Genomic DNA, 72089 nt, shown 5'->3' on the forward strand with positions numbered 1-72089 from the left:
AAATAAATCTAATCCCAATGCATTTTAAAACAAAAATCATAACCAGTAAAGGCTAAGCATTTAAATATTGAAATTTCATGTTGTCTTTATCGTAAGACTTCAATAGAAAACAATTAAACTGAAGATCATGTGAATGAAAAAAAAACAAACTCTAAACTTTCGACAAAACTTAGAATACTTTGCATGCAATTAGTGTGATAAATACTATGTATAGAATCTAGGGCATATGATGTGATATTAGCGAAGAGAAACCTTGCTAGTATGAAAAATGGATCAGCATTGTAACATGTCTCAAAATGCAATTTACATATGCATTATTTGTTGTTTAAGAACAAGTAAGAACAGGCATTACTTTTATGAATGACTCTCCTCCGTCGGATTGTTTTAAGGACATGAAGCTTGACTTGGGCGGTTTGAAGTGGTAGCTGCAGAAAAATGACAACATTTAATAAACATGTTAATGTTTCTGTTTGACTTTTGATTGCTATCTTTTTGTTGGAATATTTTGAGATGATTTGGTTAATAAGGGATTGCCCTAAAATTCAGAAACGTTTATGTTGAAGGATACTCTTAACTCCGCCATATGAATAAAAGAAAGTTTAGGAAAGATAAAACCACGAGATATTACAACGTGTTTACAAAATTTTATCTCAAATTCGATAAAATAAAGGCAAAACATAAACAAGAAAAAACAAATCGGGACCATTGAAAATGCTGAAGAAAGAATAAGTGTAAGCTTCATTGACGACGCATGCTAGGGAAAGTGAGGTCAGTTCAAGTAATGTCACGTTGTCTAACTGAGAACCGGGTCATAAAGAACCATTAAGGTAAATGCGAAGCATCAAATGTCACAAGATATTTAAATATTTCATAAACAGATCGTAATGAGGACTCTAAACTTTAACATGTGTGTCGAAGAAAAAAACTTAGGGAATGATAATATCAAGCTTCAATTATTATTCGTAAACTGTCCATGTTGTCACGTTTGGAGATCGGAGAAATCTCTGCGTTGGTTTTCCGTTCAGAAGGTGCATTGTGTTTTTTTTTTTTTTTAAGAAAACGGCCATAATCAATGCATCAGAAGATGAAATTTAAGGACGGGACTTTTGTTAAGATAACTGATGAACTTCATGATGGATGTGACGATAAATGTTTTAACCATCACATCTATAATATTGGCAGCTATGACTAAACCAATTACACTAAATTTAACCATTTTATGATTCGCCGTTATTATTTTTGCCCCATTTGCCTAACGCCGTGAGTTTTACAATTGATAAATGTGATCGAACAAGTGCCGATAACTTAATAAGAAAGATCCTATCTGTGTCAATCAAATGATTGGGATTTTTAAAATTGGGTTTTAGAAGAAATATCCAACTGCGCATTCTTTTTGATAATTCAAGGTTTGAAATTCAATGTGCTGTAGAAAATAAGCCATGATTTCGTTTGGCGCTGAGAAGTCTACTCCTCACAAGCCTGTTTTTAATATTAGCGTTAATTAGTGATGTAAATGAAAAACCAAGACATAACTATGTTAAAGGTAAGGTGATTATCAGCAATAATGCTGCGGTTTAGGGGTGAGTGATAAAAGCGCTGTGTCTTAATTGGTTTGGTTTGCAAAGGTTGTGAAATGCAGACAGATTCTTTAAACGCCCTGTCTGTACACAAATAAATTTTTATTTTGGTGTGAAACAACACATATAGATACATATGGCTATAGAATATTTAGAGTGAAACAAGTACTTAATATTGATACTGGATATTACAACACAGATACAAGTCCTTATCCCATCGGACAGAAATGTCTACACTTTCAGTCAGGGTAAGATATCTCTAACATATATTGTCTGGATATCGTGGCAATCATCCGGACGTCACAAAATATAGTTTATTTTTTCCCCGATTCCAATATCATTCTTTAACCACAAGTACTCCAAACAATAACAACTTACTTATATGGACAGTTTACTCAAATTCAATGTTGACAATTTATAGACAGGAAAATCTCGATTACACAGAATGTACATCTTGAACAAAAAACGTTTTCCGTCAAGGTTCTCCCATCCAGCAAAATGCTCCATAAATAATTGTGCAAACTGTTTAGGCCAAGTTTAAACGGGCTGACAGCTATTGGCAGTACAATCACCTTTCTGGTTGAATGACAGATTCATGTGAGATATAGACGAATTAGTGTATGTTGGTTGAATAAAAAAGGTTTTAATCCACATAAGCACATTATAGTGACTAGTTTAAGTAAGGAATTCAGAGATTGTAGGTCCTGAAGATACGTCGTGGGCAAGTTTATCTACTGTCTCAGGCAGAAAGCCTGTAGTGTACCCATGTTCCTCCTGAGTAAGTACTGTTTTCATGGCGGAAATAAAAATTATGTACGGGTTTACTCAAAGCAGTTTAGCGTGGGATAAGCCACTTTTGGTAGAGTAAGTCATTTCAGGAAACATTTGCTGAAAAGAGAATATTTGGAAATATTTCGTCAGAAGCTTTATTCGTTGCCATCACGTCAAGCTATTTTAACTTTCATGTGACATACATACATTAATATACACATGTACTCATTTTAAATAGGGTCCATTTTTTCATCAACTGTGAAAAAACCCCAAAAACTGCTAAAATACAAAACCTTAAATTTACATGAACTTACCTTTACATGTGATACGTTATATGAAATAATATTATCTATGGTATATTTTTGAAGCTATTTACAGTAAATATCAACATTTTAGTGAAAGATCGGCCACACAAATTTTAATGCAATTAGCACTACCGGCAGGTGTTGTACTGCAAGAGGAAGCATGAAACGTATTTTCTCGTGATCGATCAGGATATCATTACGTTTTTTTTTTATTTAAAAAGTATATTGTTTGATGGAAGGTGAAGTAGGAAATGAAGATAGGTTAATTTGTAGTAATTTGATTGTTGACTTTGATGTCAGCCATGCTATCAGTTCCATTAACCGGCGATGTTCAAGGTCCTGTCATCGCCGTATCAGTTGACACCCTGCACAAGATTTATATCCAAACTGTGTCGACTCTTGTCACTTTTATTTCGCTTCCTATTTTATTTCTAATCAATAGTAAATAAAAAATGTGCGTGGTCGTCTACATCACGACAAACGTTGTAGCGCGTGTCATCACTATCCGACCAGTTCTTAACTCGGTCGTGTTTTTACATCGTTGTAATCTTGATCTTTCAGATGCTTTACGATTCTATTTACACGACCTCTACCGGCAGAATGACAAACTAAACCCGTTGATTTCCAGATTGACGTGTGATTTTATGCTGTTGTGTCCAGTTCAGTCAATCATCGTCTAATTGCTAATTTATGTCTGGTTAGATTGCACGGAGAAGTGTGTGGGCATATAGCGAGATACAATAAAACAGCATTAACAAGTATTAACAGGAGAGTAAATAACAGGCATCGAAAGTCAGTACATTCACCGGACAGCTCTCGTATCAAGTATTTAATGTACATAACAAAATATCATAGTACAGTAGATCTAAAATGATAGAAATATATATCTTTTTATTTATTTGTATGTTATTACTTAAGTACACTAAGAAATATTTTTTTCGAACTACCAGTTCACGTCTCCGTTTAAATAATATGAATATTTTTTCCGACAATTTTTGATTGTCTCATTCGTCTCTAAGAGCGAAACCTGAGTGAAAATAGAAATGAATATAGTTTATGATCCAGAATAAAAATGGTTGAAAACCGCATAAAATTCGGTGGGACCAATACCGAAATATTGACGTGTAAAATATCAGATGTCACCTGTGGCCTTCTGATTTAACGTCTATTATACGGCTTTTCGACCTTTCAGCGGACGGCAAACCTGTTCAACTTCTTATCAGCCTAAGGATGAGTCGCACTGAATTTGGACACTATCGGCTGTGACGTCACAAGTTCAACAACTCGAAGCTGCCTCAAAGGAAGGTTAGGCGAGATCAAGAACGGCTATGTTATGCAACGTCAGATTACAAATGAATTATTCATAGTTTTGAAGAATTAGATAATTCTGACGATAACGTTATGTAGATGGTATCTAAGCAAAGAATTTTTTCTTGAATTTAAGACAGTGATCGATTTAAACAGGTTTATTGTCAACCTTAGAACAAGGGATGAGGCACAAGTTCTTACAACCTTACGCCTTCTCCCAATATAATTTACATATGGAAAACAATTACTGCCATAGAAACATGCATATATCTACAATAATTATGACTATTAAAATGAAAATCTGTTGTTATTCTTGATAAAGGACTGCACCTGTCTGAAGATATGTGAATTAACTGTGGTTAGATGAGGAGTTCGGAGCAAAATTGTATTCGAATCTGATCTAATATTCAAAATAGTGAAAGTTATGATTTAGCATTTTGGTTCATTAATTAAAGGGATATTCCACTTAAGTTGCAAACATTTTTTGTTGCTCCATTCGTTTTTAATGTATCTCTTATGACTATTCCTATTTGGAACATATTGACACTGTTTGCTGTCTTATACAAATGTAGATTAAAATATACAAGTGGTATTTGCTCCAATAGTATATCTCAATTTGTCAACAGGAAGGGGTGGCGGATGTACTTCAATTCATTTGGCTGAATTTTTAATCGGGTGACAGTGTGTTGTGTTACCTCGCTTGTGCCTTCAGATTCGCCATGACATGTTCCAGGGGTGCAGAGAGTGATCGTAACTCCCAGAGTATCGAGGATGTCAACAGTTAACATCACGAACGGGTCTTTTATTCGCACTGTACTATTGTTGGTCTTTTGTATCGTGTTTAGAACACACCACAAGTAACCAGAATAACAAGACCCTTTTCTTTAAGCTATTTATCTAATTATCAGGGACTTAAACCACCATCATGTTTTACCTACAATGTTTGATCAGATAAATGGGCATTAGAACTCTGAAACTGTCTTTCAGGGAATCACAATGATCGACTGTTACCACTCTAATACACCATTACACTTTAAAAAACGTGCTAGGAAACCAAATACTGCGTGTTTCTCCGTCAACAGTCTTATGCATGACTTCGACAATTTTAACTTTCTAAGGAAAAATCATTAAGTAACCGTACGGCGAGACGGGCCTGGCCTTGACAAGGTAAATAAAATAGCAGATTAGAAAATTCATCAGTAACGACGATGCTCTGTAGGTCTCACCGTGTCTGATACGGTGTGAGATCAATCTATAAGACCGTACAACTGAGACACAATTGTCTGTTAGCTCAGGTTATCGTCCCACAGACAAATATTACGAGGCTTGGTCACCTTGCAGTAGCTGGTGGTTACCTTACTGAACAACATACGGGAGGCCATTCAAAGCATTCGGAGTGAAGTATATTGCCCAAGAGTACAACCACTGGTTGGTCCGTTTCTCAGTTTCCTGAGCTCGGATCTTCACCTGAGGTAACGTTGCTACCGCTCAACAGCCGAGCAATTGCGGCACCACACACTAGTAAGGGCCAAAAAGAAAATTTAAGAATCAATATGGAAGGAAGTGAGCAAATGAAAAAAATATCATTTAAATATGATTAAAAGAAAGATTTACACAGAGACTTATGAAAAAGACAAGAAGAATACGACCAATCGTTTCAGAAGAGAAAATAAGACTAAGTGTTCTGGAAAAGTAAGCGTCTTCTGCTCATTGGTCAATACAATATAGTAAAGCCACGTTTTAAAATAAGAACAATTTATAAAAGAATGGAACCCATAAGGATACGATAGCAAATGTTCCCAAATGCGTAATAATAGTAAGACTGCGTCATTTCATCATGCCATCGAGAACACAGTGTTTAGTTGGACGCACTGTAGTTGAATTTTTTTATCAATATTAACAGGAGGTAGACAAGCTAATTATTTGGTTATTGAAAATTAAAGAATGCTTTGAAAAGTAAACGCAGTTCGCTCATACACTGCTTACGAGTAAAAGTATACATATAAGAAATTACATTGGGATCCACGAGTACCGCACACATCAAACTTCACATCGCACGAGGAAATTAATTTCGCGTTTGATTTATTTTCGCGTCAATGAGCGAGAAGAGAAAATCGCGAATTCCTCGTAATTATTTGTAAGAAAATAGCTCTGGATGGCATCAATTTTGAATCGGTTATCGGAGTCTCGCAGAATTCATGTCTCTAACAGCTCATCATTCGCGGATTTAAAGTCATATCTAGATCAACGTTCGCGAAATCATGTCTTCGCGAATATGTCTGACGAGGTAAGCCCGCGAAATAAAGTATTCGCAAAATTTAAGTAATTTAAAGTCTCTTCTATCAAAGGTTCTTTGATGGAGGTATCATTTACAGGTCTATGAGTGTCTGCGATCTTCTCTATTAACAATGCACAAAAGATGCAAGTGAATAGAATATTTTAATACAAATTTAGAAATACAAAAATGTAGATACAAAAGAACCAATCAATGAATTATACTGCATCATACAGCTTTTTCGACCTTCTAGGACTAGTCAGTGGTGGTGCATCATACAACTTTTTCGACCTTCTAGGACCAGTCAGTGATGCTGCATCATACGGCTTTTTCGACCTTCTAGGACTAGTCAGTGGTGGTGCATCATACAACTTTTTCGACCTTCTAGGACTAGTCAGTGGTGGTGCATCATACAACTTTTTCGACCTTCTAGGACTAGTCAGTGGTGGTGCATCATACAACTGTTTCGTCTTTCGAGGATTTTTCAATGATGCTTTGGACTTAACCTGTGAAAACCTCGATGGAGACAAAGAAAAACTAAATTTGTAGGAATATATATAAAAATCTTGAAGAACCATTTCGAAAGAACGTCAACGCATGATTACAGCTTGAACCATGCCACTATTAGAATGAATAAAAACTTAGCATGCAGGTTACGGTTAACGTTTTGAACTAAATTCCGCCAATCATGTCTCTACAACGCTTTGACATCACAATCTCATGCCTCTTCCATACTAAGAATCTAGTTAATAAAACTAATATCTTTGCTGATAGTTAATGTGCTTTTGTGGCTATTGTCAGTGCACCGAATTGACCTCTTTATACCGTAAATCCCACAGAGGAAAATGACAGTGGCTATTTTCTGTAATGTCAGCTGTTGAACGTTCCATAGAATTTCCAGAATGGGCTGACGTTTTCTCGTCCCTTCACGTATTAAGCTTCATGAGAGATGGTTTCAGCGCATTAGAAATACAGCTTCTTTGGAATATCCCTTTTAGTAACTGTCAACGACGTATCATTGATGACCTGTTGGTACAGCTAATGGAGAATGCCATTTCTATCACGTTAATGATGAATCACAGACCTACGTAGCAACGGTTGTAATATCGAGTATAATTAAAACAAACCAGCCACATAATACCCTAGTTGATACAGATTACAGTAGACATCTTGTATAAAACATCAGAAACATGACCAATTCCATCATACTTTCTTAACGATGACATAAAATGTTCATAAAACTCGGCATATCAAGTAAATGAATCAGATTTGCTTAATGTTCCCGAGGCAGATATTTTCATTGATTCATGTACATGTGCCTGGTGATTTTACAAACAAAACAGTGCTTCGAAGGCCGCTTTGGGTACCACTAATGTTAATATTTGTAAGAGACAAAGTGAACACGGGCATCAACGTGTCACGTGCGATAACGTGTTTGTATTTGTAAGAGATATAGTGAACACGCGCATTCACGTGTTTGTGTTTGTGAGAGATATAGTGAACACGCGCATTCACGTGTTTGTATTGGTAAGAGATATGATGAACACGGACAATAACGTCTCAAGGGCGATAACGTGTCACAAACGATAATGTGTTTGTATTTGAAAGAGATCTACATGTAGTGAACACGGGCATCAACGTGTCACGGACGATAACGTGTTTGTATTGGTAAGATATATGGTGGACACGGGCGATAACGTGTTTGTAATAAAAACGCAGAACACCATCGATAAGTTAATTTTGAGAGATATGTTTATGATTAGCTTGGCAAATGTAATACGATACTGGTAAAATAACCAATAATATTAGAATTTCGTGAAAAACCATAGATTCGTGAGCATATGATACCTTAATGCATTTTCAAGTGATCGTTTTTTCAACTACAAAGTACACTAACTAAATATTTAGTTATTTTTATTTCGTGTTTGTTTGCTGAATATCGCAGAGCTATCAATTATTACTGCAGATTCAAACATCGGTCATTCATGTCTTCCAGTCAGTCAATATATAACTCAGTATAATTGTGTCATTGACATATCTTTTATGTTTATTCGACCTTTAGCCGAGTTGGACAGAAGAAATAACCGGAAGTGAAGGCTTAGAAACACCGCTAATGAATTCCACAAAGAGCAGAAATCTTGGTTTATCAAGGATTTATGCTATATAAAAGCTGTTTGAAGAAATAAAACCAGCCAGCAATCGATACCAGATTGACAATGTAATTAACATTGGTGAACCGCTGTGAAGACATAGTCAGCTTTACAAAACTTTTTTCGAATCTTTTCCACAGTCTATTTACTCAGTGAAAATAGAGCAATGTTATTGTTTTGAATTGTTTTATCGAGATAAATGACGTAGAAGAAAAGGACAATTTGTTTTCTGGTAATTCCAACACCATTGATTGGATAAAGGGTATTTTTGCGGACAGCCTGTGAACACTTTTTGTGTTACACGGCAATAGGATTTACTGTCAGTGTTAGGAGATACAAATGCTGTGTGTCATTCGAATTAACGGAGAAACAGATATACTTTGTACGCTTAAGAGAAGGAACAAACATGAGAAATGTTGCTATGCATTCCCTGAGCGTCACATTGTCATGGAAATGGGTTGGCCGAAATGCTGATTTCATTATGACGGCGATTTCTCGTAGATCATGTAATTAATTGAAGTCAGAAGAGCAAAGACCTGTACTTCATCGGTCTTTGTATGGGATACAAATATCAGCTCACTGAACGGTGCGGAGATAGCACCCTTTACTCAAGTTTATAATGAAATACATGAAATTATAGCGATGCGTTATGACCGAATTAATTTTTGTAACGGAACGAATGATTGGGTAATGTGATGTATTATTGCGCGACTATGTAACCGACCACGAAAGATTGGTTAGTGAGAGGGATAAATAACAAAGTTCAGAAAGATACAGGCACTTAAAGGTCAATTAGAGGACGACCATGGAGGACACAGGGACAAATGCAAGGGGCACAGAGGACGGATAGAGGACGGACACTGTTGAAGTAGAGACGGATAGAGGACGGACAGTGAGGAAGTAGAGACAGATAAAGGACAGACACTGAGGAAGTAGAGACGGATAGAGGACGGACACTGTGGAAGTAGAGACGGATAGAGGACGGACAGTGAGGAAGTAGAGACAGATAAAGGACAGGCACTGAGGAAGTAAAGACCAATAGAGGACGGACAATAAGGAAGTACAGACAGCGGACACTGAGGAAGTAGAGACCAATAGAGGACGGGCAATGAGGAAGTACAGACAGCGGACACTGAGGAAGTAGAGACAGATAGAGGACGGACAGTGAGGAAGTAGGGACAGATGGAAGAAGGACACTGATGACTTAAGGACAGACGAACAGTGCGGAAGCAGACATATATGACAGTGTGTAGAGTTTGATAAAAGACAGACATGGTGGACGTATCGTTAGAAGAAGAGAACTTCCTCCTTTTAACTCAGATTTAAGTCGTTCCCATTTTTTTTAAAGTTGCACGTTGAAGCTATCTAAGATCAGACTAAACTTGTAAATCAGAGAATAAATTGAATGTATCTTGTACGTGTCATAAACCGGATAAGATGATAACAAATTCATAAATCTGAGACAAAATCCATCCAAAAATTTTAAGAAAAAAAAATACACACACACACCATCACACACCAAACACACCATCACACACCACACCCACCACCACACAACACACCACCGCACACACCTACACACACCTACACACACACACCAAAACACACATACGCAGATTTAGACGAAAACTCGCGAAGAGAATATATAGGACGGTAATGAAAAGGTGTTCTAGAAGGATAACCGTTTTCTGCTTCATGCTGAGTGCAAATAATTTTACATTCTTATTGAACCAGGGTAATCACTATATACTAACAAGTAATAGACATGTCCCAATATACAAATATATATAGAGTTAGAAAATCAAACATTTTCCCAGCAAAACCATGAAATTCCAATAGTGTACTCGTTCAAAATTACGTCGCAATGCGTATCATAGACTTTTAATACCAACCTGACTAGTTACTAACACTGCAGTGAAGACGAATGCCGTAAAGGCTGTTGAATCAATCCGTATAAGGCTTTATATAAATTACTAACAATACTACCGATGTAGCTAAAACAGAAATCAAATACCTCACGGTAAAAACATTAATTTTGATTGTACGTGTTTTTATATATTTTCAGACATGTTTGTATACTACCCTGATATTCACAGTCGATTTCCAATGTCCAGTTTGACCACTCCTTCGGTTAGGTAAACCCCTCTAAAATTTAGCGCTGATAACGTCACGTGATAAATTAAAAAACGGCGCAGTTCATTTTGAAAACACGAAATGGCATCCAGAAGTGACAGCGACATACTGACACGGTAAGTAAAATCCCGATCTCAGCATCGGGCTTTTGTTACATCGTCGAGTACTATTAAACCAGGGATGGGATCGAAAGTTTTAAAAGAAAGGAAGTATGGAATAAAAATGTTGTATATTTCCCTTATCATATCAAAATGTACTTGATTCTGAAAAGTACTGCAAAAATGCAGTGTTACAGTCAGCCTCTAGAACTAAATTCAATCGTCATAGCTGACAAACTATTTCAGGTTCAAAGACAATAGATAAAAAATACGCACCGGTGTGAGGTATCTAAATAAGGAATTTGGAATGACTTTATCACATAATGTGATTATCAAAAAATAGAAATGTATTAACTAAACTCGAATTTTCGCACACGACAATGGTCTAAGGTACGGACATCACTCATAAAGGATGGAACTCATACAGATAGGTACAAGGAACAGACATCTCTCATACATATAGGTTCACGGAACAGACATCACTCATACAGATAGGTCCAAGGTACGGACATCTCTCATACAGATAGGTCCTAGGTACGGACATTTCTCATACAGATAGGTTCAAGGTACGGACATTTCTCATACTGATAGGTCCAAGGTACGGACATTTCTCATACAGATAGGTCCAAGGTACGGACATCACTCATACAGATAGGTCCAAGGAACAGACATCTCTCATACAGATAGATCCAAGGTACGGACATCTCTCATACAGATAGGTCCTAGGTACGGACATATCTCATACAGATAGGTCCAAGGAACAGACATCTCTCATACAGATAGGTCCTAGGTACGGACATCTCTCATACAGATAGGTCCTAGGTACGGACATCTCTCATACAGATAGGTCCAAGGAACAGACATCTCTCATACAGATAGGTCCAAGGTACGGACATCTCTCATACAGATAGGTCCAAGGTACGGACATCTCTCATACAGATAGGTCCAAGGTACGGACATTTCTCATACAGATAGGTCCAAAGAACGAACATCTCTCATACAGATAGGTCCAAGGTACGGACATCTCTCATACAGATAGGTCCTAGGTACGGACATCTCTCATACAGATAGGTCCTAGGTACGGACATCTCTCATACAGATAGGTCCTAGGTACGGACATCTCTCATACAGATAGGTCCTAGGTACGGACATCACTCATACAGATAGGTCCTAGGTACGGACATCTCTCATACAGATAGGTCCTAGGTGCGAACATCTCTCATAAAAATAGGTCCTAGGTGCGAACATCTCTCATAAAAATAGGTCCAAGGTACAGACATTTCTCATACAGATAGGTCCAAGGAACAGACATCTCTCATACAGATAGGTCCTAGGTACGGACATCACTCATACAGATAGGTCCAAGGTACGGACATCTCTCATACAGATAGGTCCTAGGTACGGACATCTCTCATACAGATAGGTCCTAGGTACGGACATCTCTCATACAGATAGGTCCTAGGTACGGACATCTCTCATACAGATAGGTCCTAGGTACGGACATCTCTCATACAGATAGGTCCAAGGCACGGACATCTCTCATACAGATAGGTCCTAGGTACGGACATCTCTCATACAGATAGGTCCTAGGTACGGACATCTCTCATACAGATAGGTCCTAGGTACGGACATCTCTCATACAGATAGGTCCAAGGTACGGACATTTCTCATACAGATAGGTGAAAGGAACAGACATCACTCATACAGATAGGTGAAAGGAACAGACATCACTCATACAGATAGGTCCAAGGTACGGACATCTCTCATACAGATAGGTCCAAGGTACGGACATCTCTCATACAGATAGGTCCAAGGAACAGACATCTCTCATACAGATAGGTCCTAGGTACGGACATTTCTCATACAGATAGGTCCAAGGAACAGACATCTCTCATACAGATAGGTCCAAGTAACAGACATCTCTCATACAGATAGGTCCAAGGTACGGACATCTCTCATACAGATAGGTCCAAGGTACGGACATTTCTCATACAGATAGGTGCAAGGTACGGACATCTCTCTTACAGATAGGTCCAAGGAACAGACATCTCTCATACAGATAGGTCCAAGGTACGGACATCCCTCATAAAAAGTGGGAATCATTTGCCTTCGGATAAACTCCCACACCCAGGGCGTTGAATAGATCAGTTCAACACTCCACGTCATTGCGTGCCTCGTGATCGAGTCGAGAAACTTGCGTCGAAAACCAACTTGATAGCACAGTAAACAAAGGAAAACAATGAAATTGTTTAGAAAATATTGAATGTCTCATGCAATATGTTATTTGTTACGAAACAGACTCCCTATGGTTTTATTCGTTTAGTTTCAGTTTTTATGTCCCAATGAAATGATGCAGTACTGACGTGTCATGGACAGGAGTAATTCATCATGGCGATGTTAATGGGTTGTTGTCAATTTAAGATAAAATTATCTCGAAAGGTTGCGCTGTTTTCATAGGTGTGGTAATCATAAAGACCGTCTATGAACGTTATAACCTCGACGATGAGACATGAAAACATATTTTATAAGTACTTTCCCATCATTTTCGCTCTCTGCGTCATTGGCAAAATTGAAGGCACAAGCGAAGTAATTTGATTGGTTACAGGAGAAGAAACTGACCAATCACAAGCTGATACGCTCCTTTTGAAGATTACGAAGGAGCGACACCCAATTTCAAAGCCGTTACAATATACTGTTATGTGACCTCCATATTCGTATGATGTACATCAAAGGATCAAACTAGTCCAAAAGGTGTCGCACATGGTACCTTCAAGTTTGCTGTGGAATGGTCCAGGTATGCAGAAAGCAAAAGCGATCGTAACCCCTGGAGTATCGAGGATGTTATTCTCTGGAATCAAATCGAGTTTTCACTATCGCAACATGCGCCATCTGTTGTAAGGAAAGTGAAAAAGTGACTTTAGTCATAATCGAAACTAAAATTAAAAACGATATAATGAAAGTTTCCATCTGCGTCCAATGCATATCATTGTCCGCATATTTAAAGACTCGAGTGGTGTTGTACGTAATGCCAAACTCTCCCATGAATGGACGAATGATCTTGTATATAATATCAATATCTCCCATGAATGGATGAGTAATCTTGTATGAAATGTCAAACTCTCCCATGAATGAATGAGTAATCTTGTATGAAATGTCAAACTCTCCCATGAATGGATGAGTAATCTTGTATGAAATGTCAAACTCTCCCATAGATGGATGAGTGATGTTGACTGTATTTCGCAATATTGCCAGCACTGTGTTTGTAATTAATACATGTCATTATATGCCTTGACGTTACATGAGTTTTAGTTTCCTTTGATTGCTGCTTGAAAATAGAAAAAGCTTTACTTAAGTTACCCTGCATTGTTGCAGGTAAATATGAGGTACTTTGCTCATTTGATTTCGAAAAAAAAAAAAACTTAAGTGTTGTATCATGTGAGAAAAGTTTTGGTTAACCTCTCAAATTGTCACGTTTTGATTATAGATTAGATTATAAACATTTACCTGAATTTATTTTAAAATCATTCAATTTGTAAAATTCTGAAATTTATTGAATTTTTGTAATAGTACAACTCCTTTTGGGGGCTTGAGAATTTGTTCGACCTGGTTCGGTTTTCCTCAGGCGCCTCCTAGATTTCAACACTTCAGGTTCATGGCGTCTCTGACGAGACCTAGAAGGTCGAAACAGCAGTATGATTCATTTGTTTCCTTACTTGGCTATTCTTTGTCCTATTTAAAATTTGCATTGAAAGATTCAACTGATTTGCGTGTCCTTTGCACAGTCTTTGAATATGTTCCTTGTTATCCGAGAGAAATAAATTTTAAAAAATACAATACTATAGGATACAAAAAAAAAGAGGACCCGGTGAATGATAGAACATGGACGCTAATCAAAATGACTAGAAATGGGCCTCAATGGCAGGAATATTGTCCGAAATTCATGTCGTAAATATGAATGTTGAAAAATCGATGTGAGCAGGCGACACATGCTGGTTACCATTTTCCTGTTCCCTAAACATTGATGCCAAGTCGTTTTCTTGTCCATACTCATAACAGTAATTTAATAGCCGCTACTCGGTAACGGCAATTCAATGTGCTTTTAAGGGAAATGTGCATGCAGACAGATCATAAATGCTTTACTGTTTAACCAAATTACACATGCATTACGCAAACAACGATTGCGTCTTGTCATCTGCTTATGGAGGAAAGCCGTCTGATTGAAGAAATAGATCTAGGTTTATGTATATAACCTCCGCGCATGAGTATGACAAAGGCCTGATAACGAGCGATACCATCACGTGCGAGGGCATTATTGACGGTATATATCGTGACAATTATGTGGGAAATCTTCGTAGATTTACAAATATATTTTTGAATGGTTTTCCTCAAATGGGACGCGGATGGTGAAACACGAAAGCGCTCTTACTTATTCAACGCTTCAGTTATAAATATTTATCACGTGACTGGTTATCTGAAGCGCGTGCTGCTGAGAGCAGTCCCATTGCTTATTGTTGTAAGGCTCTAACTTGATATAATTTTCGTAATTTTATTGGCAGAGTTTTCCGTTGATACTTTGGAAAAGAATTTAACCACGCCTCGAGGTATCAAGTGCGCTGTAACAAAATTATGTGCAAGATATTTAGTGTGGATAGATAAAGCCAAGTCTAGACACTAAGCAGAGCTAGTAAATTATTTCCATGTTCATTTCAATGTCCATTTCATGACCCGTTGTTAGTTTTCTCTTGCTTTCTTTCTTTAGCGTTGGAAAAGGAGGACTGGTTAAGCTCCGAAACTCATGCCGCTCTTCTAACAATATATTGTTGACATATCTTATTTATGTCATTTTGTAAGTGATACAGCTGTGCTATTTTGGACCGTCGCAACAGAACATCTTTATCCTGAAATAGCTAAACATGAACAACGTTTACATATAAATGTCAACGTTTATTTAAAGTAGCAAGTCTCAGCTGACTTGATTAAAAATAAGGGTGCAATTTTGTTAGGTTTACAGCATTAAGAGTACATAAGGACAACTTATATTTAGAACTGTCGTAGTTTGCTAGAGAGAAAAACACCAATTCCGTTGCTGAAGTAGAAGATGTGATGTAGAACATATGGGTTTACAGTTTATAATTACTGTAGTGGATATTTGATAGGAATATTTGTTGATTTTGATCTTCACTGCTAGTTTGTATTGTATGGGATTATCTTCTCCACGTTTAATTTCTGTGTAATGCTGTCATTTTGTACGTCCGTAAAACGATAAAATCACAAATTTCAGTAGTTTTTTTAACTACACTATATATAGAACAAACATTTGTACTATGATAGTGATTGGTCATCGATGATGGTAAAATGTCCAAATTAAACAGTAAAGAGGTGTGAGATCTGAGTATTCTGCAGTCATACATTTCGGAGATGTATTCGTCATCGAGAAATGCATTTAATTTCATTCCGCTTCAAGAAATACCTTGTACCACGTTAAAGAAATACATTGTTTCAGCTGGAGAAAATACCTTGTACCAGCTTACAGAAATACATTGTTTCAGCTGCCGAAAATACCTTGTACCACCTTACAGAAATACATTGTTTCAGCTGGAGAAAATACCTTTCAGCTGCCGAAAATACCTTGTACCAGCTTACAGAAATACATTGTTTCAGCTGGAGAAAATACCTTGTACCAGCTTACAGAAATACATTGTTTCAGCTGCCGAAAATACCTTGTACCAGCTTACAGAAATACATTGTTTCAGCTGGAGAAAATACCTTTTACCAGCTTACAGAAATACATTGTTTCAGCTGGAGAAAATACCTTGTACCAGCTTACAGAAATACATTATTTCAGCTGCCGAAAATACATTGTACCACCTTACAACCTTGCTGATTGTCCTTGCAAAGTCAATATTTAAGATTGTCTTTTATAACCCTGATACCTCACCTTAGAATCTCTGATATATATCTTATTCTCTTTAAAGAGATTACAGTCTTGCATCAACAAAGCAGACACGTGTTGACGCGGATTTGACTGTCACTGTCTGGACACTAAAACAGACTGACACATCGACGATGCAAAGATCACCTTGGTGTCCATTCTCTAATACCCTCTGAGATGCACGCGACAGCCCGCTCGAGAGTAACGTTAATGAGCTATCCATCTTACTTAAACATCAATTTCTTTAACAAGCATGCCTCGTTTTCGTGGATTTTGATGTCATTTAGTTATTAAGAAAATTAGGTCATAGATGCAAATTAGGTCACAGAGATGAAAATAAGGTCATAGAGATGAAAATTAGGCAATAGATTTGTTGAAATATGAAGTATTGAACAAATCGGCAGTCCTACAACCAAATCTATCAAACGATGGCAAACTACAAATCGATGTTTTATGTGAAGATCATTTAAAACAGTAAGTGTGGTTGAAAGTGTAAAAGGTGCTGAGGAAGTCTTCTGTTTCATTATCGGAATTCACCATGTCTTTATATGTTGCATTGAGTTACAGAAGCCTCGTGAAAAAACATCAAAAACATTGATCTTCATATTGCAAAGTTCGCGGCAACTTAATCTCCGTCATCCATCTTGTGTGGTGTTATTTTTTGCAAATAGGCAGTCGACACCTAGGGAGCAAACCTTTAGATTGTGAAAGTAAAATCGTTTTTATTCACAATTTCATGTAGGCCCATATATGCAATAAAAGTATAATATGATGACGTGAACAAATTGAAAACATTGCGTTTCGCAAAATATAGGAAATGACTGTTGTACTTTTGTACATTAAGCAACGTCGTAAATGCTGAAAGCCAATTATCACGTATTGTTACAATTTTCCTCATCTTTAATGCGCCGTCCATAAGTATAGAACACAACAATCAAAAATGGCGGATTTTAAATGGATATCGTATAAATGTAGAACTGCTCAGTTTTATAATGAGACCAGACTTAAATGATTCATGTTATAGTAGATGTTAATTCTTATCTGATGTAATTTATAATACAAATAAAGATTTCTGATGTCGTTCGATCAATACGGGGCATTTTAGCGTCGTCCCACAGAACTGCTTATGTGAGAGATGATCAGTCCAAATCAACAATATTTGGCGCAAAGCCGAGTGACAACGGATTCCAAGTAGAATGTCAATATGTATTTTGTCATTCTGATATCGATGTACTTTTGCAGACGAGATAACCCGAGTTTTATCGGATTTTTATATCTTTGACTGAATACCTTTTTTTTCTGGATTTTTTTTTTACATTTTCATTTTTGCCTTACTTGAAAAAACAGCTGATCATGAATGAAAAAATATAATGAAACGTTATTATGTAAACATCTATATGCGCGTGTAGGTCAAGGTCAAGACATTCCACCCTCAACAGACCTCGCGCTGACACTTGAGAAGTGCTTTTAAGAATTAAGCGGCCGTTTGCGAAAATAAGCATCGTCATCCAGCACTATATTCTCTTATTTCAGGGACACCACATCCAAAAGATGGGAGATTAGTATATTATAAACATAATGATAAGTCTAGATATCAGTTATGTGTATGATTGAAAATTATTGTGAGCTTCTAACAATAACGAAGTGGGGAGTTTGCATTCTCGATACTACAGAGGTTTCGCTCACTATAGCTCTCTGTACTCCTGGAACACGTCATGGTAAAATTGAGGACAAAAGCGAAGTAATTTGATTGGCCTTGAGCGGGTTCCGGGAACAAAAAAAGGGACCAATTACAGGCCGATACGCCCCTTTGACGATTAAAGAGGCGCAACACCCAACTTCAAAGCCATACCGTTATGAGACCTCGAGATTCGTTTGATGTACATCAAAGAATCAAACTAGTCATTTCGTCTTGTCCACAATGTGACGCACTCGGAACCTTCAATTTTGCCATGAAATGTTCCGGGGTGGAGAGAGCGAAAATGATCTTACCTCATGGAGAATAGGGGATGGGGCATTTGGTACGCGTGATATACCGTCTATAGATCCATGTACGCTTGTAGGCAATGCCTTGCTGGAAAAACTTGGTAAATACATAAAACGTTATTTTTTGCATTTATCATTGTTGTAACGCCACCGTATGATGATGAATTGAAATCCAAATTAATAAATATCCGTGATAATTAACGATGAAACGAGATATTATGTTTTATCGAGAAGAATTAACGTTTGACATTTCTCCTCACACGTTGATTGGAACCATTTATTTGTGTTGAAAGCATTACACCAGACGCTATAATACTCTCACCTAATTCTACAGAAAGTCAACAATCATCGTAAACTCTCGGGTCTGTACATATTTGACGAACATCGAATTCTGAGGAATCAATTAATTATTTCAATAACATTTCTATTTCTAGTTTATTTTCTGGATTGATTTAATGTATAAATTACCACTCCTAGCAAACCAAGTTAGAGAAATGGCTGTTTTCTGCTCATCTTTTGAGTCCTTTTGTTGACGTTTGTTTTAGACATGTACAGCTTGCTGCTCTTTACATCGACTCAGGTTTTTTCTGATGCAGTCTTATATATCACCGTTTGATATGAAATGGAAACTCATGCAAAATCCTACATTCCATATGCAGTCTAACTGATGATACCCCACATATCTACAAGATGAATTAGACATTTCATGAATTCATGTTAGGTTTGCTCATTGATTTTTCTTGTTCTCGAGATGATGCCAATTTTCGATAATTTTGAGTGATTTTCTCTATGCTCGTGAGATGACGTCAGTTGTCGATAATTTTGATTGGTCGATATTTTGAGTGATTTTCTCTATGCTCGTGAGATGACGTCAGTTGTCGATAATTTTGATTGGTCGATATTTTGAGTGATTTTCTCTATGCTCGTGAGATGACGTCAGTTGTCGATAATTTTGATTGGTCGATATTTTGAGTGATTTTCTCTATGCTCGTGAGATGACGTCAGTTGTCGATAATTTTGATTGGTCGATATTTTGAGTGATTTTCTCTATGCTCGTGAGATGACGTCAGTTGTAGATAATTTTGATTGGTCGATATTTTGAGTGATTTTCTCTTTGTTCGTGAGATGACGTCAGTTGTCGGTCATTTTGATGCTTATGATGTCAATGTTTTGTTTTCCTCTTTAACATTATCACGTTGTGACTTCACAACAGACAAGGTGATTGAATACTCCAGTGCTAAATCAATATAATTTGTCAACACTGCGTGATGTAGACAAACGTTGTTTGTTTTTCTAGTCGTGAAAGTCCGCCATGATCTGTGTGTGTTTATAGTGTAATCTTGAAATTGTAAGTGGTAGACACTGCGGGTATATTTCTAGTCGCCTTAAACTGCAGATCACGTTGGAATTCATCCAAATAGCGACACAGTTAAGAATATGCGCTCGTAATTGACGCATTTCTGATGTCAACAGATTTATATATACAATATGAATTTTATTGAATAATGGGGCTAGTGAACCGTCCAATCTAGATTTAACATTTCTTTCAATCAATTTTCATTTTCCTCAGTCCCCTACTAAGTTTTATTTTTTAGGCACTGACAAATCTTAGAAGGACGAAATAATTGTGTCGTGAAATTTTATTCATTTTTGGACTTTACTGTATCAAATCTTAAATTTGAATTGAAAACTCGTCCGTCGCAGCTACCTGCTATTCTGTGATGGAAACTCTTAACTACTTTTGATGTCAAAGATACTTTTAAAAGGAGTCGGGGAAAACTGCTACCATAAAAGCATCTCATAAATAGTTGTTAGTTCACTTCTTTGTATTTTTTCGCCGTGAAATGTCAAATAAAGAATGCCAATGAAAATTACCATTGTGTTAACGGACATTGTTTGCTTATTAAGCTCTATTGCGGATCCGTGTTCGCTGAATTTGAGACTTGAGCGAGAGGTCGTTATGAAATATGGCGCCGTCCAGTATTCCGCTTCTGAAAAAAACGGAGGAAAATATCAATGCTATTTGACTTGCCATGAAAGTGAGAAGAACACTATTTTCTAGTGTTGTACCATTTCTGCCCGGCGACTTAAATATCTTTATTTCAAATTATACTGAAACGACCGTTCCGGGAATCGCGATGACTCACAGGTGAAAGGTATTGAGTGACTTGAAGCTGACATTTAGATTCTATTTAAAACATGATACAGTGAGAACATTCGACTGTATAAGTGGCCTTACGATGTTAAATTCTCGTGTACAAAAATTGGAACGCCCACAAGATTTGGTTACATCTTCATACTCAATACAGCTCTTAGTCCAATAACTCGAAACTAAATCTATTTCGTTTATGGGATGAATCTTGTTTTATCGACAGTGAAAGGCCAGGGTAAGTTTTAGACCAGGTGGTTATCTCACTGAACACCATGCGGGAGTCCGGCATCATGGAATTCATAGGGACAATTGTCATTGAATAAGACTCAATAATGACAGCAAAGTATGGTCAATGGTTAAATTTCCCGAAAAGCACCGATCACCCGTTTTGTTATTGAACCACATGGCGAAGCTACAGCGCTGATTTACTTTTAAAGTAGTGGTTCGACAAAATGGTGAGTAGGTTAATTCTCTCAATCTGGGAAGGATGCTTTAGAGATAGGTCAGTTTCCTCACGAAGTAATGCAAATGTGAAGACAACAGTATTCTCTAACACCTTCGCACACACCGGATCTGTTATGATAGCAAATTTCATTGAGTGATTCGAATGTAACGACATAACTATAGATATACTTGTATAATTGACGAAAAGAAACAGACGGAAGAAACAAGAGAAAGAAGACAGAGGAAGAGAGAAAAACAACGAGCAGAAATCCCGATGATACAGATCGTACATTGGTTTAAACTTTTTGTTTCTGTTTATTAAAAACCAAGTATAATGTTGCCATATGTTTGTAAGATCAGGATTACCTTAAAAATGTGTTGTTATCCAATGTATCTATCGCTGTAGAGTGCAATTTTGAGCGAAGTACACCATTCTGTCTTGTATTGTTTTAAAACTGACATTTTCTGCCTCTCTACTGGCAAATTTGACACAACAAAGATAAACTATACCAAACGATGTGAAAGTGCTCTGTTTCATCTTTTATATAATAACAAAAGAACATGTGTTTGAGAACGGGGTATTATTTTACTTTTTATCAGTATAGATCAAACGATATTCAAACTGAAAGGATGAAAGACTAGTTTGACCAACTGTTGTGCATCAACAAAGTGTAAGCTATGAGGCAGAGCCATCGCCACTTCCACAGCACAGCTTGAAGCATGTCTTCAATACACGGCCTATTGATTAGGACGGAATCTGACCAGGACCTTTCTATAAGATATGTATATAGTTAATCGGTTGTTCGAAGAGACGCTGGACATTAGACAGATGAAAGGTGTTTCCTCTCCAGAACGACATTAAGTAGAGTAATCCGCCTCACTACTCTGCTTCTACCTGTATACTGACAGATCTCGACTTCTCATATAGACTGCTGCAGTGACTCCCAGCAAGGAGAGCGCGCGCCTCTCGCGTGCCAACACAGACACGTGCTTTTATGTTAGGGTTCATATATATGTCGTCGGCTTCACACTCGAGACAAAATCTGATTTTATTATCATTTTTTAAATGTTCAGATTTCATATGCGTTTGAGAGTAAAAACTGTATGTAAATAATAGCTACTTTCGAGCAATATCGTACCAGCTTGTACCGATGACGATCAACTCAACATATCCCAACATGGCAAACATGACGGAAACATATTTTTATGAGGATTTCTTTGATAAAATCGGAAATATGTCTTATTATGATCTGTATTCTGTGAAACATATTCCATTATGGGAGATTATTGTGAAAAGCATTTTTGTTTTGTGTATAATTGTGATTTCGTTAATTGGAAACATATTAATTATTGTGATCGTATTTAGAAACAGACAAATGCATACGGCAACCAACTACTATATCGTAAATCTAGCTGTAGCGGACCTAATGGTGACTGTTTCCTGCACGTGGGTGGCTTTAGTAGAGGATCTCACTACAGACTGGGTACTAGGTGCTTTCTTCTGCAAGTTTAATACTTTCATGCAAGGTAAGTGCTCCATTTTAAACAAATTTCGCTTTGTTTTTGACGTTTAAAAGTCATTTGTAATATCTCAAAAGTCAGGATGGTCGGATGGCGCAGTCGAAACACATTTGTGTTTCACAAAGGTGTCTGGGGTTCGATTCCCGGAACACACGTGAAAAGGTATGAGGGTACATGCCCGACCACGTGGGTTTTCCTCGAGTACTCAGATTTCCTCCAACAGTATAAACCCTCGAGCGCTTCCATCCGGGCCAACAAGAGTAATATAAGTTGGACAAATTTATTTTTAGATAAATAAACTTTCAGGTTTCATGTTATCAAAGATCATTTGATGCATCTGCTTAATATACTAAATATTTGCCGATGCATATTGTTTGATGGCGCAGTGGTAAAATAATCGTTTTCACCTAGGCAATTCAGGATTGAATTCCTGATCGGACCTGGAAAGGTTTATATTTATATGAATAGGTTTCCCTCGGGTACTCCCGTTTCAGTCCTGGCTGATAAAAAAGTTGACAATTTGTTCCGTAATTGGGGAAAAATAACCAAAGATTAAACTAAATTATTTCAGATAGAAATCGACCAGTTGTTAACGGGTTGTAATTCAAAGCCAAGACGTCCGTTCCACCGTCCGGGCATTAACCTTTTGATGTGGATTATCAGGTGACGAGCTTTCATCATTAATTGCTGGTATTTTAAAAGGAAGGTGTCTGTGCGTGTATTTGTAGAGTTACATACTTCTGTAGTGATGCGTTTTTATTTAAGGGAAGCGTTCCTCCGTTCTGATTTTTAGAAAAAAACTTTTTTTTTGCAGTAAACTGTACTTAATATAAAAGACCTAAGATGTGAAAAGACTCTTGGTAAAAATTGGCGAGTTCTGTACATCATAATTACGTGACTTATTCTCTAACTTCAAGTACTCGTCGGATGTTGTTCTCGTTACCTCTCATATCAACATATCAAATGATTGTGTGTAGCTTAGCTTCTTTTGTTCTCAAGTGTGTTTCCACATTACCCTACAGTGGTTTACTTACCTATACATAAATATGTGTATTTGTCGACATTTAAACTGACATTGCGGAATTCCCCCCTATAATTGAGACCCGAGACGCTGTCGTCGACCAGCCTGCCAGATACCTGCTGCGTCCCGACTCTGTAGAATATATAGAACGTCACTTAAGCATTCAACGGAATCTGACATAAGTATATGAGCATTTTAACCTTATATAATCAGTACAAACACGTGCTCTCACTTTTCTAATTAGATTTGCGTACTGTGAGTTAGGAACTTACCTGACCCAGCTGTGTGGCAGATAATTAGGAATATATTCGTTTTCAGATTATGTAAAAGGCTGACGTTATAAGTACAGTTTGATGTTTTTTCCTGTTGCTATCGTACTCGTATCCCTGTGAAGATATAACCCCCCCACCCACACACACATGCTACAAACATACAAATTTGTGTTGTAAACATGCGGATGTATTACTGTAGACCTACTGACCCTATGAGTTCCACAACAGCACCAGTTAATAATAGCTTCACAGCGAGTTAGTGGTTGGAAGGCGAATCTTAGTAGTTTTTGTTCTGTTCAAGATGGCATTTCGTTTGACCAGTTTTCATATTCATTCAACCGAAACATATCGATAAGATATATTTTACTCGTAAAAACTCCATAGCGTTTACATTCTCACAGCATATTATATTTATTTACTGTGAAAGCTGTTCGTTTTAGATAATTTCTGATGCCACAGTCGTCCTCAAATACTATGCCCTATCTATGTTCCCAAGGGGTGATATGAGTGATAGAATGTTCCAGAGTGGTGAATGTTCTTCTCCCCGTTGTGACATGGGTGATAGAATGTTCCAGAGTGGTGAATGTCCGTAACCCCATTGTGACATGGGTGATAGAATGTTCCAGAGTGGTGGTGATTGTAGAGAATGTTCCAGAGTGGTGAATGTCCGTCACTCCATTGTGACATGGGTGATAGAATGTTCCAGAGTGGTGAATGTCCATCACTCCATTGTGACATGGGTGATAGAATGTTCCAGAGTGGTGAATGTTCTTCTCCCCATTGTGACATGGGTGATAGAATGTTCCAGAGTGGTGAATGTTCTTCTCCCCACTGTGACATGGGTGATAGAATGTTCCAGAGGAGTGAATGTTCGCCCCCTCATAGTGCTACGGGTGATAGAATATTTCAGGAGTGAATGCTTGTCTTCTCCATATGATAAGGGAACATATAACTTTCACATGAAATATCCCCTAGGGGTGAATGTTCGCCCGCTCATCCCAACACGGGAATATGAATTCTTCTTGTAGAATGTTCCCTTGGGGTGAATATTGGCCATGAATTATCTTGCAATCTATACGGAGCGCTGTGAGGAGAGACTATTGATATCACATTACAAAATTAGGTGTGAAAAAGACGAGGCAAAACAAAAACAAAGTAGGATAATTTGATTCTAAGTGCAATCTAGATCATTTCGATGTACAGATCAATAATCCATATCGGGTTAAGATCTCAATGTTCAGCTTTTTTTAGGTGAAATCTTTAACATACATGTTTTAGAAGGTTATTGACGCTGAGAAATGGCGTAAAACGCTTCCAAGATTTTGGTAGAAGATTTGATAATTGTAGTAGATTGATGGCGGTATACAATGTCTAGTTAACCCATTACCACACGGATAATGACAGCCTGTAGCAAAAATGGCTATATACTAGTCAGTCTAGGGTAAACTCAGTGTTCAGCAGTCGTGTAACGTGCTGGCGATCATTTTATCTTCCAAATTACACAACATGTATATGTCATTCTTGCATAACGACTGAAATCGACTGGTTTGATAAACCCTCACTGTAGTCATTTAGAAAGTATGTGTCACATGGGTATTATTAGTAACAAGGATTGAAAACAATAGAATGGAGAGTATTCAATGAATACGAGAATCATAGCAGTTAATATTTAGAGTATTAAATGAAATATCGTCCGTTATCGTTATAAACTCAAACACAATGTTTCTGATAAATGTTTCATGTCTTCTTGCTACTTATAGATCAGTAAATGGTAATGTGCCTCTTCGAAGCCGTGTCGCTTGTTTTTTTTTTGTGATAGATGTTATTAAGAAATTTAAGACATTTTATGTATATGTACTTCCTATGTGTGGATGTGATTTACGTGGGAGGATAGTGTATGCGAAAATGTGCAAAAGACAAGTAAACAGCACCGTGCAATACAATTTTATCAGTACATTGTACAGGACATTCATCTACAGAATTTAAATGCGTCATACGCCTGATTCGTCCGTCCTCTCCGGAGTTGTGAGTTTACCGTTTATGTGTGGGCTGCATTTTGGTAAGAATACATGAAACGTGTGAAAACAATTTTTGTTAGAATACATTTTATGTGTGAGTTACATTTCGGTGAGAAAACATTTTTATCTGTGGGTATCAATTTGGTGAGAACATCTTTTATCTGTGGGTATCAATTTGGTGAGAATATCTTTTATCTGTATCAATTTGGTGAGAACAACTTTTATCTTTGAGTATCAATTTGGTGAGAACATCTTTTATCTGTGAGTATCAATTTGGTGAGAACATCCTTTATCTGTGAGTATCAATTTGATGGGAACATCCTTTATCTGTGGGTATCAATTTGGTGAGAACATCCTTTATCTGTATCAATTTGGTGAGAACATCCTTTATCTGTGGGTATCAATTTGGTGAGAACATCTTTTATCTGTGGGTATCAATTTGGTGAGAACATCCTTTATCTGTGAGTATCAATTTGGTGAGAACATCCTTTATCTGTGGGTATCAATTTTGTGAGATTATCTTTTATCTGTGAGTATCAATTTGGTGAGAACATTCTTTATGTGTGAGTATCAATTTGGTGAGAACATCTTTTATCTGTAGCTATCAATTTGGTGAGAACATCTTTTATCTGTGGGTATCAATTTTGTGAGATTATCTTTTATCTGTGAGTATCAACTTGGTGAGAACATTCTTTATGTGTGAGTATCAATTTGGTGAGAACATCTTTTATCTGTAGCTATCAATTTGGTGAGAACATTTTTTATCTGTGGGTATCAATTTGGTGAGAACATTCTTTATGTGTGAGTATCAATTTGGTGAGAATATCTTTTATCTGTAGCTATCAATTTGGTGAGAACATTTCTTATCTGTGGGTATCAATTTGGTGAGAACATTTTTTATCTGTGGGTATCAATTTGGTGAGAACATCCTTTATCTGTGAGTATCAATTTGGTGAGAACATTCTTTATGTGTGAGTATCAATTTGGTAAGAACATCTTTTATCTGTAGCTATCAATTTGGTGAGAACATTTTTTATCTGTGGGTATCAATTTGGTGAGAACATCCTTTATCTGTGAGTATCAATTTGGTGAGAACATTCTTTATGTGTGAGTATCAATTTGGTAAGATTATCTTTTATCTGTGGGTATCAATTTGGTGAGAACATTCTTTATCTGTGAGTATCAATTTGGTGAGAACATCGTTTATCTGTATCAATTTGGTGAGAACATCCTTTATCTGTGAGTATCAATTTGGTGAGAACATCCTTTATCTGTTGGTATCAATTTGGTGAGAACATCCTTTATCTGTGAGTATCAATTTGGTTAGAACAACTTTTATCTGTTGGTATCAATTTGGTGAGAATATCTTTTATCTGTGAGTATCAATTTGGTAAGAACAACTTTATCTGTTGGTATCATTTTGGTGAGAACATCGTTTATCTGTGAGTATCAATTTGGTGAGAACATCCTTTATGTGTGAGTATCAATTTGGTGAGAACATCTTTTATCTGTGAGTATCAATTGGGTGAGAATATCTTTTATCTGTGAGTATCAATTTGGTGAGAACATCCTTTATGTGTGAGTATCAATTTGGTGAGAATATCTTTTATCTGTGAGTATCAATTTGGTAAGAACAACTTTATCTGTGGGTATCAATTTGGTGAGAACATCGTTTATCTGTGAGTATCAATTTGGTGAGAACATCCTTTATGTGTGAGTATCAATTTGGTGAGAACATCTTTTATCTGTGAGTATCAATTTGGTGAGAATATCTTTTATCTGTGAGTACCAATTTGGTAAGAACAACTTTATCTGTTGGTATCATTTTGGTGAGAACATCTTTTATCTGTGAGTATCAATTTGGTGAGAACATCTTTTATCTGTGAGTATCAATTTGGTGAGAACATCTTTTATCTGTGAGTATCAATTTGGTGAGAACATCCTTTATCTGTGGGTATCAATTTGGTGAGAACATCGTTTATCTGTGAGTATCAATTTGGTGAGAACATCTTTTATCTGTGAGTATCAATTTGGTGAGAACATCCTTTATCTGTGGGTATCAATTTGGTGAGAACATCTTTTATCTGTGAGTATCAATTTGGTGAGAACATCTTTTATCTGTGAGTATCAATTTGGTGAGAACATCTTTTATCTGTGAGTATCAATTTGGTAAGATTATCTTTTATCTGTGAGTATCAATTTGGTGAGAACATCTTTTATCTGTGAGTATCAATTTGGTGAGAACATCTTTTATCTGTGAGTATCAATTTGGTGAGAACATCCTTTAGTATCAATTTGGTGAGAACATCGTTTATCTGTGAGTATCAATTTGGTGAGAACATCTTTTATCTGTGAGTATCAATTTGGTGAGAACATCCTTTATCTGTGAGTATCAATTTGGTGAGAACATCTTTTATCTATATCAATTTGGTGAGAACATTCTTTATGTGTGAGTATCAATTTGGTGAGAACATCTTTTATCTGTAGCTATCAATTTGGTGAGAACATTTTTATCTGTGGGTATCAATTTGGTGAGAACATCCTTTATCTGTGAGTATCAATTTGGTGAGAACATTCTTTATGTGTGAGTATCAATTTGGTAAGATTATCTTTTATCTGTGAGTATCAATTTGGTGAGAACATTCTTTATCTGTGAGTATCAATTTGGTGAGAACATCCTTTATCTGTGGGTATCAATTTGGTGAGAACATCCTTTATCTGTATCAATTTGGTGAGAACATCCTTTATCTGTGAGTATCAATTTGGTGAGAACATCCTTTATCTGTGAGTATCAATTTGGTGAGAACATCTTTTATCTGTGAGTATCAATTTGGTGAGAACATCTTTTGTCTGTGAGTATCAATTTGGTGAGAATATCTTTTATCTGTATCAATTTGGTGAGAACATCTTTTATCTGTGGGTATCAATTTGGTGAGAACATCCTTTATCTGTGAGTATCAATTTGGTGAGAACATCCTTTATCTGTGAGTATCAATTTGGTGAGAACATCTTTTATCTGTAGCTATCAATTTGGTGAGAACATTTTTTATCTGTGGGTATCAATTTGGTGAGAACATTCTTTATGTGTGAGTATCAATTTGGTGAGAACATCTTTTATCTGTAGCTATCAATTTGGTGAGAACATTTTTATCTGTGGGTATCAATTTGGTGAGAACATCCTTTATCTGTGAGTATCAATTTGGTGAGAACATTCTTTATGTGTGAGTATCAATTTGGTAAGATTATCTTTTATCTGTGGTATCAATTTGGTGAGAACATTCTTTATCTGTGAGTATCAATTTGGTAAGAACAACTTTTATCTGTTGGTATCATTTTGGTGAGAACATCTTTTATCTGTAGCTATCAATTTGGTGAGAACATTTTTTATCTGTGAGTATCAATTTGGTGAGAACATTCTTTATGTGTGAGTATCAATTTGGTGAGAACATCTTTTATCTGTGAGTATCAATTTGGTGAGAACATCTTTTATCTGTGAGTATCAATTTGGTGAGAACATCTTTTATCTGTGAGTATCAATTTGGTGAGAACATCCTTTATCTGTGAGTATCAATTTGGTGAGAACATCTTTTATCTGTGAGTATCAATTTGGTGAGAACATCCTTTATCTGTGAGTATCAATTTGGTGAGAACATCTTTTATCTGTGAGTATCAATTTGGTGAGAACATCCTTTATCTGTGAGTATCAATTTGGTGAGAACATCGTTTATCTGTGAGTATCAATTTGGTGAGAACATCGTTTATCTGTATCAATTAGGTGAGAACATCTTTTATCTGTGAGTATCAATTTGGTGAGAACATCTTTTATCTGTGAGTATCAATTTGGTGAGAACATCTTTTATCTGTGAGTATCAATTTGGTGAGAACATCTTTTATCTGTGAGTATCAATTTGGTGAGAACATCTTTTATCTGTGAGTATCAATTTGGTGAGAACATCCTTTATCTGTGAGTATCAATTTGGTGAGAACATCTTTTATCTGTGAGTATCAATTTGGTGAGAACATCCTTTATCTGTGAGTATCAATTTGGTGAGAACATCTTTTATCTGTGAGTATCAATTTGGTGAGAACATCCTTTATCTGTGAGTATCAATTTGGTGAGAACATCTTTTATCTGTGAGTATCAATTTGGTGAGAACATCTTTTATCTGTGAGTATCAATTTGGTGAGAACATCTTTTATCTGTGAGTATCAATTTGATGAGAATACCTTTTACGTGAGTGCCGTTTTTGTGTAATTATTTTTATGTGCTAATTTGATGAGGATTCTTCAGATCTGAGAGCACACTTTAGGTGAGAAAACATTTCATGTATTATGACTATTTTTCATTAAGAATTGTGATTGTGTGGGAGAACATTTTTTGTCTGAGAACTGACTTTGCTAGTATCGGCTACATCACTGTCACGGAATAGAGAGGTAGTCAATATTTCTTTCTTTTGACACATAACAGAACATAAAATTTTCCGTAGACCATTTTTATGACCATAGTCCATACCGATTGTCAGAAGTACATTATTATTCCTATTACTTGCTTGTCACTGTTCGTAAGTTGTCACCATTTCTATTGTGCTGACGGGATAGCAATGAATGCTAACAAACAATAACTGGTCATCTTCAGCTTACGTCGTTTCCGTCGGAAATGTCGCCATTGTCCCGACGGGGCTCACCATGACAGCGCTCTCTAGAGCTGTTTGTGGTTTTCGGTCTCAGAAGAGCTGCTGTGCGATAAGACCCGGAGGTAAAACTGTCTTGGACAGATGTTCTTGGTGACAACCCGTCTATTTTAGTACAGACAAAGAGTTAATAATTAACATAAAGTAAAACTTTGTATAACAGAATTGTTGCAATCATATCATAGATAAGACATTATCATGTGATTTACAACACGAATAAATCCACTGATGCCCATAGCGGTCCTGATGGATACTAAATACCCCTTGTGATACCCTGTCTAGATAAATACCAGTAATATCGTGTGATACTACACAGATATCCTGTCTAGATAGATACCAGTAATATCGTGTGATAATACAGAGATATCCTGTCTAGATAGATACCAGTAATATCGTGTGATACCACACAGATATCCTGTCTAGATAGATACCAGTAATATCGTGTGATACTACAGAGATATCCTGTCTAGATAGATACCAGTAATATCGTGTGATACTACAGAGATATCCTGTCTAGATAGATACCAGTAATATCGTGTGATACTACACAGATATCCTGTCTAGATAGATACCAGTAATATCGTGTGATACTACAGAGATATCCTGTCTAGATAGATACCAGTAACATCGTGTGATACTACAGATATCCTGTCTAGATAGATACCAGTAATATCGTGTGATACTATAGAGATATCCCGTTTCTACTTGATAGACCTGTCCCGATGGAAGAGAGGTCAGATGCTAAGTCTTCAATTGCATCGATTATAGTCACCACGTTAATGTAGGTCACATCGCAATAATTCCACGTTGTCGAAGTGAGAGCAAAGAAACCAAACAACACAGCGTATACCGAACACATCCAACAATGGACAACCAAATAACACAACACAACGAATAACGACCCCATCCGTCACTATACAACTAGCCAACATTACAGAATTAGCACCTATCTATGAAGTAGTTGACACAAACATATAACTCTTTAGACATACTGATGTGAGCTATTCCTTAAACGATGGATAATTATCACGGAATTCGTGATATTGTAGACAACTTGTTGAATATGGAATAAAAAAAAATCAAACGTGTTATCGGGAAATTTCAAGTACTCGTTAAAAATGAAAATATATTACCTGTCATACTGTTGTTCAGCTCGACTGAATGAAGTCAAGATGAAGGATTTGACGATGGGTCCGTGACCGATTCAGTCATTTTCTCGATGAACTCTGATTAAAAAACAATATAAAAAAACAGTATTTTTACGAGTTTGATTTAATTACCAAATACAAGTAACGGGAAAACTTTGCTGATATCTCATTTTCTGAAAAAAAAAAGTTTTCATTAGTTACGTAAATATGTCCATGAAAATATATCAGCAACAATTCATTTTGCTGTCGCTAATTAACTGCCTCTGAATACACAATGGACGGCTTTGTAATAGTGACATGCTATTTCTCCTTATGAAGGGGAAGTTTATATAATTCATGGAGGATTACGAGATCGATATGGGTTCTATACCTATATATTTCTATTCTAAAACGAAAATTAAACGTTTCTGACATTGTGTTTTCTCTTGTGTTTGTCTAGGTTATAACAAAATTGAAAAAAAAACATTTCTGCTCTGGCAAACGAGTAACAGAGTGATATATTGAAATAAAACAAGAGCTACTTGTTGTATTTGTATCAGTAACGCTATTTCGCCTCCCATGTTTCCCCCTGTAATGTGTCTGGTCACACCTTTGATCCTTACCAGGCTGAAAAATTAACTTAATGTTTATATATAACTATCATTTGTGTTCATATTACTCGGAGTTAAAAAACAGCAGGTCGAGGTCAGATTTTTCTTTAGTGGTGTTAGACACCAAAATAGTAAAAATCCATATATCGACTGAAAAACGAAATTTAAACTGAGACTGAAAAAATAACTGAATATATGTATATGAGAAGAGGTGGGAGGGGTGGGAGGGCTGGGGGAGGGAGGGGGATAATTACTCCATGTTTAATCATTTAGGTTAAGGATGTGTGGTATATTTATCTTAAATAAATGGTATTTTGATTAAAATGGACAGACAGAACAAATAGATTTTGTGGAATTGTGACTTTCTGAAGGGGGAGGCTAATTGAAGCTTATTTTGAGGGACATCGCGCTGCAATCCCATATGATATCATATATCTAGACTATGCGATTGGGAAATTCCATACTTTGCATGTTTCCCTTTCGTGTTCATTGTAACGAAGTCTGTCTCTTACAACTGCCCTTTGATTGTGCGTAATCAAAATATACAAAATACTTACGCATTGAGGACTTATTTTTGTCTTCACATCAAGCACCAAGTTTTACTATTAAATTATCATACGACGGTTTCAAAGGTATGGTAATTGGGAATGTTTAAAAGCACAAATCGCTGTAAAAAAGTTTATCCTGGAATGTAAATTGACGTCTGTAATTAAAATAATTGCTCATCTCTATTTTATTTAGGAAATCGATTCTCAAGGAATCTCTTGGTGACTATTAAAGTTACATTGAATCGTAAAACTCCTTATCGCCATCTTTGTGGGCGCAAAAGAAATGAAAACTGTTGTTCGTTTTACCTAAATAATGAAATTGAAAAGTGATGACGTCATATATTTTTGAAAAACAACAATTACCACGACAAAGATAGTACAAAAGACATGCAAGTGTAAAACCCTTTTTAATACGAATATAGAAATAGATAGAGTTGAGCCTAACAATGAATTTAACTACATCATACAGCTTTTTCGCGCTTCAAGGACTCGTCAGTGATGCTGTTTGGTTAAAGTTACACATAGCACGTTATTTACCAACATAATTGGTTAAGACATCTAATGGTTAATTAAACATTTGTCACAGTTAAACATTTATCACATTTAGTTAAACATTTGTCACAGTTAAACATTTATCGCATTTAGTTAAACATTTGTCACAGTTAAACATTTATCACATTTAGTTAAACATTTGTCACAGTTAAACATTTATCACATTTAGTTAAAGATCATCCCAGTTTCACAGGTGGTAGACACATTTATCGCATTTAGTTAAACATTTATCACAGTTAAACATTTATCGCATTTAGTTAAACTGGTGGACTTTCTAAGTTCCCGATGTTTGCCGTAACCTGCATGCCACGTTCTAATTCATTCGAATAGGGAAACAGTTTAGAATATAAACATGTACGTGATGCCCTTTTGGAATAATACGATATATTACAACATTAGAAATTGCCTCATCTAGATTTTGGAAATTTCTTATGATCAATTTTTATTTCTCTAAATCGCCTCCTAAGTCTAAAAAAATCAGCACTTAGTATCAATGACGAGTCCTAGCAGGACGAAACAGTTGTATGATGTAGCATCACTGACGAGTCCTAGAAGGACGAAACAGTCGTATGATGTAGCATCACTGACGAGTCCAAGCAGGACGACACAGTTGTATGATGTAGCATCACTGACGAGTCCTAGAAGGACGAAACAGTCGTATGATGTAGCATCACTGACGAGTCCAAGCAGGACGACACCGTTGTATGATGTAGCATCACTGACGATTCCTAGAAGGACGAAACAGTCATATGATGTAGCATCACTGACGAGTCCAAGCAGAACGACACCGTTGTATGATGTAGCATCACTGACGAGTCCTAGAAGGACGAAACAATCCTGTGATGTAGCATCACTGACGAGTCCAAGCAGGACGACACAGTTGTATGATGTAGCATCACTGACGAGTCCAAGCAGGACGACACATTTGTATGATGTAGCATCACTGACGAGTCCTAGACTTTATTGTAAACACCTGAAGGTTTATCACAGTTTATTAGAAACACCTGAAGGTTTATCACAGTTTATTGTAAACACCTGAAGGTTTATCACAGTTTATTGTAAACACCTGAAGGTTTATCACAGTTTATTGTAAACACCTGAAGGTTTATCACAGTTTATTAGAAACACCTGAAGGTTTATCACAGTTTATTAGAAACACCTGAAGGTTTATCAGTTTATTGTAAACACCTGAAGGTTTATCACAGTTTATTATAAACACCTGAAGGTTTATCACAGTTTATTGTAAACACCTGAAGGTTTATCAGTTTATTGTAAACACCTGAAGGTTTATCACAGTTTATTATAAACACCTGAAGGTTTATCACAGTTTATTGTAAACACCTGAAGGTTTATCACAGTTTATTGTAAACACCTGAAGGTTTATCACAGTTTATTAGAAACACCTGAAGGTTTATCTCAGTTTATTATAAACACCTGAAGGTTTATCTCAGTTTATTATAAACACCTGAAGGTTTATCAGTTTATTGTAAACACCTGAAGGTTTATCACAGTTTATTATAAACACCTGAAGGTTTATCAGTTTATTGTAAACACCTGAAGGTTTATCACAGTTTATTGGAAACACCTGAAGGTTTATCACAGTTTATTGTAAACACCTGAAGGTTTATCTCAGTTTATTATAAACACCTGAAGGTTTATCACAGTTTATTGTAAACACCTGAAGGTTTATCACAGTTTATTGTAAACACCTGAAGGTTTATCACAGTTTATTGTAAACACCTGAAGGTTTATCAGTTTATTGTAAACACCTGAAGGTTTGTCACAGTTTATTATAAACACCTGAAGGTTTCTCATAGATTATTGTAAACACCTGAAGGTTTATCACAGTTTATTGTAAACACCTGAAGGTTTATCACAGTTTATTGTAAACACCTGAAGGTTTGTCACAGTTTATTATAAACACCTGAAGGTTTATCAGTTTATTGTAAACACCTGAAGGTTTATCAGTTTATTGTAAACACTTGAAGGTTTGTCACAGTTTATTGTAAACACCTGAAGGTTTATCACAGTTTATTGTAAACACCTGAAGGTTTATCACAGTTTATTGTAAACACCTGAAGGTTTGTCACAGTTTATTATAAACACCTGAAGGTTTATCAGTTTATTGTAAACACCTGAAGGTTTGTCACAGTTTATTATAAACACCTGAAGGTTTATCAGTTTATTGTAAACACCTGAAGGTTTGTCACAGTTTATTATAAACACCTGAAGGTTTATCAGTTTATTGTAAACACCTGAAGGTTTGTCACAGTTTATTAGAAACACCTGAAGGTTTATCTCAGGTTATTATAAACACCTGAAGGTTTATCTCAGTTTATTATAAACACCTGAGGGTTTATTAAGCTTTATCATAAACAAATGAAGGTTTATTATTGTCATCAGTTAAAACATCCAAATAGTTATTGATCGACATGATAGCACCATTTAGACTTTCCAACATTATCATAATTTGTTGTCGTCATGGTAAAACTATTAAATCTGAAGACTATCTGCATGTTTAAGATCGAGTTCCTTTTCCTATTAAAGCTGTCTTGCTTGTAATGAAAGATGTTATGAAAACGAGGATACATGATATGTTAGTTGGTACATTAATACATTAGTAGTTTAGATAACAAGCAGATGTCATATGAATCTTGTGGATCTTGTCTATATCTGTTTCTCTGACGTGTTAAAGTCGTTTACGTATCTTGGCAAGCACGATCTCGGGGTAAAAAAATTACCGAGAATGACTAACTTACGTTGGGTGCTGGAGTACATTAACAAAACGTACTGCTAATGATGACTACCAGCATAAACTGTTCACAGTTTGTGCCGGGATCTTAAGATAATTAAGTCAGATTAAATTAGCTAGTTAGAACAATCACACAGCAGCATAAGTAGTATAGAGTCGAATCACACAGTAGTATGTTACTGTGGTATTATGGAGTCGGTATTATGGAGTCGAATCACACAGTAGTATGTTACTGTGGTATTATGGAGTCGGTATTATGGAGTCGAATCACACAGTAGTACGTTACTGTGGTATTATGGAGTCGGTATTATGGAGTCGAATCACACAGTAGTATGTTACTGTGGTATTATGGAGTCGAATCACACAGTAGTATGTTACTGTGGTATTATGGAGTCGAATCACACAGTAGTATGTTACTGTGGTATTATGGAGTACGTTACTGTGGTATTATGGAGTCGAATCACACAGTAGTATGTTACTGTGGTATTATGGAGTCGAATCACATAGTAGTATGTTACTGCGGTATTATGGAGTCGAATCACACAGTAGTACGTTACTGTGGTATTATGGAGTCGAATCACACAGTAGTATGTTACTGTGGTATTATGGAGTCGGTATTATGGAGTCGAATCACACAGTAGTATGTTACTGTGGTATTATGGAGTCGGTATTATGGAGTCGAATCACACAGTAGTATGTTACTGTGGTATTATGGAGTCGAATCACACAGTAGTACGTTACTGTGGTAGTATGGAGTCGGTATTATGGAGTCGAATCACACAGTAGTACGTTACTGTGGTATTATGGAGTCGAATCACACAGTAGTACGTTACTGTGGTATTATGGAGTCGAATCACACAGTAGTATGTTACTGTTGTAGTATGGAGTCGGGACAAACGCGCAGTAACACTGCATAGTTGATTCTAATTATGACAAACATTAACAATAACAATGCTAGATTGATGAAGAAAACAAATTGGCACAGTATCTCATTGTAATATTTACGAACCAAAGTCCTGAAACACTGTGGAAAATATACAGGGATTCGATCTATATTTAATGTGTGCTGTTCTATATCTTCCTCGCGAAATTTTAAGATAGGATACATCTTTCCACATGTTTCTTTTTTTTTAATTTTCGTTCAAAAATTTCGCGATTGAAAGAAACGCGCGAAAGTCATTATCGCGAATTTATCAGGAACGATTTGTTAGCATGTCAGAAAACAGTCTTTTATCAAGGAACATGTTTTCATCGTGACCACGTGTTCCTTACTATCGTTCAATTTCTGACAAAAGGCTATTTTGCAAAACGGCCCCTGCATCCAACATAAAGTTTAAAAAACGAATTGTCCAATGTACATGTACGCCAAATCTTCCCAATGATAATGACGATTGCATTGTCACCGTTAGAAGAACGACACTAGATAATAACTGGCATGCGTTCCGGACGAAATGAATTTTTTTCCGGAATACTCCACCATTGTTGAATATCATGGAGCTGCCAACCCATTCATAGCGTGAAGCTGATGATCGGAACATTTCAACAAACTTAGTTCATTCTGATGCAGTAATGCTCTCGACAAGAAACAACAAGATAGTATTTAGTTCGATACCACCACCGAAAACGAGGCCGTGCCCCGAATCGCTTTGGAGATCGGTCTTTTTCATTAAAGATAACAACACCTGTTATAACCAGATGTTTGCCAATCAATCAATCAATCAATCAATCAATCAATCAATCAATCAATCAATCAATCAATCAATCAATCAATCAAATTGTGTGAATTTGAAAACATACTGAGCTTAAAGTTTAGAACGTTAGGTACTAAATACGTCGATGCTGTAAAATTGTAAACATCAGTGTAATACACACGGAGATACAAACCTTGTAACTATTCCATGTCTAAAGATTTTCTTCGTCACTAATAGTATGAATCTATTTCCTCCAAAATTAGTTTAAGCTAATATTTCATTTTGTAGAGATACGAAGACAGTATAAGTATGAAATGAAATCATTTGATATGGAAACGTACTTTAATGAGTTGGCTGTGTATGGGAACTCCACTTATCTTCACAAAGCTACAATCCAATGATGATGTTACTTTATCGTTTTATCAACAAAGGTCGCAAAGTTTACATTCTGACAATATTCCTTCGGGCGTTCCCTGTTTTTTGTAATTTTATTATAAGTTTGAAGATGAAACGATATATGCTTCACGGAAATTAACAAATGATGAAGCGCTTCTGTACTTATTATATTTTTGAGATTTTTTTTTCGCGAGTAAATCTGAAATGTATTTATATACGCGTGCAGTAAATTTAGAATACATGGTCAGTGTCTTAAAATAAAAGCTGTCTTTTGTCTTCCTGTCCCGAGCTATTTATCCTGCAACACTGATTGAAAATCGGACCATCAAAATACTTCAACGGTTTTGCTGTTCAGTCTGTGTTTACCTGACGTCAGCGTTAAGATAGATTTTGCCAGATAATTGTCTCGCGCAGAAATATATTTACAAACTTCAACGAATGTGACAGCGGTTTTATTAATTTTCGTAAATAACCTTGTTCATTACAACATATTAAATCTATTATTTCTACAGATGTTTATAGTGTTAAACGAAATTTCAAAGTAAATTCAGAGAGTAAATCTGACGAATTGAAAGTAAATCTAAAATTTAAGCAATCAATTAGCTTTAGTTGGCATTCATGGACATATGAATGCCAACAGGATAATGACAAATTTAATAAATTGCGGTAGAGCTTAATGTTGAATTTATCCTGATGACATTCATATGCCCATGAATGCCAAACGAAAGCAATACAATGCCTGTATTTTTTCGTCTTGTTGTAAAGGAAAACAACCTCATTTTGCTTACATTACTTGTCATATTCCTTCGCCGTTGGCAGTTCATGAGCTGGTAATACACATTTAACTTAGGTATGGTTATGTCATAGTAATAATACAATGGTACACATACATGTGTATAAGCGGGCGATAAATCTAACATGTATGTATACTTATGATATTATGCGTGGTTATATACACATCACGTGATGCTTCCTGTGTATTTACATCGTTATTCAATAACATCCATACACAGCTTTACATTGCACTGACGGTATGATTCATTATCCCGCCCTGATTAAATACACACCTGTATGGAAAGAGATTTCTACAGGGTAGCATTTTTAAATGGGAAGCTATTTCCGGCTGCAATAAAACGATGCTTCGTGTCGGGGTTTCATTGATTAGGTGTCTGAACGTTCGGGACAAATACGTGTAGAAATTTGCGGCGCTTGTTTCCGGTTATTCGTGTCGTTTGGGAAATGACTTAGACGGCTATCAGTTAACAGCGGGCGGGAACTTACAATACAAATATCGATATAGGATAGGGAGCACAAAGGCGGAGAGAAAGTGGATTGAGGGAGAGGAGGCATACCATAGAGACCAAGTTAGGGTTGAGGAGATCCAAGGTCTCAAGACAAGGAATGGAGGAGGGTCAGTCCAAGAACCGATGAATGGGTGGGTACAGGAAACAGTGAACGGGTGAATAAGAGTTGGTATACAATATAGAAATCCATAAAGAGATAGGGATTCAGGAATGAAAGACAATTACAACTAGAAAACGAGAAGGAAGAACTGGAAGACGGGAAGGGAGACGTGAGTGAAAAGGGCGGACAAGGAAAATGAAAGAAAAGAGACGGAGAGGTCGAGATATTTAATACAAGAAAGTGTAAGAGAGTTGTAGGACGGTGAAGGAAGACATGGGTTAAGGGTTAAATTCCCCGTGAGGGAAGAATAGAGAAACAGAGAAAGGGACAAGGGGACACATGCGTATAAAACGCGGAGAACTCAATTGTGCGTTGATAGAAAATGAATGAATGATGAACGGATGAACAAATAAACACGATATTTTGTTTATACCGGTAATACTAAAACCTGGGAACGTTTACCTCGACAATTGGTTACGGGTATTGACCGTGCTTAGAAATGTAACGTTTGTAGACAACTGGAATGCCTGATAAAGTGACTTAACTAGCCTGGTTAAGTAGTATGGACCCATGCTATTTCGTACTCATGTTGAACATTACTCTCATTTTCTCAAGAGTCGCAACAACATTGATTGTCGGAAAGGATTATTGAGTCCTCCAGGTGTTTTACATCTCCCATCGATACACACTGAAGCACGCGAGGTCACTGAGCTGCGTTTAAGTGGATTGCTCCAATACTTCACCAGCGAAGAAAGTTAACCAGTACAAGATGGGACTGAATGACAAAATCAACTATAAAAACAGTCAGCTTTTTATGAAAGCATCGCGACTTACAGTAAACATCCATCTTCATACCTTCTCTCATAGGAAAAGAAAATAGAGATATGTTAATTATTGTGAAAATGGTTATAAAATTGAAGCTCGGTTGTAATGGACTTTGCACTTTGAGTGACGTGCTATTTGCCGTTTAGAGATTTAAAACGTTGTCCTTATGGTGTGGTGGGAATTTCTGTCAAATAAAAGCTACAATTTCCATTGTCGTCGTGTCATCATCGAAAGACAATCAAATTAAAGTATGACTTAAGATCATACTTATCTGAAATAAAGATAGACTCTTTATTTTTTTGCAATTGCAAACATCTTTATATAATTTGATCGTTAAACTTTACGGGATTTGTGAAATCAATAAATATTCTGTGCTTACCAATTTTTCTTCAAAACCGTCGCAATTTGAATCATATGAAAACATCGATATCAAGAAGTTGGTAAGAAATACAATAATAAACAAACTGATAAATAAAATGATTTACAATATTAATAAATTTATCTAAATTGAAAATACACCATATCTTACTATACCGTATAACGTTGTCTAATTTTCACATGCAGAATATTAAACTGGCGAATTTTAACTGAGAAAATTCGACACTGTAGAATTAAGCTTCCGCGCTCTTCGATGTTGAAAATATAGTATGCTGAAAATGAGATATCCGGCTTTTAGGCCTAATGACGAAATATTCGATTTCAAAGATATTAGGTTTATTAGCATTCGTGATATTTGGTGAGCTAGCCTAGACATGTAGTGACGAAGTTCATGTTTATGTGACGGCATAGTTTTTAATGATGTTAATTACTTGCAATAAGTCACGTGTCCATTAATCTGGCAGATATTACAAGGTGATATAATTTCCTAGGGCAATGCGAACTGACAATGTATTCTTTTCCTTTTAATGAGTCCTAAAAATTATTTGTGTTTAAAACAGTTTTCGATTTATCAATTAAGGTTAACACATTTTCTATTGCTGTCGTATTTTCGAATTGAAATATATATATTGAGTGAATTTTGATAATTGGTGACCCATAAATTAGTACAATCTGCCATATACAATAGTCGATATTGTAGCCAAAATGTATATGAAAGTAATTACTTCTTCCTTATTGAATATAGTCTTATATTGCAGTACTGATACATACAACAATACATAGTCTGAAGTGTATTTGAAAATTTTAAATTTTTTTCGAAAGTCGTTTTAAAATCACGCGCGCGGTGTGGACTTCCCTGCTCAACATTAGGGATCGTTATTGTTTAAACCTTCTTTTTGAGAACTATTAAAGTATTTTTAAACAAAAAATTACTGTAATGGAAAACAGCACTGAATTATTCTCTAAAAAGTTGATAAAGATAGAATAGAACTATATAGTATTGTTTTTGGCTGTGTTTTGATTCTAGGATCTTTCGTGATGCTAGGGACCAAAAGTATGGGATTTCAAAGGGCAAAATAAGGATATTGAAATAAGCCAACATGGATATGTTTTCGATATAGAAGTATAATTTATCCAATCGTTCAATAATTTTGGTAGGTTTTGGTAGGTGTAATTTTGAAAGTACATAAAATAGCGTCACTATTTTTTTATGATTGTCAATATTCATTAAAACTTCGGCGTGTCTTGACAACAGCCATTGGTAACTGTTTGATGGTCAGCTCGGCTGATTTTTTTTTGTCCCCGAGTTTTATCGTAACCCATGAATTTGTGGCTTATTTCACATAAATTGTAGCAGCACCGAATTGAAAGATACTTCATCATTAGCATTCCCATGTATTGAAGTTCTGCTACAATGCTTGTGATGACCAGGCGTCAAATAAGGTCAAGGTCAAGGTCAATAGAGAACAATTTATTTTCGTTTTTTTTTATCTGACCAATCTTTATAAAAAATAAAATACAGACTATTGTTTCTACCTATCAGAGATTTGAAAATAAATCAAAGTAGATTTATCAAACGATGATGTATGAATATACCTAAAAATGGCAACTATGAATTTGACATAAATATACGACTTTTTCATTACAGCCGTTTCGTCATTCTGTAACTCCTTAATGACAGCACTTGCATGAAAAATGAAAGAAAAGATAAAAGAAAAGGTGGCGTACTTTCTGATAGATAAAGTCATTTTATATAAGCCAGGAAATAATTGTGCTATGAAGAATGAAGATAAAGTTCAGGCACGTAAATCTATTTACCATTGAGTTTTCTGAAAAGGGTGCGGAAAGACGCAAAACTTAATAGTGAATTTATATGCGAATTCGTGATTACGATATGTGCCAGATAATAAATAGTAACATCCTCTTTATTTTATCTGTTTAATAACTTTGTTATTTCGAAAAAGGATATTAAGTAAGACTGTTTATTTGAAACCCTGCCACTATTCTGAAGAATTTATACCTTGCTTTCTGCAAATCCCATCAACAGAACTCTCTGTATACTTATATCTGATGATTGTGGGAAGGACACACACGTGTGAATAACATCATCTGATCAAACCGCTTTAGAAACAGAACCACTTTATTTAAGCTTCACCAAACAGCTGTTTCATTATTCTAGGACTCTTCAGAAGCAATTATAAAGATAAGCTTAAATCTTAAAGTCATACTTAAGCGAGGGAGGGATATTAATTTATCATGGCGTCAGTTTTGAAACAAAATGCTAACACAGACAACCGAACAGGGAAGATGGACTTGACCAATATCTATTTATTAATGGGTATTTTAAAACATGACTGCAATAGACATGTTGTGCACTGAAGATGATAACAGTGTTCGCCTCTTCAAATCTGAACATGGATGTTTTCGGTAAGATTTCTGTAGTTTCATTTATAAATTATGGCTAATTTTTCGTGAGTGGGGAGGAGTTTTACCAATCAACAAGAAGTGTTTTCGCTCATTTCTGTCTTGTAATAGTTACATACCCGTTCAATCAGTCATTATAACTCAATGAGTTACGGGCACCTGAAGTAGCTATGCAGTCAAAGAATGCCTGCTAACCGGCAGGAGTCTGGTAATCAAAGTTATTTTAAGTTAAAACAACTGTCAGAGTGAACATGAACAAGGAACATACACTATTCAAGTGACCGACGATTTTTCGGGGATTTAAGATGGAAATGTCGACAACTGTCTTATTACAAACTCAAAACCGACGAAAGGAAACCAAAGTATGGAAAAAAGATGAAGTAAAAAGTATAGATAATATAGATAGAATAAAGATAAAGTATAGATAAAATATAGTCAAATTATGAGTAATAGATAAAGTAAAAATACAGATACAGTATAGATAAATATAAAGTATAGATAAAGTAAAGATAAAGTATAAGGTGTAGATAAAGTATACACAAGGATGTAGATAAACTATAGATAAAGTAGATATAAAAGTATAGATAAAGTCTTGTTGAAAGCATAGATAGATAAATATAAAGTATTGATAAAGTGCAGATACAGTATAGATAAATATAAAGTATAGATAAAGTGTAGATAAAGTATACACAAGGATGTAGATAAACTATAAAGTAGATATAAAAGTATAGATAAAGTATTGATAAAGTATAGATAAAGTATTGATAAAGTATAGATAAAAGACAGATTTACACATATAACCTTGAATAAGTTAAGTGATGATAACACTAAGTGTTCCCTTAGCTGTACCGACACAGGTGGAGTCGGTCACAAACCAATCAAATGACCCAGACCCGTCTTCTAAATGGGTTTGGTTTCTAACCTAGGGTAGCTCGGTGATAAAAAGTAGCAATACAATTGATATCATAGCACAAGCCTTGTCGTGTGTTATCATAATGTTTATAATATTGGCCTGCCATAACGTTCCTAATGCAACGTTTTAATTCATTCTTAGGGGCACAGTTCAGAATAGACACGTGTTTTTGGCGTTCTTTTAAAATTAATATAAGCAATCAGCGAGATTTATTAAAGGACGAAACATATGTATGACGTAGCATCACAGGTGAGTCCTAGAAAGACGAAACAGCTATATGGTGTAGCATCACCGACGAGTCCTAGAAGGACGAAACAGCTGTATGATGTAGTATCACTGACGAGTCTGTGAATGACGAAACAGCCGTATGATGTAGCATCACCGACGAGTCCTAGAAGGACGAAACGGCTGTATGATGTAGCATCACCGACGAGTCCTAGGACGAAACAGTTGTATGATGCAGTATCACCGACGAGTCCTAGAAAGACGAAACAGCTGTATGATGTAGCATCACCGACGAGTCCTAGGACGAAACAGTTGTATGATGCAGCATCACTGACGAGTCCTAGAAGGACGAAACAGCTGTATGATGTAGCATCACTGACGAGTCCTAGAAGGACGAAACAGCTGTATGATGTAGCATCACTGACGAGTCCTAGAAGGTTATTTATTTGGCTCTACTTTATCTAATTCTAAATTTGTATTAGATAATTGTCTTCGCTATATTGACACTTAGATCGTGGCGTTTTTGTCTAGCAGTGTCTGATTTATTAACTTAGTCTATGAAATATAAATTCTTAGTATGAATAGTTTTTTCCGTGAATTTCTGTAGTGAATTTTAGGTGAATACATATATTGATGTTAACGGATATTCTATTGTAATAATGAGAAACAAAATGTAGAAAATACCAACGTTGCAAAATAATCATAATCCAAGCTCAAATTCCATAAAACTAGGGCAAAATATGAACAAAAGAAAGTACAAGTAAAATAATACCAGATGTTTCTAAAGAGTAAGCGTCTTGTGCTTCATCGACGACACCCGCCATGTAAATCTTGGTCAATCCATGTAAGTAATTTCACGTTCTCAAATGAGAACAAGGTATAAAACAACGGAACCAACAGGCAAACCAATGACCACAAAAATAAACGTCCAGCTCCATATCACTCAAAGAAATGTAATATTTCTCAGTGCGATCACTATGGCGACCATAAACTTACCCATAATTTTCAACAACCTGTATCTGTCGAACCCGTGTGTTGCGAGACTTGAGTTTGACCCGCACTTTTCTGACCTTTGTTGACGACTTGGTTAAGCGATTCCGCCACTCAGTAACCTCCAAGAACCAAGCGAGCCATGCTCTCATTGTTTTGTATGTGATTTAAGTAATTCTGACTAAATAGTATTACTTTTGTAGTAAAAATGGTTATAAAAATGTCCTGAAGATATCATTCAAATATTTATTCACCAGAATACAATTAAACACATAGAACTGACCCAAATACCCTATGTCTTCTCTCACCCACGCTTCTTGATGTTTGTCCGTTGTGTGGTAAACAGTACTGTGTTTGGTGTGTATGTTAAACCATCTAGACAATATTTAACTGAAACATTTCCTATTACAGATGTTTTTGACAATTCATGTCGTGAAGTGACTAGCTAAGGACCGTTCTCGCTCATATACACGGATTAAAAATGTAACAACTTGGATTTAACATATACATAGAACGTGTTCAGCTAGATAACACAGTATTATCGATATTAGGGATTCAAATGTACAGTTCTGAAGTAAGTAACGATTTCCGTGAGCTTTGATATTTACACAGTTATCCCGTATAATGTAAATCACCTTATATTAGCGAGTATTTAATCTCGTGAAAGGTAAGTTAGACATTTTTATATTCGCGAAATACATGATTTCGCGAAAAAACGCGAAATATAATCCCTCGCGAAAAATAAGTGATTTGCAGTAATAAGAATTAAGACCTGATAGCTTCTCGTAAAGGAAAAAGTATGCGAGAGTTTTCACATGGATTACTAATAGATAAGGCTGCCACTTTTTATAGTTTTAAAGCGACAGCAGTAAACAATGCCGAGAACTAGTTATTCTGGTTGGAAAGTTTATGTAATCATGGTTTGTATACGTATTACAGTGACTGGCAGGTTCTGATGGCCTATCACAGAGGAAAATCTGCTATTAGGTCGATGTCAATGACAATTAGTTTTCGCGAAAATATGCACATAAAGAGGTTAAATAATAATCATGAACAGAAAATCCTTATCTGTTGTTCAACATTCTGGCTATGTACGCTTTTTGCGTCATATGTGATAACGCATGCGCACAAAACACCGTCGCCTGTAAACGACAATGGCTTAAAGAGCAAGACCCACTCCGTTATAGATATTTTTTTGCATATTTTATTGACTGGAAATGTTGTTGTATACTAATAGATAATATATAAATAAAGACTTGTATAAAGTTTCGCGCTTGAAATTGAAAGGGTACCGGAGTATCGGTGCCGGAATTAGTCTCGTTAATCAACACCAAGATATGAATATTGATGAAGAAACGTCACGTGATACGTTCAGACGCGGTATGGAAATTATCTAACGTACGCCGTGATCACATCTTTCAATGCTTAGATATGACACAAAAACGTGCAGATTACGAGAAAAACTACGATTAATTGCAAAGAGGCCCTCAAATGGGGGCTACGATACGGTAACGAACATATAGAACATCGCAAAATGGATCTATCTAAAGCGAATATCGATGATAAGAGTATTTATGAATATGATTTTAGAGTGATACTACACGAGAGAGCCAAACAGAGAGATACAGAGTATGAATCAGCCATCTTCCTTCTTTTCGCCTCAGAGTCCGTCAAAACACGTTTTCTTCCCCGCTTCCCTCGCACGCTTTCTGACATGTTGGAAGACGCCAGATTTATTTACAGTTCTTTGCTCATGCGTCAGAGGGCAGGACTTCCCGCATAACTATGAATTAGCACCGAGTCGTTTCGAATTCTTTTTTTAAAACTATTTATTACGTTAGATTGGTAGTGATTTACTTTAAAATTGCGGTATTACAGGGTTAGTCAGAACTTTTGCTACCCGAGAAAAATAGAAAATCACTATTTTTTTTTAATATTAAATAATATCGGTCGAGGAGTGGGTCTGGCTCTTTAAAGTTTTGAGTCGGCTGGCGATTAATATAACTTATTTCATAATTCTGAATTGACTTAGAATTATCAAATAACATTTGGCACACCAATAACGAAATCCGGTGCTGAGTAACGGGACTTTACTGACTGTATCACTACTTTTGCTGTCATTTCTGCCCGCCATCATGTGTTCGCGTTTACAAAATGAACATTTCAAAAACTATTACATAACGTTATCAGTCCTACATTTGTGAAGGGGTTCCCGATCCAAAGAAGTGATCAAGCTGGATTTTGGAAATCGGCTGTGAATATCCGGATGGCATAGGAACGTAACAGGATGTGTATAAAACATGTATATAACACAGACTCATACGAAAATCTGTCAAAAGAATTTTTTTTATAAATTTAAGATGTCCTATACAGTAGATACGGGATGGAAAGCCAGACCAGTATTTTCACCTTCTGCTTTGTTTATTTTACGGTGGAAAATATCATATTTCCAAACAACAAACAAGATAATATTGACACGTAGATATTCATCGGTTCTAAATAATAATTTCTCAGAAACGTACCAGGTCAGAAAAAACCTTAATATCACACACGGATATGAAACATTTTCTCAAGAGATCTTCACGACGGTCACACAATTTCGTATATTTTTTTTAAAATCAAACTGCATCCTTATGCTTTGTGGTTGTTCGCAGCCGACATATATTCCGGCTGTTATAACAAGGGTAGACATTCCATTGATATTGGTGTCGTCTGCAACAATTAATCCAGGAATGTTACTATGGAGAAATGAGACGTTCGCAATAGCAAAATTTTAACTTGTTTCTTTAGTAGTGCAATACTCTTCAGACTAAGTCGCTAATAAATATCGAAATAAAATTGATAATTCAGATACAGGAAAGACAGTAATTTGAAATAAGTGTTCAAGAAGGTCAATAAACTACTGGTTACTCGTGAACACATATTATTGATATATCACAAAGTAAAAAAAAAAAAAATTGAAAAAGTTTTCTCCTTCCATAAACTGCAATACTATATATCTTTCAGTTATTACCGATGTATTTCCTATCCTGCAACTACAAAAAAAACATCTGTTTGGTGATGGATGGCATTACGTATCACTTTTGTGATATCTTGTCTGTCGATATTACATGCGCGAGTGCTCCTAGCTTGACTTGGCACCACGCAGAACTCCCCCGAGTATCAATGCCGCAGCGAGTAGATCAGTAATAGATGTTTATGAGTTATAGGCGTCAGTAAGTCTTCGTAACTTACTCTTTAATTAGTTCTTTGATTTGTGCCCACATTTAAACTTTCACAGCTTTTTGTTTGTTGTACTATATAGTGATAAAATTATGCTGCAGTTGGCATTTTTCTTTTCAAAATTTATTGGGAATCGCGATGCACCTTCTAAACATTAGGAGCAATATGCAGAATGGTTACTTTGTAACAAAGAAAGTTCGACCAGGCCTGTTACATAATATACGGATGGAATTTTCCGAACAACAAAGGAGTAATGTCTATTTCTCTTGTTTAATTTTGTGTGATTGATTTTAAAATCAATCCTTTCATGCCTGTTTTGTCTCTGTTATTACCAGTACCGTTAGACTGCTTAAGAAGCTTATTCGGGAAATGCCAACAAAACTTGTTGGAAAACAGTTATTGCTGAAATTGTTTTATTTATTGTTAAACTCGTCTTTAAAAATCTTTTAAGGAGCAGAGAGTACGGTCTGGTTTGCTTAAATATTGTAAGCTGCGCTACCTTGAGACAGACATGTTGAACTAAAGTTAATTTTATAAGACAGGGCTGTAATACTTGTTTATTTCTTCAGATTTCTACATGTTTAAATTCCACGAATAAAAGAATTTATGAAGGTGTTTTGTTGGTATTTTTGATGTTTTACTAACCGTGTGTATTTATGCATGTTTAAAAGTAATCATTGACAATTGAACTCAAACGTTACATTGATGGTAAAGCGATATTTGGTATCGATTATGATATAATCTTAAAAACACATTGCTCGGCAATAATACAAACACCACAGGGATGATATCCTGTGATTGTACTTGTCCGGTGTTGGCTGAACTAGATCGGCATTGTTTGATTTCCAGTGACTCAATCCTTTCCTGTGTTTTTTGTTTTGTTTTGTTTTTGTTTGTTTTTGTTTCGTTTTTAAATAGCAGAGGCTGAAATATTCCTGCATTGTTTGACTTTCGATGACTGACATATCCTTGCGATGTTTAACTTCCGGTTGTTGATATATTCCTGCCTTGTTATTCCGGTGACTGAAGTGTCCGTGTTTTATTGAAATTCCAGTAATGAAAATTCATTGTAGAGACAGCATAGTGACTGGCTCATCAAGGATTTATACCCTCTTCTCGAACTGTGATGAATGACTCAAAAATGGCTAGATATCTAAATATGCAAAAATACCTCAGTCACAGAAAAGTGCAGTCACTGAAAAGTGCAGTCACTACAAAGCGCTGGACAAATTCAGTCACTGAAAAGTGCAGTCATTACAAAGCGCTGGACAAATTCAGTCACTGAAAAGTGCAGTCATTACAAAGCGCTGGACAAATTCAATCACTGAAAAATGCAGTCAATACAGCTTATTCCAATAATATTGTCCCTTCAGATTTATGACCGTTTTATTGACATCAACGTTGCTGAAATCTTGAGTTATTGGAATTTGTAATTGTGGCTGTTCTGATTACAAGTTCAGCTTGATGCAGGTTGTGTAAGGACTGAGTATCTTAAGGTAAGTCACGGTGATGGCACTAAGTACGCCTTGTGAGTAACCCATCCATCTGAAGACTAATGTTTAATCACTTTAACGCTTTCACGAAAAAGGGAACAGAAATGATACTGCAAGGAACTCTTGTTTGATACGGGAACTCCCGTACGATACGAGAACTCTTGGCTGATACAGAATTTCTCGTCTGATACGAGAACTCTCGTACGATACGAGAACTCTTGGCTGATCCGGGAACTCTCGTATGATACGAGAACTCTTGTTTGATACGGGAACTCTTGTTAGATACGGGAACTCTTGTCTGATACGGGAACTCTCGTATGATACGAGAACTATTGGCTGAAACGAGAACTCTTGTCTGATACAGGAACTCTCGTATGATACGAGAACTCTTGGCTGATACAGGAATTCTCGTCTGATACGGAAACTTTCGTTTGATACGGGAATTCTCGTATGATACCAGAACTCTTGTCAGATAGGAGAACTCTTGTCTGATACAGGAACTCTCGTATGATACGAGAACTCTTGTCTAATACGAGAACTCTTGTCTGATACAGGAATTATCGTCCGATAAGGGACCACTTGTCTGATTCAGGAACCCTCATGTGATATGGGAACTTTCGTTTGATACGGGGTAATTGTATCTGTCATTTTTCCGACTTTGACTCTAAGAGACACTTCAATGGATAATGTACAAATTTTGTTAAAAATGACTCTTCCGTTGCGCGTTTTGTCCAATCGACTGAAGTCGGAGTGGAGTCGTCCGTCTGAGAATGGAATAGCCTCTAATTTGAAGACGACACCCTGGTGTTCCGTGTTCCGGTGGTAGAGGGGGTCCTAACCATGGTATACTATCCAAACATCCAGGCTACCCTAATGCCGGGTCCTAACCTTTAGATTGGGGAATTTAGAAGTCTGATAGGTTATAATCGTGTTATTATGGCCGAATAACGTTATGAATTATTTGGATTTCTGGGCTGCGTTAATTGCCTACTCTTCATATCGATAACCGCGGGAGGACCTTACAAGGACCACCATTTAGAGTCCCATCTGCCGGACTATGGCTAGTAGTTAGTGGTTCGATTAGCACAGGTGCAATTTTAACTAACATTTTTTCGTTGTTGTAACGTCTGGAAACCTTTCTAATCGTGCTGACAAAGTTACTTTGTCACTTTGCAAATGTCTATTGCTCTCCATTCCACTTCGGTCTGATTCTGATCACTATTCTGACTTTTTATAATTTTATGTGATTTGTATGCACGTGCAGGTTTAGAAGTGTTATGAGGGGTTGCGGTCAGGTGGGTTACAAATAAGAAGAAATTGTTATGATAGGCTAAGATTTCATCCAATGTATAAATACTATAAACAAACTAGGATTCTACAATATTGGCACCAGGTATACGGCATGAGAGGGAGAGAAAGGGAGAGACAATGATTAACTTGTAAAGTCCGGGGATAGTTCTTAATCCATATAAAGGGGTCTGGGTTTGTAGAGTTATCTGTCGTGTTCTCTGGACGGGCGGAGAGTAGGTCTTGACCGGTCGGGCACTGGATTGGGGACGGAAAAAGAATGAAAAGCTATATTCTCCTCCGCTACAGAATACCTATAAAGGTCTTGACTGTTACCAATCATCGCGTCTATACCCGAATTCTTTCTCTTTAATTAAAAAATCGCTTTTACTTCATCTGCTGGTGTGTGTAGCTTATTGTTTTGTCAGCAAGGTCTGCGTTGGAATTCAGTGTACAACCGAGATTTAACAATCATATGTACATACTGTAACAGAGGACCATAAAACTAAATCTGTCGAACTTCGATATATAGATAAACGCATAAAGATTTATATAGAACTTGAAACGTAAGACGCCGCGGCAGACACTCAAATAGCAAACAAAAGCCAGCATAACACGTCTTTAAAATAGTAACATATTTTTACAGTGTTTCTAGTATACCAAATAGGATGTACAACGTCACGACGTAAAATCTCTACAAAGTATCAATTTTCTACCAGAGTTGTCGTTCCTTAACAATACGCCGCTGTAAACGGCTCACAGATTACCTATGATGAGGTGACCTCGCGGTTGGGGTCAAAGTTTGGCGTCGTGCAAAACAATTGTAGACTGTATTTTTTAAATTTTAACTTTTGTAAGTCATCGATCAGTGTTTACATTCACGCTTTCGGAGAAGAAATGTGCCAATATTGTAGCCAAATCACTATGTCACAATATGTATCCTGCGACTGGTGACTCCATAATCGGAATACGTCTGCCACATAATATGTTTGCTGTATTCGGCAATGGCGGAAAACAGCTGTATTTTAGCACGTGCGGTAATTCGACAGAATTGCACTCTAAATTTTCGTACATGTTACGTGTAGAAATATAGATAATTGTTGAAATAAACGATTTTACATGTTGTAATGATCAAGTCGATTTATGAAAATTCATAAAATCGCTGTCATGTCCGATGAAGTTTGGAACTATGTTACGGCAGGGAGGAATTATTTTGTCGTCCGTCGTCAGGCAAAATTCAGCGTAACGTCAATGTCAGGTAAACAAAAAAACAAAGCTGTTTAAGTTTCAATAGTTTGTTTTGCAATAACTTGGTTGCCCCTTTTGTCTTTCGTCACCCTCGCAAAAATACAGCTTATATTTTAAGACAGGGTGTTTTCTTTAGAGTATTCTCTGTGTATCTCGAGAACACGTCGGTAGTTGAAAAACGAAATTACAAAAAAATGTAAACGCTACGGATGGTGACTGTTTACTCACCATTACTCTTCCGCGATATAATCCATAACGTTCACAGCTACATTAAGTATTGTAGTGATTTTCCAGATAAACGAGAATGATGCCAAATCCTGTACGACTTAAAATCTCTTCCTAGTGAGATTATCTTATCCTTTCTATATATATTACTAGTGAGTCCAGTTTGCCAATACCGAAGTAGATAATGTTTTCATCAGCGCTTTCATACTTCAGAATATATCCTAACTATCATACCAATGTACAGAGCAGATGTTTCTCCTTGGATGCGATTCTGTTGCTCCAAGGCAATCGGCTCGTTCTTTTCCAATTTCAAGGAAACAGCGAAGGGGGTCGTTTGAGCACCTTTCAGTATGTGATTGTCCTATTTTCTGTACGTGATTGTCCAATTTTCAGTATGTGATTGTCCCATTTTCAGTATGTGATTGTTCTACTCTCAGTATGTTATTGTCCCATTTTTAGTAGTTGATTGTTCTACTCTCAGTATGTGATTGTCCTACATTCAGTATGTGATTGTCCCATTTCAGTAGTTGATTGTTCTACTCTCAGTATGTGATTGTCCCATTTTCAGTATGTGATTGTCCCATTTTCAGTATGTGATTGTCCCATTTTCAGTATGTGATCGTCCTACTTTCAGTTTGTGATTGTCCCCAGCAAGCTGATTGCTAAAAGCGATGATTTTAATTTCCCTATTAAATTTTTCTATTTCTGGATAGCAACATTCCTGCATCCCCAACCTATGGTGTTTACATGTCACATTTGATTCAACATTCAAGGACCTGTTCGTTCCCATTATGATGGTTTTCGTGCAAGAAGTCATCAACTGACGGACAAATTCGTAGCACAGTTTTTCAAAAGATGCTGGTCGATGAAATTTTTGTTCGATGCTCGTTAGTTTGCCTGTTAGTTCCATTGTTTTATACATTGTTATTATTTGAGAACGTGACATTATTTACTTGGATCAACCAAGATTTACATGGCGGGTGTCGTCGAAGAGAATGAGACGCTTACTCTACCGGAACACTTTATCTTATTCTTGTACTTTTAAAGGAGTCTCCAGGTGATTTGTTTGTTCATATTTTGCCAAAGTTTTATTGAATTTGAAGTTTGAATTAGGATTATGTTGACATGTTGGTACTTGCTTGTTATTTTGTTTTATGCATCTATGGTCCTGTCGGTCTTGGGTACCATCTATCTTAACGCTAAAAATTGGATAAATCGGAAGATTACGCCTGAAAGTGGACAAAACGAGAACACACTTAAAATCTATCAGGCCCATCAACCTGAAAAAAAAAACCCACTTCAATTTCAAATTGGAAACAAAATATTGATTCCGATATCACATACAACACCTATTTTCAAAATTAAAAAAAGGAACCGTCTGCAGATAAGGCTTCCAATATTTATCTACAAACACTCATCTTATGTAATCAGGACTTAATATTCTCGTGTGATCATTAAGACTCCTTCCTTAGTCTCAGATTATTGCTTAGCTAGGTTCGTATCCAAACTTTCTAATGTCGTAACTTTTAGATTTGAGATTGCGGTGGTATTTTTATTGTATACTCCTGAAGCGAATCAAATAGAATATGAGAGTTAACGCCCTTGGCATCCTTGACGAGTCCTAGAAGGAAAAAAAACAGCTGTATGATACAGTTTAATTCATTGTTTGGCTCTACTGTATCGAATTTTAAATTTGTATTAAAAAGCGGTATTCATTTGTTTGTCTTTTGTGCAAAATGGCTTCAGACAAATCTCGAATCTGTCTCATAAAAAACAATCTTGTTATTTTCTATTCTGTTCCCTAAAATGTCCTATTCAAATAGAAGAAACACACTTATCTGCTTGGAATTAAGTTATTTTTTAATGTCAACGAAGAACTGAAGTATGTGCGTTTTAAAATTCATATTTAATGAAAATTGTATTTAAAACTTACCAGTGATAATTGATTATGAAAAAGAATATATTTTGGGAAAACAATATCGTTGTTGATTTCTGTGTTTAGATTCTGTTACTATTGCTTTACGTCCCATTAACAGTCAGTGTCATTTAATGATGTGCCAGGTTTTGGTGGTGGAGGAAAGCCGGAGAAAAAACACCGACCTCCGGTCAGTACCTAGCGACTGTCCCACGTGCGACTCTAACACGCTAACCAGAGGTGGAGGGCGAGTGTTAAAGACGGTCAAAAGCCTTAACCACTTGGCCACCGTGGCCCCCTGTCCGATTCAAATTGTTTCGTGAATTATCTACAACACACGAAGGATTTTGTTGTTATTACGTCACAACTATGAAATGACGACACTAAGATCTTTAATAACTAATTTTATTTAGTAGGTATGACGACATTCACTTGATAAAGCGTATAGTCATAATTGATTTATTCCGAGTGTAGGTGTTGAAAAGCATTATTAATCAAGTCCTGCCTATTGTAAGCTGCTTATGTAATAATTTGATAACATATATCATTATGCGTTTTTAGTCCAGTCTTCTACTGTTTGTTTTGTTTCAGCTTTTAGTTCAATAACTTGTGTGAGGAAATAATGTTTTTGCTGTCAGGTTTGTGTGCCACAATTTATTGTTGACAAATTATTGACAAAATACATTACTTTATACTTTCAGTGTTGTCACTGGTGGCTAGTGTGCTATCCCTCACTCTCATAGCTTATGACCGGTTCTTTGGAATTGTGTTCGCTTTGCGCGCTCACATGACGGAAAAGAGAGCTCGGACATCTCTCATAGTCATCTGGCTTTGTGCACTAGCTGTCACCATCCCTATCCTTCTCTACCGGAAGTTGAACGTCCGCCATTGGTCGGATCACTTGGAGAAATGGTGCGATGACGATTTTCCAACATCGACCACGATCATCAACAATGTGACGGTGACAAAACAGACGTCCAGAACAGCGTACTACGTCATCGTTTCTGTGGTTCTATATTTTGTTCCCATGGTTGTCATGACATTTGCGTATTCCATAATAATCATGAAATTGTGGATAAGTACGATCCCAGGGGAAATAGTTGATAAGCGAGTTGAAGCCCAGGCTAGAACTAAGCGCAAGGTAAGTTGAAAGACCGATACACTTGTATTAAGGAACTGACTCCTCCCACCAGGGAGTGCAACAATTTTTTAAAACTCTTAACTGTATACATCAGTCCCCATACATTTCAAATTACAAAAGACAGTTTCATAGATACGAAATAATTTGGAAACTCGCCCATAACGTGTAAAGTTTGAAAGTTTTTATAGGCTATGAGAAATAAACCCACTTGGGTTCTTAAATCATGTAAGCTAATTTGGTATTGACTTTTTTTTTTTTTTTAGAGTTTACCATGTTGTGGACTTCGCTGATTTTATGTTGAACGTTTTCTTCTGTCCACGTGTACACATCACATATCCTATTTATCTTAAACGATAATCAAGCATTTTGAAGTGTCTACCTTCGATGAGGTTGGCAGATTTAGATTGCACATGTACACCAAAATTTATCTTGATACTCAAAATGTTGTTGAAGAATCAAAATGTACGTGGAGATTCAAAATATATACGTTGAGACTCAAAATGTACCTGGCAACACAAAATGTAGAGTGGAAACATGGTGGTTTGTGAGAAAGGCAGAGGTTGTGAGAGACAGTAGTTGAAGTGTCCCTTGGCGTCTCAGTACTGATAAGACGATCTAGGTGATAACTACACAGAGCTGGAGCATTAAGGCCAAGCGTACTGCTGATGTACATGTCCAACTGTATTTAAATCTTCTTGGTAATGGGTCGGCAGTTTGTTTCATTTAGAAGATATTCATTATTTATACTTGTATCAGTTGACACAGGATAGAGATAAAGGTATCGATTACCAATTACCTAAGACATCGACCATTAATTATTCTAGGACTTAACTCACCACATGGATCTGACGTACACTGCTGGGAAATTGACTTGATGTGATTAATGGCTTTTAAATGAATATTCATTACTTGGAGATATCATCTGGTCTCTAATGTGCGCTCATTAACATATTTCTGATAAAAATAATTTTAGAAGTGTATCCAATATTACTCCGTACTCACAACAGTACTCTTAAAACATACTCACAATTAAATTCCGTTAATACATAGAAGTACTAATTTTTCACTCAGTATAACATCAATGATGTACGAGGCAGTCTTTTTCAATTCTTGCATCAAATGTTAATGACGATACGTTTGTTTTATGGGTTATTGGTGATGGGCGTGTGTTTTTCATTATTTACGATGCGTTTGTTTTATGGGTTATTGGTGATGGGCGTGTGTTTTTCATTATTTAGGACGCGTTTGTTTTATGGGTTATTGGCGATGGGCGTGTGTTTTTCATTATTTAGGACGCGTTTGTTTTATGGGTTATTGGCGATGGGCGTGTGTTTTTCATTATTTAGGACGCGTTTGTTTTATGGGTTATTGGCGATGGGCGTGTGTTTTTCATTATTTAGGACGCGTTTGTTTTATGGGTTATTGGCGATGGGCGTGTGTTTTTCATTATTTACGATGCGTTTGTTTTATGGGTTATTGGTGATGGGTGTTTGTTTTGATTATTAACATTCTGCTTGTTTTGTGGGTTATTGGCGACCTGTTCAATTTATAAGACAATGTCGGACTTTTTTGTAGGTTATCGTTATGCTGGTTGTTATACTGGTCGTATTCGCTGTCTGTTGGCTTCCGTGTCAGGTGATTTTACTATACAGTGAACTCCGCCCCGACAAGGAAAATAGGGTAAGTTCAAGGCCGAAGAGGGCAGCATCATCATTTGAGAGTAAACATGGTGGTAGCTAGTGCCCGTTTTTAGCGCAATTTTATTTTTTTGATAACAACAGTTTTTTTATAAACTGAGGACAAAGGCCTTCTTGTTCACAAATGTTTACTTTATAAAATCATCTGTTTTGTTAATCTTCAGAACACGTTGTAGACATATATATATATTGTCGAACTTCATTATTTCGATGTCAGCTGGACCGTTAGAAACCTTCGAGTTATCCGTGTATTTGATTGAGTGAAATCGAATGTCTGGTGGAAAGTCTTACTGAAACAGACGAAATACTTCGAATTAAACGAGGTTTTCGCGCTATACGAGTTCGAGATGACGAAGTTCGACTGTATGTATAATATCGTTTATAATATATCGTCGATACACAACAATTTATCGGACAATAGTTTGATTCTTACGATGAGAAAACAGTCATCTTATGCCTACACGGGTGCTTTGTTTGGCGAAACAATTTCTAACTGCTACAGGGAGCGAGAAGACCGTGTCAAAACAGCTTTAAGTTGCAGTCTTACTTAAATTTATGGCTAACGGGTTCAGTCTGTAATTTTCTTAAGAAAGCAAAGAAGTATAACATGCAAGAAGTGATGAAAAAATAGGTATAATTAGCGGTTTTGTCGCCTTAAAAGTTACAGATGCATTCATGTTTGTGTGTTACAGCTCGGGGACTGGTTCCAAGACCTTCAGTTCTCTGGGTACTGTATGGCGTACTCAAACAGCGCCCTTAACCCACTAATCTACGCTGGCTTCAACGCTAATTTTAAACGTGGTAGGTTAACATTTTGTCGCATGCCTTAACCACGGGAGAGTTTAGTCTAATAACGACCATGAAGTCAGCTCTAAGCGCGAAAACATATTAAACTAATTCAGGTCACTGATTCTGAAGCTAACGTTTCCTCAGGTCAGTTTGTTGGGAGTAACTCCTGATCAATTTTGTTCCATTCCAGGTGTGACTTACACACAGAACCATCAGTGAGACTGTCCCAAGCTCGATAAGTTTCATTACTTTGAATGAGACAACAGGCAAGAATTATACACTGCAATGAGTAAATTTTAAAACGAGACAGATTTAGTTGCCTGTGGAACGTTAATGAAAACATAGTTTGTGTGAGCATGCCTCCGAAAGACGCCTCCTTTAGGAATAATTCGAACGCATCAAAGTACACGAACAGCCGTGTATAAACACTAAAGAGTCGTACAGCCTTATGACTTAGGATTCCAGATCGATTTGGAAATTCAATATATCCTACGATAGCTATTAATTTCTGATTCATCAAAAACGATAAAAACGTCACTGGATTCTGATGCACCTGTCGAATTACGTAACCCAATCGGCTGTTTTAAAGCGTCCAGATTATTATTTTGAAGCCACACATCCGATATTGCATGTTTTGATATTCAATATTTGAAACGACTTTGTAGATTTCTTGCGTCCGGTATAGTCAAGCCACAAAAATGAAGCAGTGTCTTTGCGGCTGCATGATTGTACGGGGATATGTATAACGGTCCCTATTAGGATAATAACTTGTTAGTGCAGTTAATAATGTACTTATCTACCTACAGGTTTGGAGGACGTGTGGCGTTGTGTTTCTTGTAAAGAGAAAGAGAATCATTCCAATGGTAAAACATACGGCACGTACGAGCTAACGGCAACCACCGCCACTCACGTGTGACGTCAGCACAAAGGATATGACGTCATCCTATCAGGATACGACATCAACAGAGCAAGATGTAACATTTGCTGACGGATTGATGACGTTGAAGATCCGATGTATCGACTGATGGCTAAAAATAAACGGGTACTTGTCGCTGAATGAAATTTGCTCATTTAGTTTTGGACAGTCTAAGATGTGAAAGAGTTATCTCCCGTTTTTGTTGTTAATAAATAATGTGTTGTATCTGTTGCTCGTGTAATTCTATTGAGTTTGCAATTCAAATACAGAACAAATTAGAAACGACATCTGTTGAACTGGTGTCTGCTGAACTGACGTTTGTTGAACTGGTGTCTGTTGAACTGGTGTCTGTCGATGTGGTGTCTGTTGAACTGACGTTTGTCGAACTGGTGTCTGTTTAATTGGTGTCTGCTGAACTGACGTTTGTTGAACTGGTGTCTGTCGAACTAGTAACTATGGAACTGGTGTCTGTTTAATTGGTGTCTGCTGAACTGAAGTTTGTTGAAACTTGTGTCTATTGAACTGGCGTCTGTCGAACTGGTGTCTGCTGAACTGGTGTCTGTCGAACTGGTGTCTGTTTAATTGGTGTCTGCTGAACTGAAGTTTGTTGAATTGGTGTCTATTGAACTGGCGTCTGTCGAACTGGTGTCTGCTGAACTGACGTCTGTCGAACTAACGTCTGTTGAACTGGTGTCTGCTGAACTGACGTCTTTTAAATTGGTGTCTGCTGAACGGACGTCTGTCGAACTGGTGTCTGCTGAACTGGTGTCTGTCGAACTGGTGTCTGCTGAACTGACGTTTGTCGAACTGGTGTCTGTCGAACTGGTGTCTGCTGAACTGACGTTTGTTGAACTGGTGTCTGTCGAACTAGTGTCTATGGAACTGGTGTCTGTTTAATTGGTGTCTGCTGAACTGAAGTTTGTCGAACTAGTGTCTATGGAACTGGTGTCTGTTTAATTGATGTCTGCTGAACTGAAGTTTGTTGAAACTTGTGTCTATTGAACTGGCGTCTGTCGAACTGGTGTCTGTCGAACTGGTGTCTGCTGAACTGGTGTCTGTCGGACTGGTGTCTGTTTAATTGGTGTCTGTTTAATTGGTGTCTGCTGAACTGACGTTTGTTAAATTGGTGTCTATTGAACTGGCGTCTGTCGAACTAACGTCTGCTGAACTGACGTCTGTCGAACTAACGTCTGCTGAACTGACGTCTTTTAAATTGATGTCTGCTGAACGGACGTCTGTCGAACTGGCGTCTGTCGAACTGGTGTCTGTCGAACTGGTGTCTGCTGAACTGGTGTCTGTCGAACTGGTGTCTGTTTAATTGGTGTCTGATGAACTGACATTTGTTGAACTGGTGTCTATTGAACTGGCGTCTGTCGAACTGGTGTCTGCTGAACTGACGTCTTTTAAATCGATGTCTGCTGAACGGACGTCTGTCGAACTGGTGTCTGCTGAACTGACGTCTGTTGAACAGGTGTCTGTCTAATTGGTGCCTGTTGAACTGGTGTCTGTTGAATTAGTGTCTGCTGAACTGACGTTTGTTGAACTGACGTCTGTTGAACTGGTGTCTGTTGAACTGATGTCTGTCGAAGTGGTGTCTCCTGAACTGGTGTCTGTTGAATTGACGTCCCGCCCCCTTCCACCGGCACCAGTAATCTGATCAGCGTCTGCCATTATGTTGTCACATCGGCGTCCTATATTACTATATATCTAAAGTAATAATGTCTCTCTGAAACCTGTCGTTATGATTTCTACCTCGCCATCTGTCGTAATGATGTCTTCTCTGACATCTGTCGTTATCAATTCTGCCTCGCCATCTGTCGTAATGATGTCTTCTCCGACATCTGTCGTTATCAATTCTGCCTCGGCATCTGTCGTAATGATGTCTTCTCTGACATCTGTCGTTATCAATTATGCCTCGTCATCTGTTGTAATGATGTCTTCTCTGACATCTGTCGTTATCAATTCTGCCTCGGCATCTGTCTTCTCTGACATCTGTCGTTATCAATTCTGCCTCGGCATCTGTCGTAATGATGTCTTCTCTGACATCTGTCGTTATCAATTCTGCCTCGCCATCTGTCGTAATGATGTCTCCCGACATCTGTCGTTATCATTTCTGCCTCGCCATCTGTCGTATTGATGACTTTCTGACCTGTAGTTACTATTTTTGTCTCGCCATCCGTCGTAATGATGTCTCCAGACATCTCCCTGACATTGACATTTGTCGTTATCATTTCTGCCTCGCCATTCGTCGTAATGATGTATGCCGACATCTGCCGTTACTATTTCTGCCTCGGCATCTGTCCTAATGATGTCTCCCTAGTGATGACATCTACCTCGGTTTCTGCCCTAATGATGTCTTCCGCGGTATCTGATGTAATGATGTATTACGCAGTATCTGCCGTTGTGATATCTCCCTCTACATTCTGTGTCGACATCTATCGTAACAATGTGTCCCTCGGCATCTGCCGTAATGATGTGTCCCTCGGAATCTGCCGTAATAATGTCTCCCTCGCCATATGCCGTAATGATGTTTCCCTCGGTATCTGCCGTAATGATGTCTCCCTCGGTATCTGCCTTAATGATTTCTCCCTCGGTATCGGTCGTAATGATTTCTCCCTCGGTGTCTGCCGTAATGATATCTCCCTCGGTATCTGTCGTAATGATTTCTCCTTTGGTATCTGCCGTAATGATATCTCCCTCGGTGTCGGTCGTGATGATGTCTCCCTCGGTATCGGCCGTAAAGATTTCTCCCTCGGTGTCGGCCGTAATGTCTACCACGGTATATGTCGTAATGATTTCTCCCTCGGTATCTGCCGTAATGATTTCTCCCTCGGTATCTGCCGTAATGATGTCTCCCATGGTATCGGTCGTAATGATGTCTCCCTCGATATCTGTCGTTATGGTGTCTCCCTCGATATCTGCCGTAATTATATCGCTACTGTTTGGTGTAAGATCTAACAGTGCGTGGCGTAATTGTAATCCTTTCCCCGAAGTCTGGTGTAACTATAGCCCTGTTCCGGATGTGTGGTGTAACGGCTCACCTCCCCTCTCCCGTGGTTTGCTGGAAATGTGCCCTCTCTGTTTTGTGGTGGGGTCATTAACGCCACGGCGTTTGGCGTAATTTTGCCTCTTGATGTTGGTTATAATTGTGCCTTAGGTGTATGGTATGATTGTGCCCCCTAGTGTTATTGTCAACCGGTGTCTAGTGTATTTTTATCATTTCTGTACGAAATGGTACCTATTTTAACTGTTATTAGTGCTTACTCTAGACAGACTAAAAGTTGAACAAAAATATCAGCTGTTCCAATACTTATATTCTCAGCATCTTGAGATGAATCACTTGATGGCTGGTATTAGTTTTAAGGGATAAGTCTTAAATGTCAGGTCATGGATGTAATTTCCCTGTTGTTTCCAATTTAACACGCGTAAGAATTTTAACCGACACGAAAAAAACGAGACATCTCTTGTTTTGATCTATACTTTCCTGTTTTCTGAAAACTTTACTTTATTAACAAATTGATATTTTGAAAAAAAAAAAAGTTGTAAATGACACGTGTTCGAATGTTGATGATTGTAACTCAGAATAGTGTACAACAGTCGCTGAAGCATTATGGGAGAAAATTACTTTTATTTTAGAACTTTGTCATTGTGATGTAACCATGGTAACTTACTATTAAATCATTAGCTTACCAATCATTGTGTTGTCTTTACTAAATTTCTTTTTTTCTTTTTCGTTCGTTTTGTTTTTTTTTTTCACTCACTCCCGTGTCACTGCTTTTGACGTATTCAGTAATCAGATATTATCAACAATCACCAGTGATTTCATTATCTTTGTGATCATTGGAGTTTATGGTATTTTGACATTGTTAATTAACCTGTTAAATATGTCTCGGATAAATTGACAAAACACCGGTACCTAGACTATAAATGTAGAGGATGGGCGTGGCTCTGATAACTGCGGTGATATCTTAATCAGTTTTTACGAAATGGGCGTGGCGCTGATAACTGGCGTAATATCTTATTTATGTGTACAAAATGGGTGTGATAATTGGTGCGATACCTCACTGATGTGTACAACGTGTACAACGTTAGCGTGGCTCTGATATATTGCTGATATCTTAATGATATGTACAAAATAGGCGTGGCTCTGATAACTGTCGTGGTATTTTAATCATGTGTAAGAAATGGACATGGCTCTGATAACTGTCGCAATATCTTAATCCATTGTACAAAATGGGTTTGACTCTGATACCTTGCGTGATATTCTAATCACGTGTGCAAGATGGGCGTGGCTCTGGTAATTGGCTTGACATCTTAATTATGTGTACAAATAGGCGTGGCTCTGATAACTGGCATGGTATCTTTATCATTTTAAGAAATGGGCGTGGCGCTTATAACTGGCGTGATATCTTAATCATGTGTACAATGGGCGTGGCTCTGATAACTGGCATGGTATCTTTATTATTTTTAAGGAATGGGCGTGGCGCTTATAACTGGCATGGTATCTTCATCATTTTTAAGAAATGGGCGTGGCGCCTATAACTGGCGTGATATCTTAATCATGTGTACAAAAAGGGCGTGACTCTGATAACTGGCGTGATATCATAATTATGTGTACAAAATGGGCGGGGCGAGAATAATTTTGCGATGAGAAAATGGTCGCGGTTCAAATACATGTACGACCGTTGTTTTACAGGTCTATGTTAATGCACATGGTAGGAAAAAACTTTATGTACAGAAAACTAAAAGAAGAGAAATTCTCTAGACTAAAATTTACACTATACAAAAAACCCTCTAAATAAATTATTACTTTCAGAACAAACACTGTTTATCACAGTTCATTTTGGTTAATTTCTTTCCTTTTAAAGTATAGCGATCGTTGAATATATATGAACTCTTTGAAAATTACTATGAAACGTAGTAATTTTACCGTAACAGCTACTCTCTCATCCCTATGGAATAGGTTCTAAACAATGCCAAGATACGTTTAACACGAAACATAGAAATAAACACAGTCTTCCGAGACTTGTTTTTCTACACTGTGATGTTAAACGTTAGTAGAGTACATTACGTTGTTTTTGGACTGGTCACGTTGATGGCGCAGCTGCAAATTTAGATACTGGAATGTCTTCTTTCAGGTGCGGTTTGTTTTTTATTGCCGCCATCGGAATCATAATCTTCATCCCTTAAAAAACATCAAAGACAAGATAAGCGTCATACATATGTACAGAAAGGAAATAGACCATAGATCAACGTGACAACACTGACCATAAAAAACAATGACACCACAGTGTCCATAGCAACACGAAAACTGTAATGTCAACCAATCGGAGTACAGATTTTGACAATAATGTCGTGCTTAAGACATATGATAAAGAATTCCCAAACATTTTTATTGACACGTGTAAGATTGGAAGTAGAACGCCATAGAAATACATCTTAGTGTGTAAAATAGGTGGATAAGAAATTAGTTAGCTAAATACATCACGTGACCTTAATTATAAAAATCATAAAAAAAGATCGGGATTGTCCTTGCCCGGAACTTTTCTTCCTTTCAACTTGACCTGAAAAAAATAGATGACAATAATTCAAATGTAGATACTTAATTTCAGCAGCATGGCATGATTATGGAAGGTCCATAAAACAGATATTTTAGCTGGAACAATCTACTGATAGGACAGGCCTACCAAATATTTACATCCGCCAACAAAGGGTACTGCATGGTCACACGGCAATATCTACACCCGCCAACAAAGGGTACTTCATGGTCACACGGTAATATCTACATCCGCCAACAAAGGGTACTGCATGGTCACACGGTAATATCTACACCCGCCAACATAGGGTACTACATGGTCACACGGTAGTATCAACACCCGCCAACAAAGGGTACTGCATGCTCACACGGTAATATCCACACCCGCCAACATAGGGTACTACATGGCCATACGGTAATATCAACACTCGCCAACATAGGGTACTGCATGGTCACACGGTAATATCCACACCCGCCAACATAGGGTACTACATGGCCACACGGTAGTATCAACACCCGCCAACATAGGGTACTGCATGATCACACGGTAGTATCAACACTCGCCAACATAGGGTACTACATGGCCATACGGTAATATCAACACTCGCCAACATAGGGTACTGCATGGTCACACGGTAATATCCACACCCGCCAACATAGGGTACTACATGGCCACACGGTAGTATCAACACCCGCCAACATAGGGTACTACATGCTCACACGGTAATATCCACACCCGCCAACAATGGGTACTACATGATCACACGGTAATATCAACACTCGCCAACATAGGGTACTGCATGGTCACACGGTAATATCCACACTCGCCAACATAGTAGGGTACTACAGGGACACACGGTAGCATCAACACCCGCCAACATAGTATGGAAAGACAGGGTCACACGATAGTATCAACACCCGCCAACATAATAAGGTGCTACATGGTCACACGGTAGTATCAACACCTGCCGACATAGTAGGGTACTTCAGGGACACACGGTGATATTAACACCCGCTAACATAGTAAGGTGCTACAGGGTCACACGGTAATATCAACACCCACAGAGAATACATGGTCAGTGTCTTAAAATATCAATTGTATTTTGACGAGGGCGAGTCACTTTTGTCTTTCTGTCCCGAGCCAAAATACAGCTTATCCTAATCATGCTACAACATTGATTGAAAATCAGACAATTAAAGCTTCAACAGTTTTTATTCCATCTTTGTTCATCTTACGTTGCCATGACGCTGAATGATGCCTGGTGATATAGTTCCAAGCTTCAAAGGATATGGATTTTATTAATTTTCCTGAATAACCTTGTTCATTACCTCATATAAAATAGATTATTTCAACAGTTATTTACATAGTAAACTTCATTCTAAGTGAATTCATGTAGTGATATTTACACCAACCAGGGTCACACGGTAATATTTACACCCATCAAGATAGTAGGGCACAACAGGGTCACACGGTATTTACACCCATCAACATAGTAGGGTACTACATATCACACGGTGATATTTACACCCATCAACAGAGTAGGGTACTACAGTGTCACACGGTGATATCTACACCCATCAACATAGTAGGGTACTACAGGGTCACACGGTGATATTTACACCCATCAACAGAGTAGGGTACTACAGTGTCACACAGTGATATCTACACCCATCAACATAGTAGGGTACTACAGGGTCACACGGTGATATCTACACCCATCAACATAGTAGGGTACTACAGGGTCACACGGTGATATTTACACCCATCAACAGAGTAGGGTACTACAGTGTCACACGGTGATATCTACACCCATCAACATAGTAGGGTACTACAGGGTCACACGGTGATATCTACACCCATCAACATAGTAGGGTACTACAGGGTCACACGGTGATATTTACACCCATCAACATAGTAGGGTACTACAGGGTCACACGGTGATATTTACACCCATCAACAGAGTAGGGTACTATTGGGTCACACGGGAATATTAACATCTATCCACGCAATATTGTATGATAGGCTTGCAAGTCAAAACAAGAAGTTGTTTCAACTTGTGTCGTATTTACCTCTCATAAGAAGAAAGCTTGTGTACCACATCATATATTAATTATTAATATTTAATTAGAAGATAAGTTCATCACGCTTTTTGCCTCTTTTACCGACCCATCACTGCCACCATTTACAGAATTAAACTCATAATTTCTCCCTCCTTCCTGAGGGGAGGTCACGGGCGAAGGCAAAAACAAACAAGACTGATTGGTCACGTGATCACCGGGTATGGAATATTAAGTCTTGGCTAAGAGCCCACTGGACTGATTTTTTGACTTGATCGATACTCAATAACATCAGAACCATATTTACGGTACAACAGCATTTGGTGATGGCAGTGTTACTGTTTCGGGGAAACTTTCTTTAAGATGTAACCTTCGCACGCATGTCGTCGATGAAACTTGAAATGAACAGAAGTACCGTGATCGGATCAATTGACCTTGAGTTGTTCCACATTTCGTTGTCCATTCATGACAGTTTCAAACCACACAGAACCCGCCGAGGGCAAGGCTATCTTCCACACGAAGTGAAATAGACGCTTCCATGTCCTGCAGTATCATCGGGCATGAAACGAATTACACAAGTGTGGAATTATCTCGGATAAAATATGAAAAAAATGCTTCGTAGAATACAAAACAAGCACGTGTCATTTTCCCTGTAATATCCGCTGAAATATTCCGGAAACGAACGGTATGATACACGTGTCATTTTCGCTGTAATAATCCTACCTGAGACAATAGATACACTTGTCATTCTCACGGTAATATACCCAGAACGGACAATAGATACACTTGTCATTCTCACGGTAATATACACAGAACGGACAATAGATACAGTTGTCATTCTCACGGTAATATACACAGAACGGACAATAGATACACTTGTCATTCTCACGGTAATATACCCAGAACGGACAATAGATACACTTGTCATTGTCATGTTAATATACCCAGAACGGACAATAGATACAGTTGTTCTCACGGTAATATACACAGAACGGACAATAGATACACTTGTCATTCTCACGGTAATATACCCAGAACGGACAATAGATACACTTGTCATTCTCACGGTAATATACACAGAACGGACAATAGATACACTTGTCATTCTCACGGTAATATACCCAGAACGGACAATAGATACACTTGTCATTGTCATGTTAATATACCCAGAACGGACAATAGATACACTTGTCATTCTCACGGTAATATACCCAGAACGGACAATAGATACACTTGTCATTCTCAAGGTAATATACCCAGAACGGACAATAGATACACTTGTCATTCTCACGGTAATATACACAGAACGGACAATAGATACAGTTGTCATTCTCACGGTAATATACACAGAACGGACAATAGATACACTTGTCATTCTCACGGTAATATACCCAGAACGGACAATAGATACACTTGTCATTGTCATGTTAATATACCCAGAACGGACAATAGATACAGTTGTTCTCACGGTAATATACACAGAACGGACAATAGATACACTTGTCATTCTCACGGTAATATACCCAGAACGGACAATAGATACATCACAGTTAATATACCCAGAACGGACAATAGATACACTTGTCATTCTCACGGTAATATACCCAGAACGGACAAGAGATACACTTGTCATTCTCACGGTAATATACCCAGAACGGACAATAGATACACTTGTCATTCTCACATTAATATACACAGAACGGACAATAGATACACTTGTCATTCTCACGGTAATATACACAGAACGGACAATAGATACACTTGTCATTCTCACGGTAATATACACAGAACGGACAATAGATACACTTGTCATTCTCACATTAATATACACAGAACGGACAATAGATACACTTGTCATTCTCACGGTAATATACCCAGAACGGACAATAGATACACTTGTCATTCTCACGGTAATATACCCAGAACGGACAATAGATACACTTGTCATTGCCATGTTAATATACCCAGAACGGACAATAGATACACTTGTCATTCTCACGGTAATATACCCAGAACGGACAATAGATACACTTGTCATTCTCACGGTAATATACACAGAACGGACAATAGATACACTTGTCATTCTCACGGTAATATACACAGAACGGACAATAGATACACTTGTCATTCTCACGGTAATATACACAGAACGGACAATAGATACACTTGTCATTCTCACGGTAATATACACAGAACGGACAATAGATACACTTGTCATTCTCACGGTAATATACCCAGAACGGACAATAGATACACTTGTCATTGTCATGTTAATATACCCAGAACGGACAATAGATACAGTTGTTCTCACGGTAATATACACAGAACGGACAATAGATACACTTGTCATTCTCACGGTAATATACCCAGAACGGACAATAGATACACTTGTCATTCTCACGGTAATATACACAGAACGGACAATAGATACACTTGTCATTCTCACGGTAATATACACAGAACGGACAATAGATACAATTGTCATTCTCACGGTAATATACCCAGAACGGACAATAGATACACTTGTCATTCTCACGGTAATATACCCAGAACGGACAATAGATACAGTTGTCATTATCACGGTAATATACCGAGAACGGACAATAGATACAGTTGTTCTCACGGTAATATACCCAGAACGGACAATAGATACACTTGTCATTCTCACGGTAATATACACAGAATGGACAATAGATACACTTGTCATTGTCACGGTAATATACCCAGAACGGACAATAGATACAGTTGTCATTGTCACGGTAATATACCCAGAACGGACAATAGATACACTTATCATTCTCACGGTAATATACCCAGAACGGACAATAGATACACTTGTCATTGTCATGTTGATATACACAGAACGGTTTAATGATACGTTTTACAATAGAACTGACTGGATCAGTATTCGCTTACGTATGGCTCTTTCCATTTTTATTACAATGAACCCTTTGAATCAAATAGATCTACAAGCCGTTAGACGATGTGACATATTCTATTGTATTTACAGAGTTATGGCCCTTTGCAGTTTTATTACCATTAAGCATAGCAAACATAATAACTTGAGTAAATATGCACGAATATTGATGAAACTTGATATGCATTCTTATATTAATAAGATTTTAGATGAGTTCAACAATTGGACCTATTCGATTGTAACTGGCAGAGTTATGGCCCTTTGCAGTTAAAATATGAATGGATTTTGATGAACCTTGGTATTAGGCCTTATTTGATATGATCTCGGAGGAGTTCAACAATAGTGCTAATTTGATGTTAATTACAGGTTTAAGGCTATTTGCAGTTTTAGTTAGGTTGAGAAAAATCGGGTGAGTGTTTGGATTCATTCGACTCTGGTTTGTTTTTGTGATTTATCTTATCTCATTTATTTTATTTTTTCTTATTTTTTTTGTCGTGTTGTTTGTTTTGTATTTTGTTTGTTTGTTGATGTTTTTGCTTGCTTTAGTTTAAGACTATTCATGCATTTAAGGAATACGTCGTTTAAATTTCCCACTTAACCCAATACTGACGTCAGCAAGTTCACTAATACTGACGTCAGCAAGTTCACTAATACTGACGTCATCAAGTTCACTAATACTGACGTCAGCAAGTTCACTAATACTGACGTCAGCAAGTTCATTAATACTGACGTCAGCAAGTTCACTAGTACTGACGTCAGCAAGTTTAACATTATAATCCAATATAAAATGAAAATAATAAAATCTTGACCTTTTGTGTTCTCATTACATTTAGTATTGTATAGTTGTACTTTTAAACTTAAACAGGGCGATTTTTATTGCGTTTTGAAGAAATTTTGCTCGCGGACTACTTTTTGGCAGTTGACGGCGTGATTAAGTTAGTAGCGTCAACAATTTCAACGTATTCTGGTCGCTTGTGTCCTTCCCTTGAGTATAACTCTATAATTTTTAGGTCAACTAAATCTTGCACTAATTATAACTGTAAATCACAGACGTCAACTTCGTGAATTCCGACATGATGGATACCGTCCTTGAATTTTAGGACTCTGCAAATATTTCAGCTTGTTTCTTTATCTCGATCCTCAAAAATGTCTATCCAAAAGTAAAATATCAGGAATTGAGTCATTTTGGAACATTTTCTTTGTTTGGTTACTATGCAGTTAAAAAAAGTTCCTTAAATTCAATGTAAACTTAGCATTTTCACAATATTTTTTCACATTAATTTTAACATCCAAGCCTTGCCTTGTAAGGAGAGACGAACATTTATTTTTAAAATCATTGCCATGAATACAGTAGAGAAAATCTATCATTTAGGAAAGGAGATGGAACAGATTTGTTCTTGTTACACATATTATGCCACCTGTACTGGAAAAAGTAGTGCGGAAACATACTGCTCCCCCCTCCTCCCCACCCCCTGTAAACTACTTTAAAAAACCCATCACCAGAAAAAAGTTGAATTCTGGATTTTTTTTACTTCTCAGAGTAATAAATAATTATCTTGATTATAAATACAAAATCAAAACTATCGCAAGTCTTATGATGATCACACTATGTTATGTTTTCGTACGTTTGAAATAAAAACAGTTTTTTGCGCATTAATATTTCGATAAATAGTGGTGCGGTTTTCTGTCAGATTTCACGAAACAATGTGTCTAGTATTTCTTCTGGAATCATTCACGTTTACGTGTCATGGAGTGGATTTATGTGATAACCATGTAAATTATATATAGAAATCGATCATTTCAATAAATAACAACATTTTGTTTGTAAAGGATTCACTATTTGGACTATCAGATCGACGTTTAGGAGACGAAGTTGACAAACTTGGTAATCTCGAAGGTTCTGGCGATAATAATGATTTTTTTTAAAACAAAATTTCATGTTTGACAAAAATTGTTCTGTTATGATGTGACAACTCTGTAATGTTTATTTTTTTGTGAAGGTCTTTTATTTAGGTCAAACAACTTCAAATGTGTCAGTATATTGATACCGAAAGTGACCGGAGGCCTGTTTTGTTTCTTGCACTGTATATATAGTAAACAGTACCATATACTTCATGACGACATGGGAGTTCATAGTCTGATATATGCCATTCTG

The 72089-nt window shown here is 37.0% G+C and overlaps 1 protein-coding gene across 1 annotated transcript; it reads left to right on the plus strand.

Annotated features, from left to right (window-relative positions):
* Positions 1 to 22282: 22282 nt before the first annotated feature.
* LOC132563379 (substance-P receptor-like) lies at positions 22283 to 59423 on the plus strand. The gene is made up of 5 exons (XM_060228143.1): positions 22283 to 22658; positions 55582 to 56021; positions 57597 to 57701; positions 58411 to 58519; positions 59314 to 59423. Exons 1-5 carry the CDS (start codon positions 22283 to 22285, stop codon positions 59421 to 59423), a joined length of 1140 nt encoding a protein of 379 aa, XP_060084126.1.
* The last annotated feature ends 12666 nt before the right edge of the window (positions 59424 to 72089 follow it).

This window comes from Ylistrum balloti, unplaced genomic scaffold (genome assembly GCF_031769215.1).
Source record: "Ylistrum balloti isolate Yb309-2 unplaced genomic scaffold, AGI_CSIRO_Ybal_v1 Utg371700, whole genome shotgun sequence".
In the NCBI taxonomy this organism is placed as follows: domain Eukaryota; kingdom Metazoa; phylum Mollusca; class Bivalvia; order Pectinida; family Pectinidae; genus Ylistrum; species Ylistrum balloti.

What these genes read in the sequence shown, in the direction of transcription:
- LOC132563379 (XM_060228143.1), top strand. Translation starts at nt 22,283, where the DNA reads ATGACGATCAACTCAACATATCCCAACATGGCAAACATGACGGAAACA. An exon ending in GTTTAATACTTTCATGCAAG is followed by an intron (nt 22,659 to 55,581) that starts GTAAGTGCTCCA and finishes TTATACTTTCAG; the next exon opens with TGTTGTCACTGGTGGCTAGT. An exon ending in GCCCCGACAAGGAAAATAGG is followed by an intron (nt 57,702 to 58,410) that starts GTAAGTTCAAGG and finishes TGTGTGTTACAG; the next exon opens with CTCGGGGACTGGTTCCAAGA.